Here is a 60,948-nt window from a genome sequence, read left to right as displayed (position 1 = left end):
GAAAACGTAAAATTAATTGTCCTTTTTCATACCAGAATTTTACATGTAGTAAAAATATTTAAAATATCTCTCCAGATCTTAAAAAATTGGAAATGTCAAAAAAAAAAATTATAAATATTCCATTCGGAGTTGATTGAAAGTGAGAATTGAATGAGATGAGAATTGAATCGATTAGACATCGAGTGGAGTAACGAAAAAATAGTTTTCCCTGTTAAATGATTGATATACCCTCCCCCATTTCTCAGTATAATAAATTCAGAGAGACATTGGTACGTGAATATGACGCGAAATAAGTCAAGCTTTGTAGTTAACGATGTGAAAACTGAAATCGAATCTTGCACACCGAGGAAGAAGCGTTTTGCCCGGTTATGGAAACTGGTACGACGGAGGCCGCAAAGAGACAGAGAGTGGAGTGTCACTGTGGAACCGGACCAGAACAAGGAGGGATGGAACGATGAGGGTTGGAACAAGGGGAACGAGAGGGTAGAATTGAGTGAAAGAGGAACGAGAGAATCCAGTGGAATACAGACAGCAAAACTGTCGGCTAACGAGCGACAGACGATATCGTTCATCTTTCGTTCCGCTTTAATTATGCTTCACTAATTATGGCTTAGCCAGTAATTACACTGTTATAGGAGACTCCTCTGGCCTAAGAGAATACATCTCGTGATAATGATGGTTGGGTATTCGGCAGAACCCACTCCATCGTCCTCATTCGAGGTGTCAAGATGAAAAATTGATTTTTTTTTCATTTTCACGTCAGATTATTTAATTTTGCCCTCCAAAACGCAAGTTCGTTATTTAAATAATTAACCATTATAAATGAAAAGAGTAAATGGAATAAATCGATGATTATATTTCCAGTGATCAATTAATTAAATGTAAACGAAAACTTATTGATCAATTTCTCGAAATTGAAAATGAAAAATTCCAGGTTTTGGTGGTGTTGCGGTGAAATTTTAACAGGGTAAATATTTCCGAAATTGGTCTGGGGAAATTGGAACTAGAATTTTTAACAGGATGTATTAATCGGATCTCCCGACAACTGCTCGATAACAACTTTAAAAGCGGAAAATACTATTGAAACGGAAGTATTGCCTTCCTTCACCGTTGGTATCGGGTCGAAGCGGCCCACAAATTTACATCTATCTTTCTAATTTCGTTGGGCCAATCTGCATGTTGTTATGCCACTCCATGCCGAAGGGTTGGGGGGTTGGCAGGAGAGGAAACGACGGTCCGTTAAAGCCGAGGTCGCTTAAATAAACCGTTCCCGTGAGACTGTCTATATTCCACCTCTCTTACCACTGCCATTCTCCTCACCTCCACTTCATCCCCCTCACTTCTACCTTTTTTTTTATTGGTCTTTACAGTCTTTGCACTTGTCTCGACAGCCCTCGAATTCTTGCGATTTAACAATTGTAAATTCAATTGCCGGTGTTTCGAATGGGATAAAAAGTCAATGGTTGTTCCATGTTTGTTAATCAAATTTTCACTTCCTTCTGTCATCAACGACTTCCCGATGTTTGACGTTCGCCGGATTTTTTCACTGTCCAAATAACTCAATTCATTCTCTCCTACTCGATCGACAAAACAAAATCATTTATTCAGTAATATCAATCAATATGAATTTTAATTTTCAATCAAATCAATAATTTTTTTATGAAAATGTTTTTTTATAAATTTTTAGAGAATAATTTTTTATTAAAATTTTCAAGGTTTTCTAAAATTCGGTGAAATATCAGAATTACTTAGATATGATAAAAATTATGGAAAACCGTACGGAAAATGAGAAAGACGAAATAACACCTAGTCTTTTCCCTAGAAAAACCCAGCGACAAGTCATTGTGTTACGAAATCCTCTGCTGAATCCTCACAGTCCCGGGTAATCTTACCGATTCATCCGGTCTTCTCCCTTTATCTTTCTGAGAGTGGGCTTCACGTTCAACAGACTGGCCAGATAAACTGCGAAACGAAAATCTCGGCTTGTAGATCGAGCCATTACCAAGGGTCCCCCCTTGCGCCACCTAGTCTGTCCCGAGGTACGAGGGGATTACAAAAGCATTAGGGATCGGTGATAGGACTTCACTCGGACACCGATGACACGTCTTACGGTCGCAGAAAAGAAAGAAAAAAAGAAGAAAAAAAAAGTCGAGGTCGAAAAAAACTCAATCCACATGCCACCAAAAAGTCCATTGATCCTCCGGAACTCAATCCCATGTCCACAGTGCTAGTGAGATGATCAAGATCTAAATATTCACACGAGGCTAATTACGACTTGATTAACGATTTTTTATTTTTATTTTTTATTCCACAGCCGCAACGATCGCTCATGACGCGTGTGGGAACATCCCCGTCGCTACAGCCCACCCTAATCACCAAAACCAAAAGTCTGACATCAGCATAACCAAGTCAACTGTCTTCAGCCTCTTCCTCAGCAGCCGTGTTCATCGCAAGTAACGAGAGAACCCACCATGTCAGCGTCGTGTCATGACGGCAAACAATGCATCGTTAATTGCATCAGGCCTCAAATCTAGCCCTCAAGCGGTGTACGAGGTAGATAGAGAGACCAACGCCGCACCTCAGTGAATCGCTTTACCTCGAAATCCCCCGTCCTTGCCATGTGACCACATGGGGTAACCCATCCGTCTCCCCAGCAATCGGCGTCTTCTAAATCCTCATCCCCTTCCCACCCACCAGCCCACCCTCTTTCTGCCCTCTACGTGCTACCTCATGCCCTTCATCAAACTCTTGATATCCACACACCTCACCAATTTCAACGTATATACGCGCGATGTGTGTGCACGCCTGGAGTAACGGTGCGCGTTGCTGGTGGACCTCGACAAAATGGCGGTAATAAGGGGTGTCAGGAAAATGGCCGCTCTGATGAAGCCTGAATCGCGGCATTATGGGAACTGATTGCACGAAACTGTGCAACGAAGGGATGGGGGAGGGAGAGTGAATGAATGGTGTAGGTAGACAGGAGGGGGGGTGGCAGAGAGGGATGGAAGGAGGTGGGGGCGGGCAGGGGGGGTAAATGGGGTTGCAAAACGCCAGGGGAATCGGGAGACGGAGAATTCAGCTGAATTGCCGGAAGAGAGGGACGGAGGTGATACGTCCAGGATGACTGGTATGAGGTACAACTGAGGGATGAGATCACGGGAAGGGCATGCGGTCACGTACTGCCAGGAGCGCAGAAAGGGTACAACCACTGTCCCCCAGGGGTGGGGGGTTATGGAGTTAGTTAGCGATGTGTGATGCCGTGACGCTCGCACGGGTGGGGAATTGTGGGTGGTGAAGGGGTGGGCGGGGGGATGCAGTCACGGAAGTGAGGAGACGGTGTAGGTTAGGAATGCTAAATTGTTCCTGGGATCACGTGGAATTACCCGCGAAATTATGATCCGATTAGGGACACCGTTCATTTAGTCAGATTCAAAATTTCAACGTGACTTGGAATAACGATTAGGGGCTATCTCGGCGGGAGTTGTGGGAGTTCTTCCGTGGTTTTGAGGGGTGGGGGAGGGAAACTGTTTAAAAAAATTAGGTGGAAGATAATTTCTGGCGGTGAATGAGATTTCAATTGCAGTTTTTGAGGGAATTTGGGCTGTCGAGGACTTTGGATTCGATCAATTGTATTATTTGGAGTATGGGGACATGAGAAAGACTGTCAACGTGACACTTGGTCTGGTAACTGGATTGTGTAGATCGGGTGATGGGACATGAACAAACAATGAATTATTTAAGAGATCATTTGGATACGCACTGATCTGATCTGTATATCAGTCTAATGGGTACATATCGGGGAACAATCAAATCGGTTGGAGAACAGTTCTGTAATTTATTGTTCGAAGACATTATTTTTTGATGGAGTTCTGAGTTTAAGCAAATATGTCTATTCGTATTAACGAGTACAATGAAATGTCGAGGAGGATGAGGTGCTCGGTATATTTTACACCACTTTCATTTGATGGCCATGGAATTGAAACATTCATCCCCAGTGGAGGCCTCTCAATAATTCAGATCTCGCGTGACTCTTGAGGGTGGATAAACGTACTTGTTCTGTTCTGTTCTTGTGGAATTAATATTTCATGGGAACAATAAATGGCGCTGGCTCACGTTCCGAGTAGGGGATGGAAGGGCGGAGACGAATGTGAAGTGTCTCGAATAATTCTGCACTTGTGTTCAATCCCGAGCTTCGCATTTCTGTTTTTTTTTTGGTTCTCCATTGTTGTTCAAGTAGAAAAATATTTTCCTGTCGTTTCTCGGTTGTATCGGGCGATAGTTACGACGATCGTTGTTTCGCAATCGTAATTTTCGTAATTCCACCATCTGAAGGGATTTAGATATTACAGAACTATTTTATGATTTAAATATTTTTAATGGTTTTTATGATGTAGTTTAGATGGATAATTCAATGATTGAAAATAGTCTAGGGCAGAGGGCAGAGGGCAGAGGGCGGAGGGCGGAGGGCAGAGGGCAGAGGGTTGATGCGTTGATTGAATGAAATGAGTCTTGGAATGAAATCTATCTGGAATAATCACTTGCGAGGTTGATACAGGAGAGACGAAGTTCGAGAGAATCCAAATGACAGATTCGAGACAGGGCGGAGTCGTCAGAGACCCCATGTACGACATGAAGGAGAACTGTCTCCCGATTACATCAAGCACCGTCAGGGGAAAAGGCATCACATTGACTTTTTTGTTCGCTTCCCTGACATCTCCGATGTGATCAAAAATCATATTCAAGGGCGCCACCCGCTCCGGATCCTCGTCGATCTACTCAAGATGAGATTCAAGAATATCTCAGTACACAATTATTTGATTGACGGTTTTTATACCTCAAAAAATAGCCCGATAACCGCTAATCCATCAGGATGGCGAAGAGCCTCGTTAAAGGAGCCGTATGTCCTCTTCCAATGGACCATATGCATCTCCAAGGGATAGCTGGCCAGAGAAATACCGAGATTATTGCTTTCAGTTGGAAAACAGTATCAGTGTTGTAAGAGAGATTTACCTAGAGCCATCAGTGGTGTGTTCACTTCCCACTGTGTTATCCTCGCCCCAGTGGAAATGTAATTGCGTGAAGAGGTATTCACCACGAAGAGGACCACCAGTTATGAAAGGAATTGAAGGTGCCGGCCAGAAACCTGAGAGTTCCACTGGCAACGAAAATAAAAATTCCATTCCCGGAGTAATTAGGATCTCAATAATTTTATGAAACCCCAATGTAAATACGAATATAAATATTCAGTTATATGGAATCATCCATTAATTAATAATTCATTCATTAATTTTTGGGTTTTTCAAATGATATGAATTTTTTTTTTCTATCATTTTTAACGTACGTCGAAGACGAATTGCATATTTTACTCACAAGTATGGCCATTATTAAAAATGGTAATGTTATCGGGGACATCATCGTAGCCGATCCATTTGAGGGCCGGTGAATCCACCACGTACCGGAAATAATCGGGATTGAGATCGATGGGAGATTGCCTGTATCTATTGCAGATCGGGTAATTATATTTCCATGACTCAGGATCGATATAATTGAAGAGCTGAATACCACGCGGCCATTTCAGCAGTCCCACAGCTCCGAGAATAAAAACGCGTCGACTAGGACTAACGAAATGGAAAAAAATATATATCCAAAAATATATCTGAGTTGGAATATATTTTTGGATTATATATTTTTCCACGCGGGTACACGCGAGAGTTATTTATCGTCGAGACTTTTGAATATTTCCTCGATTGTCAGATATTCGGGAAATAATTTGTCGATAATTTGTGATTTCGGGCGAGGCCTGATGCCGATTAAGACTCCTTGTAGCACTTGATAAATTGGTCGAACAAATAATTGTAGCTCTGCAGCTAGGTCTCACCTTTCGTTACGCTAACCCCATAGAACAACATAACCAAAGTCGTGATTATCCACCAGAGCATGATGAAGAGGTATTGTCCTATCGATGAGACTACCCGTAATTGTTAATTACAGTCCCTTTGATACGAGAGGGTAATATCAACTTGAAATTTACTTCAACCTTCAATCTGAGTTGTATCGCACCAACAGCTGAGCTGAAGTGCTGGAGGAAGTCGTAAAAATTTAATCTCAGAACAATTTACGATCAATGCAATGGCTAATTAACCTGTCAGTCATAAATGCTATTCAATCTGTTAACTACATACTTGCAGAATGCCGGAGTTTAAGGATACTCTCGTTATTCCATATTCACACGAGAATCATTAATTCATGGAGAAATATGGAGAAAATACTTTTACTTCCTCTCGTCTCTCTCGAGGTATTGAACAACGCTTGGTTGCAGTTGTGAGAGTTTCCATTGACAAAATCCTGGGGAAATCGTTGCGAGGGGCCTGAGGGACTTGAGTGGAGGGTCCAATCGCGAATGCAATATCTTCCGGTGGTTTTCACTCAACAAATCTCTTTGAAAAAAAAAAAATACTAACTGTGATTTCATCGCGCTCGTTTAATTCCTCGAAAAGGTTGATGTCGATCTTTCCGAAAGCCGAAAAGAGATCTTGGGGGATCGCCAGGGTGGATTTAAATATTCGGCCTCTTGATCGCTTGAGCCCCTGGAAATGATCCTGGGGGTGTGGAGGACCACTCAGCGAATGTGGAGAAATTTTTCATAATTTTTTTTGTAGAAATTAAATAACAAGCTCTAAAGGAAAACAGCTAATGGCCGAGAGCGATGTATTTACTCTTGTTTTTTAGCCCTTTCCGATAATATCAACTGTTAATTAATATAATGAAAAAGATGAGCGGACATTGTCTCTCGGTTCAATGGGCACTCATTAGCAGCGAAGGCTGGTGTTTCAAAAGCCTGGCATTCTCGCTGCCATTAACAACAGCCCAATGAGAATATGGATTCCCGGGACAAGTGAAAATGTTGAAACTAACAAAACCTCGAGTTTCCACAATTTCATTGAATTTAAACAAGACCTTTCCTCTTTCCTTGTTTCTATTAATTGGATAACTTTGGTAATTAGTTGCAGTTCATCACATTTGAATTACTACAGATTGGAGTGTTAGTTGAGAAATAAAAAGCCCCAAAGAATTCCTCTCTGAATCAATTTTTTTTTATATTTCCTAGATTATTAAATATATAGATATGTAAGATAGATATGTAAGATAGATTTGTCAATTTTGATTGTTTGAAAAATTGGTATAAATTAATTATTTATTTTTTATCAGGTAATATTTTAGTCCGTCTGTGCATATATTTCATCATGACATTTCTGATATTCTCGGTGATATTTTCACCGCAAAAGAAATATCCGGAATAATTCAGTGGAGAAAATGTGTCCTGCTCTAGCGTTATTAATTAATGTAGGGGGTAGACGTAAAGGGCGTTTGGAGTGGTACTAAGCAAACATCAAAGAGCACGTGGAAATATATAGACCCCCCAATGAAACTTCCATTGAGAACGCAGGAAGAATGTTCATTCACAAGTGCGCTCACTGAATTAATGGCCATTAATAATAATTCATTATTATTACCATTTCTCTTTTTTTCACTGGGTGTTGGTTTTTACGGCGGGAAAATTATCATTCGTGGGGCTTGGGCATATCCCATTTGACTCGGTATCAACTGGAATTGGATAAATGATACTGCCGCTCGTTGTGGTTGTCTTGCTTAATGTAACAGACAACGCACCACATGCTCGTTACAACAACCCACCGGTGATGGCCCAATGCTTTCATTAACGAGACTCGTGCAATCATTATTTATTGATAACATCGTTTTTTATTTCGGGGATTTCGGGGAATTCGAGCATGAAAATTTCAGTTACGGTATTCGTAAAGCGAGACGAGACGAAACGACAAGTCGATGGAGAAATTGTTTTAAATTATTTATCCCATAGAATCATCTGTTTAAAAATACCTATAGCATATGCATATAAATATTTTTTTTTAATGGTATAGATTTTATTTATTGGATAATTCATTTGTTCGATGGTTGCAGTTCAACTCAAGAATTTTTACAACGAGAATTGCCAGGCCGACAAATGAAATTAGCCTCTCCCCTCTACATTGTTAATTAAAGTATCAACGAGGCAGAAAACCTCTTTAACTTAATACAATTCGGAATTTCAAGTGGTCCCGAGCTACACAGCTAACTGGACTAAGAGTTACAATTCCAGAATACGTGAAATTAGTCACCACTCTGAATGTATCCCCAGGGAAAAACGGAAATTAATGTATATTAAGTGATTTATAAATAATTTATTAGCCTTTTGTTATAGTCATCCGACACTGTATTTTCTCCATTCACTGGTAATGAAAAAAATTTGAAATGCACGGTTCACGGGTAATTTTCACAAGAATATTACAAACTTGAAAAATGCAATAAAAACTAAATCCCCGCGAATGATAATTTAGTCAGGACTTATTTTGACTTTGTGTCACCACCATGAGAATTCGCCACGTAAAATCGAGTGCTTGTTGTGGAATTCGTTAATTAAAATCTCATCTCTCACTGGCAAAAGGGTTTTCCTCGAAATTCATCGTTTTCCGGATATGAAGGAGCATTCATCGAAGCTCGCCACGCCATATCTTGCAATCTCGAGCCCGTAGCAGTGGTTTAGAGTAGTACAATAATTAAAGGACGTAATTAGTGCCAATTAACTCAGTAGTACCTGGCAGTCCTTCTCGCTTGTCTCGACCACTGGCGTCTGCCATAACCCTCGGCATCAATGACATGACTGTTTCCTCGCACCTCATCCTCCAACCTCCTTCAGATGATATTCCAACCCGTTGACTCCAATTTCCCAATATTCCGGATGAGTTATATCATTGTTAATTAATTCATCACATTTTGATGAGTCATTTTTACTCGAATTAATTGCACTGGAAATTTTAAAAATTCCTGTCACTTTCGCGAGAACCGATTTTTCGTGGAAAATTTCCAACCGTTTATTATGAAACACCCTAACTACCGGATCGTCGTAGAACAATGCGAAAACTTTCGCGATCATAAACTGGAAATTCCATTGGGCATAATCCTGCGTTACCCAGACCGCGTGCATACCCTACCATTAAATCGTGAACTATTTAGTACCGGCTATCGTGCTTTTGGAACTGCTACCCGAGTAGTTGATACGTTAGAAGTCGAACGATCACCTAGGGGATGGGAAAATGAGTACCATAAGCAGATAATGCCGGAAGGTGTGCAGAGAGAGGTGTGGTAATCCGGGGAAAGTGGTAGCGAGAGGGAGGACAGGGTTGCACGGATAGTTTTCACTGCCAATGGTATTCGCTAAACTATTTCACAACGTATATTCTACGCCTATCCGGCGATTCTATCTCTTCGATGTGGCCCAGTATAATTTATCGAGGCACGCCGAATATCCGCCGAGGTTTATAGTTTAATAACGAGGAGAAGGCGCATCCCGGTGATAAGGTGGTGTTGAACGATCGAAATCGCATCGCCATATCAAAATTCGTGTTGGTCGAATAGGAAATATATTCCCCAACTCACTGACTGCAGGAACATGATCATCCTCATCATAATAGAGATAATTAAAATAATATAATAAATACTACATACTCATTACTCATTAATTTTGGAGATATATCAATTTTTTAATCTTCGATATATCCACCAAGGAATTTTATCGATTTAATTGATTCATCGATTTTATCGATGACTCCGGGAGTGAATCGGTTATCAAGAGAGAATTGATTAATTAAAGTGAAAACGATTGGAGGGAAGAACAAAGGAAATCCAAAAAAAAAATCGTCAACATTGATAACTCGGAGAATCGTTAGAGTGACGGGTTTTGAAAGGGCATGTCTCAACGACGTCGCCAAATGCCAGCGTCTCGCGTATGAAAGGCATCGGTCCACAGGTCCCCCGTTAATGGAGATCGTTTGCAACTGTTTAATTTGACTCAGACTGGTATTCTCCCCCCTTTTCCCTTCACCCCTCGTCACCCCCCGGCCTCTGGCACTCTCATTATCTCGTATTCCGTCATCCCCCTCGCCCCAACGCCGATCTCTCTCTGCAACGTCATCGTCCCATTCTCATTCTCCTCTGTCCCTTTTCTCGTACTCTCATACTTACCACCCCACCCCATCCCTTCTCATCCCTCCCCCTCCACTCATCCCAATCGTAACGCTAACAAGTACAACTCATTATAAGTTGACGTAACTGCGGACTGTCCCCAATTAAGCAAGATCGCAAGATATTATTCCAATATTATTTCGTACCCTCGGGTGTGCACACGATCTATACGCGACCTCCATTCATTGTTTATGTTGTTGTTACAGGGAAGAATGAGAGACGAAGGGAGAGAGAATTACCGAGATAACAGTTTTCAATTTGCTCACCGAGAAAATAAAAATGCCGAATTTTTTATTCGGATTCTAGAGTAAATAGCAATAATTTATTGCTATTAAATGCACGCTATAATCATAATAATGATAATAAGTGGGTGAGTGCTAAGTGATCATTTAATTAATGGTAATTAGTAAACAATGATTAATGATCAATAATACTCTCTGTAAAATTGAGTGATGAGTGATTTTAATTAGTAAAATTTGAGAAGATTTGTTCAAGATTTTTTTTTCGACTTTTCATTACGAGGCATGAGAACGGATGAAAAATATAGTCAAGGCTTTTTGCAAGAGGAATTTAACTGGAACCGTGGTACTTGGTTGCAACGTCGGCCATTATATTATCACCCCCTGGCCACCCCTCGATATTGAATATCTGATGAATTCAGGATAGTTTTGGAGTATCTGCTGTACCTCACAGATTACCACCATCCATACTTTGTGCATTCCAGGCTTAATTAATTACGGTGCATTATTATTAGAGAAGTATATGATACTCGGGAATTGTTGAGAAACCCCGTGGCCCTACGTTGATATATTTGTCTATTTCATGTTAATTATATGAATTAAAATATAATAACATATATAAAATAATATTAAGAATAAGATCAATAGTCAATTAAATTAGTTAATCAATAGAGAATAATCTGCCCGAAGAGCGACTTGTATTGAAAAAATAGAATTCCCCATTTTTTCTATTGTCTATCAAAACTCGATTCCCCTGAAAAAACATGATCACCTGTTATTCCGAATTAATGATGCGATCGAGTTCGATTGAACCGATGATTGGGTATCGACTTCTACCACAAGTTTGTCGAGTGAAAGCCAGTGGCTCCCAGAACTTCAAAGGAAAAGACAACTGGACGTTGACTCTGGACATTTAATACCCCAAAACGTCGGCAAGCACACACCGAATGAAAACGATAGATCGACTCATCCATTCGATACGTACACCGTATCATCCATTCAACAATGCATAATTAAGGACCCGTAAACCCCTTTAATCCTGTCGTGCTGTTTGCGTTTTCTCGGTGACCGGACCTTTGACCCGACTGACGGAATTACTCTCGTCGTATCGTTTCCCTGTTCTACGAGCCCCTTCCTCTGGACAGGGTTCTTCTGTCCATGAACTATCCCATCAAACGATCGACCAGTCGTTTCGGTTTCGACACAAATGGGACCGCCCGATGGGGAAAAATTTCTGCTGACACTCGCCCCTCAGTTCTCATTGTCCCGATCGCTCCGAAATTTTTCCAAAATTCCACGGATAATCCGACGATAACTAGATATACTTAATATTTTTCTGATATATTGTACTGAGCGATGGGCAGAACCATTAAAAAAAATCAGATTGGATTGATTAATAATATGCGAACTCGAATGATGAGGCAGGAGATGCAATTTGCACAAATAGCCCGGGATATATGGAGCACATAAATAATAAAAAACATCAAATGGAGTACCAAATAAAGATTGCAGAATACTCCGGATATAAACCCATTTAATAATTACTGATAGCGTTCTTTCAATCAAAAATAACTCGCCAAAAGCACCTAAAAATGAAATGATCTCCGGTGAAAATTAACAGAATACTGACATTTTAATTGAGTGATTAAAAATTCAGGATGCTTTTAGCGAACGCCGAATTGTGATTCACTGAATAAGAACGCGAATTCTCGATATCTCGGACTTTCATACCCGAATATTGCCGAGTGCGGTGAGAGGGATGTACTGGCTGTCGAGTGAGAACTAATGAAATATGGGAAAGCTTTTAGCTTTTAGCGAACGTCTGATATATCCGAAATATTCCACAGCAATGGAGATGCCCAGCCCCTAATTGATGCATCGATTTTTCATAATCATGATAAACAATAAATAGTTAAACCAGTCGAAGATAATTAACCCCGATATATCCACTCGTTGAATTCCCAATTATCGATAAAAATAAATATTCTTTCATTTAAATTTAGATATAAAATGGACATATCGAAGGGTTTAATTTTTTATCATCGATTAAATATGAATATTTATTTATTCACAGGATTAATAATTTTTTTATTCCAATCGTATTTGGCTTATTATGAAATAGTAAATATTGAAATATTAATATATTTCTTTGGTTTTGGGGAATTTTTGGAAAAAAACCGTCGGGGCATTTTCGGTTGATGCATTTACATCCGGAAAGTCACATGGAGTGACGTTATTCGTCTGGCCGATGGCAGTACTTAAGTATTCCTAAGTAAATTCGAGCGTCAACGTCTATTCCCCTTTCGTCCCTGCTAAACCATATATCCTACTTCGGGCTACTATCCATCCACTCGTCCCTCCCTTTTCCCCTGCCCTCTTCAGTACCACCGAAGTGCATCGAGTGCATTACCGTGTTCGAAACTTGGCCCTTGCCTACTCTAACCTGGAGATTTCACGTTTTCCGAAGTGAATTCAACCCGCAGTTCCCCCTGAATTCTGTCGTTCAACAGTTCTGACACCTCTCAGATGGTTAATGATTTATGTAATTTGATAACATCAATTAGAAAGAGGAAAAAATTTTGTTCACTGTCATTTGTTTTATTTGAAAATCTGGTAGCAATTGAAATTCAATTTGCATTCGATGTTAAATTCATGAATGAGTATTATTGGAGAATGTTTTCGCGAATCTGCATTGTTAATAGTCAATTAAAGTTTGAATAGTTGATTAGTTATGAAGCAGTTTTTTTTTAATTAATGGTATTGGTAAAATTGTACCCAACATTTCGTGTCTGGAAAAATTCATGAAAAATTTGAAAAGCTAATTGTGAAAAATAGCTAATAAATTGAAATGACAATTTAAGTTACTGATTTTTAATAAATAATTAGCAGTCATTTGGATCAAAGGACTTGTATATTCCGGAAGCCCCAAAAATCCAATCACAAAGAAATTCCATCTATTGTTATTCATACTGAAAAATGGGTGTTCTTACTTTTTATTTTTTTATACTGCGGACTCTCATCTCGAATAAATTTTCGGTCAGTCCTTACTCGAACCACTTTGCCTCCACCTCCCGAAATTACGTTAATGCCCGGTAATTCTCCGTTGGAACACTCTTCCTGGATTTATACCTGCGTTGGTAACTCGAGACTTTTTTTGACTTGGCACACACTAACCTCAGAAGAATTTAATGAAAATACCGCTATCCCGAAAAACTACGAAATACAGTAGGTTAATGGTTAGCCACTTTTTGAACAATTTTTTTTTCACCCACTCCTTCAGACAATGCACTATTAATTTCGTACGCCGTTTATTGCAGTAAAAAAAAAATGTCAATGCATATAGAAGATCTATTGAGACCTAAAGTTAATCCACAAAAAATTATGAAATTACCCATGCATTTAGATTTCGCGTCGATTTTTCAATCGCCTTGACCCCGAAAAATTTTAATGAAAGAATTAAATTACCCTGATTACGCGAATAGTTACGTAATTTCTTCCCAATATTTCCGAGCGTGATATTTATTCCAATTTATTCGCCACAATTGCGGCGGATTTGTACAAGTTCATGGTTGTACCCAAGATGAGCCGTTCGGAAGTCAAATAATTGTCCGTAATACAGAGTTGTGAGGAAAGGTGAGGGGGTGGATCATGGTAACTGCACCGAGATATCTTGTAGAAATTTCGGAGACCAAAATGGGGCACTCACTCGGTCGGGTGTTCCCTCGTTAAGGGTGTAAGCTCTCTCGCCTCTGTGTGCCGTTTGTTCTCTGATTCGTACGCGGAGTTCTAGTTAAGAGTCGCGAGTCAGTGAGAGAGATGAATGAAGAGGAACGAGAGAAGATAGTGGGGTAAAAGGAAATGTAAGGAATGGACGGGGATGGTGGCTGTGGGGGCCAATTAGGACTCTTCCAACCCCTCGACACCAACTCCCGGTCCACCTCAGACTCTCCTCTTCACCCCTGTGGGCCGCAGTGTAGATTGGATTGGTTTAGATTGGTATACACTGGCGTAGTCTCACGTGGGCAATACGTTCCCTCCCAATTTTCCATTGACTTCCTATTCGATTTAAAAAACCAGATCCCATCGCAAACCAAAAATATCACCTCAGAATTTCACTCGCCCGATCAATTCATACAATTTTTCTCTTCATCTGAAGATACATCGGTTATAGAATTTTTTATTTCTATTTTATGGGATGATTCTCATATTTCGTAATTATTTCATGACTCCTGAAATTTCGGAAGTCATTGAATAATTATGAAATTTATCAGGAAATCCAAAAAACGTGTAATTTTGGGTAAAAGGGCAGAACATCCCGAGGAGTTGGGGAATTTCAGACGAATTCATGTGTGAGGTAGTTTTTTTTATTTGTCTGTTCGAAAATGATGGAGGGTGTTTGAAAAATTCCATTGGTCTACGCCAATGGAAGCCCCCATCAGACGAGGCGGCTCGTTAGTGACGGATTAGCGATGTACGTGTGCCCTCCACCTTCCAATTTCAACCCCTCTGTATACTCAGACCCCCAGGAGTCGACTTCCTTCTCGCCACACGTTGAAAACGACGGGGAAAGAAAGAAAAGTACCCAGGAATTTCATCAAACACCGTGTGTACACGCCCGTCGCGGCTGAGAGAAAAAATCCATTTATATCTTTATTTACCGGGTCTGTAAACAGTTTATTACGCCCAGGTGAGCATTGACAAATGAGCCAATACGATTTGCTGATAAATGGGGGTTGTTCGTTGTTGCAAATTGTTTGCTCATATTCTAGTAAAAATTCAAGTGAACATTCCAGTGGAAATTTCAGTGGAAATTCCAGTGGAAATTCCAGTGAAAATTCTAGTGAAACCGAATTTATTTTTTCGACTTTTTTTTATAACAACAAAAAAACAATTCATTCGACGAATTATCGTAAAAAAAGACTCTGGCAGAACCAATGAGAGGAGAAAATGAGTATGTAGTATTTGGAATTCCTCCAGCATCATTGAGGGCTGGAACTATCATGGAAGGAACTAACACAATATCCTATGCCAACCCTTTTCTCTCAGCGGTGGACCCCACATTTTTACCCCCTTGAGAGTTGATCTCCACTCCCTTTCCAATCGATTCCCACCAATTATTAGTTGCCTAACTGGTTCCGATTGGAAGAATAGGGCTGATAGAAATGCAGCTCTATGGGAAATTAACCCCCCGACACTGGGCATCGCTGTCACGTCCTCCACAGTCAGGACATTTTTGTTTCCAATTCCCCAAACCCCGAAATCCCAACTCATCACGAAACTACTTTTTTCGCTTTATCCTGCCCTTTTTACTAACCCTCTATCATCGCTCTATTTTTCCATGTGCGGTTGCTCTGTACGAATGGGACAATGATGCCACGGCATCGTTTTCCGAATTGCAACGACGAATGGGACGTCACTATGGATTTCAAAATGTGAGTTGGATTTTTTTTTCTATTTTTTGCATTTGAGGGAATTCGAAAAAATTCCAGACAAAAATTGAGGGAATCGGCAGCTCTCACACCTATTACTGAAAACCTTTACAATTTCAATTTTCCACGGCCTCATTCCGAAATATTTAAAAATGATTGGTATATTGAGGGATGAGAATTTATTTTGTGTAATTTATAATATGCCATATCGGTGAACGATTTTTTGTGATTTCTTGAAAAAATTGATTTCTGAAAAACTGACAAATAAAAAAAAAATGAATAAATGAATAATTGAATTTTAATGAATAACAATTAATTCAATAAATAATCATCCACACATTTTATTTCTCCTCTCCCTAATTAACTTTCCCACCGAAATTGAAATCATCTCCGTCATAAAGTCCCTCCGTCCTTCTTTCCTCATTTTCACTCTCATTCTCGCCTCAGAGTCGACTTTACCTTTATTTTTCCCCGGTTCCCGTCCCTTCAAACTCAACCGGGCTTGGTAATACAGTAGGCTAACAAGCGTAATGTTCATTAAATCGCGTTCTCCAAGTGAGAGAGGGTCGACTGTCCGCGGTACTCCCCTATGCATCCGCATTACTCATATTCACCACCAGTGGAACATTTGAGTTGAGGGAAAAAGAGAACTCCTCAGTGGAAGAACAGCCGCACATTGAAGAAGAGGTACTGGTACGTAGCACAACGCAAAGGGATGCATTATTACATTAATCCAGTTCGTTAGTCAGGGAGTAATTATCCCTGGGCTCCTATTTGCCTGGAACTGGCCGGCGCAAGACGAATGACAAATAAATTGCTCGCCAGCAATTATAACGAGATGAGTCGACACCACTTGAGAATTATTCCCTGATATCTCTTTAACGTACCGTCATCTAACGTTCTTCAAATGAAAGAATAACGTAGAAATTTGTAATATTTAGTGGTATATAATTAGATACTAATTACCAACATTGTGTAATATTAAGGGAAGAATTTCGACCAGTGCGCGAGCAAAGAGATATTTATTTCTACAGTAGAGAATACGGATGATAAAACGAGGATATTAAAGATAGAGAAACAAAGGGAATGGGAGAGGGAAGAATTGGAGACAAGAATTTCCGGACGTTAGTTCCTTGAAGGAGAAATCCGTATATCCACCTACTCAATGTCTCCCCGCATCCTGGACATAGTCCTGGAAGGCCAGGTACTGAGGCCAAAGGGCAGAGGGGTGGAAGAGGATAGGGCCACACCGAGGATAACGATGTCCACCCTGTTATTTCAGCCAAGCCGGCTCTAACGTTGCCTCATGGTATTTTTCAAACAATACCCTACCCCTCCAATGCCCGTTATAATTTGCCTGGACGACTGCTCTGCATAACCCGACGGCTTCGATACGAGTGGCCGCCTTCCGACTACCATCTTACTCCGGTTTCTCCAGTAAAAAATACCGAGGACAACTGTCCGCCAAACCGTACCGGGGATTTCTCCGAATGTACATGCATCAACGGTAAAACCAATTTTTCGGTCTGAAGTTCTCGAGATAAAAATCCGCGGATATAATTCATGGGAAATTCGAGAAAATCTGGGCTCGAGAAAATTCCCGGAGATTTCAATCGCAATTTCATCGGCACATGGAAAACAAACGAGAATTATATATATTTTATATATACTAGTATATATAAAAGGGGTTATGGAAATCGTTAAATAATTTTGAATTTTTGAAACGCGTTTTCAATAGTGCAATCTCTAATGGAGCACTAGAGTCCTGGAAATGTTTCCTCGGTGTGAAATTCTGGTGATAAAGTTTATGAAATTAATTCCTGCCTGTCATGATTCCCATTTTTTTCAATGGTGTTCCTTTTTAGGGCTAAGGATATCGACGTACTCCTGGAGGCAACCCCTCAGTACAAATTCAACGGGCATCTTGCATTTTCCCTGGATTCCCTTTTTCCCATTCCACTGAAAAAAGACCGACTATGCACTGGCCAATTGACCGTGTAACTGGTATACTCGAATAGAGTCCATTCTCCTTCGAGAACGACGTACTCCCTAGATTTTTCAAGTATATTCCCAATGATATTGAGCCCGATGCTCGTCCCGGCGGTTATATGAATGCCCCGGATAATTTCAATATGTCGGGATGTTTGTAAAGGGAAAATATGAAAGAAAAAAAAAACAACCGAGACACAAAACATCGAAACGTAAATACGAATTGTCGAACTCGACATGATTTTTCCGAAATTCCTAACTTGTGTAAAAAATTTACTCTCGCCTTTCAGAGAATCCGTCATTTGTCGATTGTAATAAAATGTTAACATTTTTTTAGTAACAGTTGTTGGCGATGAGTGGGCGGTCAAGGGGTGAATAGACTGGACACTAGGGGGTGGAGACCCCTAGGACACCGTCGAGTCCTCGATGTACAGACTGGGGTCAGAATGGTATCGAGACACGAAACCGAGTCTTTGGACTGCTATTAGGTGCACGCTACCCAGCAATACGAAAAACATTAAGCCAACCCATTGCAGAATAAATCTGAATCGAAAACGGGTGAACGACCCAGCCATCAGCACTCCTCCGCCTCTAGATCCTACCAGGGTGATATCAGAACTTATGCACCTGGTGGAGGTGTGCGGTATGCGTGGGTAAAGTATAGAGCGCGTTATCGGGAGTTTTCGATAAGTCGAGTGATTTGTATCGAAATTATTCAACGAGGGTATCCAGAGAATAGGGATGAAATTGGACTGACAAAATTCGAATCGCATTGAAAAAGTGACGATTAAATTGAAGATATAATTCCCGAAAAAAAACCTCAGTTATAATTTTTAAGGTACATCTCTTTTCTCTTTGGCGACAAGTCAATTGTAAAAAGCGTAAATTTTATCGGACTCCTTAATAATAGTCAAATATTTGATATGAATTTGGAGGAGACAGGATATGGAGTGGTCCTAAACGATCCTGGGGGGTGTCTACCCGGCCAGATAGAGAGGTGGAGGGGTTGATCCCACGGAGGCCTGTTACACGGTCAGCTAACAACCCCTTATCTCGCACCCATGGGACACCAAACGACTAGATAGCGCTCTTGTCCCGCGTAACGACTGTTTGATCATTTCTAGGTTCAAGAGGAGCAAGAGAGAGTAACAAAAAATTGGCAAAATAAAAAATTGAAGTTAAATCATGAACAGAATGGAATAATGTGCGATGCGATGGGCAATTTGACTGTCAGTGGTAGTCGGTGGTAAGATCCACTTGAAGTACGAGGTAAAGTACTATATTATTATCCATGCTTGGACGGATACGGTAATGCGCAAACACTCGGTTAGTTCCCACGCGTTTACGTGTTGGACGTCAGTACTTTATCATCAATTGTCTTTATTTTTTTCGATCTCTTTTTCCGATTTTTGTAATCAGGGGTACGTTGTGTGCATGACCAACGCGCATTGTGCGTCAATAAACGCGAATTCATAATCGACCTGATTCGCTAATAAAAAAATTTATCAGAGTAATCTCTTCAGTGTCGATTGATTTAATGTGTACATAGACAGGAAAAAATATATAATTATTAATGGATGACTTGGGACAGACATCCTTTGAATATAGTTCTGATAAAAGCAACACATGATTGAAATAGATTTAATGTTTGTTTCCGGCGATTTCTCTGAGGTGCCCAACTTTCCTCGACCGCACGCGATAATTATCCAAACACTGTCGTTTTGATAATGAAACACTCGCATTACAGTTGCAATCTTCATATTGAACTGAATCGGTAATTTATGCGCGTGGACATTAAGTGAAGTGGTATCACCGTTAATGTAACACTTGATCGTCAAGTTAGCAGGCATCAGAGTTGCTTCGTTTCACCGGGTGTTTATTGATTAGCGGTTGTGCCCAATAATCCTTCAGTACTCGCAAAATTTCTCTTCTATCCCAAGAACACCAGGACTGGCGTTATCGTTACTTTCCCTGTCGCAGCTAATTAATGTCGTTATTTTATCGCGAAGTTGACTGCAACAATAGCTGTCTTCCTTTTTTTGAAAGCGATACGATTGAAAATTTTCGATAACTTTCATGAGTGAAATCCTAGAAAATCGTTTAAAATAAATAAAACACTCGAATTCTTAAATCAGTCATTTCACAAAAGTCATGACCAATCCGAAAAATTACAATGGAGTTGTCACACAAAATTTCTCGCGTCGCGCACAAATATCAACCCACCGATTGCTCATTAACTCGCGCTAATGATGACCCACAGAAAAAAATGATTGAACCAATCATCTCTAATAGTCCCGACATCCCAAAGCCCTCAAAACCTGCCTGAAACAAAACCAATTTCCCATCCCGAACGTGTCATGAATGACAAGTCAACACTCCTTGACCGAAATGTATTCCACAATCTTGAAGTGTAATTCCCCGCAAAAACAGCGCCGTAAAAGAAAAAAAAAAATCTATCTGCACGAATTGAAATGAAAACCGCAGGGGTACGAAATGATGAGTGTAACAGGAGGGGGTTGTAGGTGGTATGGGGTGGTAGGAGGTGAATGGGGGGTGTCGCAACAGCCGGTATGCGAGAGAAATGAGGACCTGATCCCAGTTCGTTATCTTCTTCCCAGGGGCGTATATAGAGAGTCCCTAAGTGGTTATATTTGCGTAGACGTAATGGGGCAAGTTGGACGGTCGAGTATACGCGGGGTTTAAAGGTGCGGGGAGAGTGTATGCAAGAAGGGGTGAGAGGATGTAGAATAGTTGAAGGTGCAGAGGGGGTGGTAGGGTGGTGGGGTGGTTTCAGAGAGGGATTGTAGCAGTAGAAGATACAAGGGACGGAGTATAAAATTAGTTCAATAAAGGAACACCCACGCCCTCTGCGGAGGCGTCCTCTTCATTCCTCAATTGGTCTCTCTTCCTCTGTCGTTGAACAGAATTTATCTCACACCTTTCTCCGTCACCTTCTTCCTCAACATCCTAACGATACACGCAGCCACCATCGCTTCAATCCTGCAAATTTACGCTGGTTACCGTGTACGAGAACGAGGTACATCATTGTAGATTCGGCGAGTGCCGACGCGAAAATTTGAATAAAGTCAATAGAGGACGAGGCTCTCAGCTATTCTGATTCACCTGATTGCTTCATTCATCTCAACAATTGATGGCAAGATACCGGCGTGGAATTTCATTTTTTTTTGGTACTCAGCGTCTGATGTGTTGTCTTTCATCATAATAATGAGATCCGTCTGACGGAGAAGTCCGCGGAGGAATGAGAGATACGTGTGGAATCCTCGAGCACGCCTTTTAATCGCTATCAAAGACTGATCAAGATCATAAACTCAGATGCTGCGGTTATAACTGTCGCGAACCGGGGGGACCAGTTGGATATCAATTAAACCGTCGGATACACGTCAGACGTGAAGTGGTACTCTTTCATCGGGAGTATCCCAAAAAAATGAACTTCTCATTAAAAGAAATCGAGGGCAATTTCACCCTCTAACTCCGTCTTTTGGGGGAAACATCAGACCAAATTCTCAAATTTAGATAAATTGAAGGGTTCAATTGAGATGATTAAAATCTAATAAGAAAGTTTGTTTTATGTTTAGATTAGAGTCATTCTCATTTATCCCAACGTCATCTTCTGCATTGCCTCCTTCATTTGAGTTCCATCGTTACTCTCAATGGCTTTCAGAAGTCAAGCTGTCGCTACCCAACCAGTTTCACAACTGTAACCCATAGTCCGACTGAAGTGTACCACCAAAAACCCTGTGTATTTTCACCACCACCTGCATTCACGTTAATTAATTCCAACTATTTACTCAGCTGATTCAAGCATAATATTTGGCCGGGTGGAATTTTTCAACCCCCACAAACCACTAGCCAACGGCTACCGGTGGATTCTAACGTTGGAGATGGAATTGAGTCACGTGATTCGAGGGACTGGAGGGATATTACGTAACGTGAGGTCCATTCAATTTCCTCTGCAGATGTTTTCACTGCTCGGCTTTTAGTTAGTGGGAAATTTAGACGAGCACTTCCCTGATATTGCAGTAATCAACGCATCACCGGGCACTCTCAGGTAGTGAATAATGTAACGCAATACTTGGATTTATCCTACCTCAAAAATCGACAATTCGCGGACGTTCGATAATTTTTATTTATTTATGAGGCTGGTATGTTGTTCAAATCGACGACGATTTATACAACGGGAATTAAGGTAGGCTGTTAGACAGCACCTGTGACATCAGTCCATCAACTTAGTCAAAGTATTCCACGAACTACATATCATTACAGGATTCACGTTGCGGGATTAATGATCGCGGGAGTCCGTTTTTCCGGAAAATTCTCACAAGAAACACCACCCAGGTGCCTCCCAAGGTAATCGGACCTAACGAGGAAGTTGGCAACGCGACGTGCAGCGAAACTGAAAGCAGTAAGATATCGGGAAGACCTGTTTATTCCGGATTAGGGATTGAAATAGAAAAAATGAAGTCTAATCGTTCCAACGGACCTTCTGCCGTCCATTCATTCTTCGAATTATAATTTTCCGTCGATTGCAAATCGAATCCGGCGTTTTGCCATTATTCAAAAAATCGATAATTGAATCAATTTAGTTTTAGTCGCGTATCGATCGGCGATTATCCGCGGTATTGTCGTGATTAATGATAAATTGTTCGATCATGAGAATTGGATGACTTTTTCCAGTATAAAAACCCGGTGTTTTCTGATAAAACCGTGGACTGGTATATCGGTGGAGATAGCAACACCACGGGAACCGGTCGTTCGTGACTGTTTTTTAGTTGTTGGTGATTTCCAATTGAATATTTTTCACTCACACGTTTCGCCACCATTTCACGGCAAGGTCGAGGTACATTCAACTGGTGAAATAAAAGTATCGAGTGAGGAACAAGCGATTTCTCGTGTTGATCTGGATGTTATTAATGATTCATTTTATTTTCATACTGGGCGAGGGCTTTTTACGTGCCACGGGCTTTCACGGGAGTGGATGACTGGAACTTTCTGAGTGATTTCGAATTGAATAATTATACTGAGAGAAATTTTCATGGTCACCTCTACTATAAGGGAATAGTCAAAAAAATTAGAATTACGACGACAGGAATATATAAACTTAACTAGAAATTATTGATCATTAAAAATTGTCATTTTCAAGTGATAGTGGGTTAACTGTCCACTTCAAAGAGGCAAAATTTATTTTTATTTTAAGGCCCCACAGTTGAAAATCCTCAGTATTTTAGACTCGTTATCCTGTCGTCATTTAATACAGAACAAATTGTAATTGTGATATTAATTGTGAGAATGTCTTCAGAGGTGAGACCTTCAGCGCAATTAGGAGTTGTCAACTCACTGTTCATTTTACGTTTAATCAAACATGATTATTATATTCGAATCGTAAATCAATTTGATCTACTTCAGATTTCATAGATGTATTGAAATCGAACGCTACTTTCTATCCACTTGCACAATGCACTCTTGACCTTGAGAGAAATTCATTAACATTGCATTGTATCAATGAGACAGTGATATTGATTATGTATTTCGATAATATGTCAATCATCAATCACGATGTTGATTATTATAATGAGCATTGATACCCGGGTTGTCTCGGCTAATTAGAGATTCTAAAATGCATTTGGTAGTGGGACAATGGATTGAGTGTTCCGGGGGTTTATCGGTGATCTCCGCGAAAAAGTAAATATAAATAATGAAAAAAGTGTACGTAAGCATCAAACGGGCGTAAGACTCATTTTCCTAAGTGATCGGTGTAACCTCACACCGAATATCGCAAAGTGGCTGGATTGAAGTCGTGAAAAAGGAGGGGAAAATACTCATTCCCCATCTGTACTTTTCCCGATCATTTATGAGATCCAAACTGCGAAAGGGAACGGGAAAAAATTTGAAAAATTGATAGGCCCCAATCCCATTATGTCTGCAAGGGAGAAACCGAGTAGATTGACGAATTCCATTACATCAGTCCACTAAAACCGATTTCCATCGAATAATTGAATTTTCAATCGAAGTGAAAGAAATATTTCAACAGTGAAGGTTCTGGGCGTTTAAACACTTGAGCCGAATGAAAATTCACATTGGGAATTCAGATGCAACTGTCGCGGAAAATTTGAAAAGAAAAAAACGATGAAATTTCCCACGAGCGGCGGAATAATAATGAAAAAGCAGTTGGGAGGTCTCTATTATTGAATAAACCGAGCTCCAACGTAACGTTTCATCCTCAGCTCTCGTTTGTCTCCATTTTATCAACGTCAGGACCGCGGAAACCCAACGCTGAGAGGGCTTATTAATTTTTGCCGGTTGGACGCGTCCAGTTTTCGTTGAGAACGAAGGGGACACCATAGAACCCGACGGAGAGGCTTGCGGTCAATTAGTCTCCCGTGGGATTTTAAAATAAACACTCGTTACTGGTACTTAAAACAAAAAGCCCCTGTGTTTAATTAAATAAACTCGGACGTACTCTGAATTACTTGCGCTACGTTTTCCGCGACATTCTCGACTCCATTGCCCTCCCCCCATCGCTCCTTTGTGATACATTTAATGCATGTATGTACAGCCTATTCTCATTTTTTTAATCACGGTATTATTTGACTTCAATTTTCTGTTGAATGGGTTGAGGCAGTTTTGGGGAGAGAATTATCCGGGCACTCGGGCGTTCAAATATTGTGTTCATAAAGGTTTGATGGGTCAGTTTGAAGTTGGATAGCTCGGGGATTTAGCAGTGCCAGCGGATTGTCGGATTTTCTACTCTATATGCCTCATTAACATGAAATAAATGCGCTGGAGAGGTGGTTCGGTAGAATCAATCCCACTCGGTCGTTATTATCGGGATAAAATCGCACTTGGAGGATTGGAAAACGAGTTTTTACGCGGGTGTTGTACATTGCTCGAACAAAATTGAAATTTGCTGTGTGGAAAGCCTTTTGAAAAATTACAACGCTGTTCAAACTAAATTTTTTATCACTAATAATAATAATCTGAAATATTAACGGAAATTTTCGGAATAATTCAGTAATAATCTAATCGATAGTCCGAGAGTCGATGCTCATCAATGCAATTAGGATGAACTGTCGCATTCCGTAATCCACTCTCTCCTCGTAATTTTACACATTGAGATTGGAATGTCTTCTACATCTCTAATTATTCGAGGAAAGTGATTACTCAAGTGAGGACGGCGGCGCCAGGAAACACGAGTGAATAAAAAATAATATAAATAAAGCGAATTGAGCACTTGTCAAATAGAAAGTTTCGCTTGTATGTGTCTATGTTTATGCATTGCAAAATAACGAGATTACTTTTACTCGTATGCGCTAAAAAAAATTCCACATCTAAAGGCGGCGATTCGATTACTGGAAAATTTTTTGGACAACTATTTTTGTTTCAGAAATGTGAGAGATCGAAAGTTGCGAGTTACGCTTGAATTCGATAAATTCGTTTTGCCCCGTCAGTTTCCGTCAATGCATTCAAATGAATAATCATCAAATCATCTTTTTTTTAATAGCCAATTATCGCAATAAAATAATATGTATGCGTATTTTTTTTTTGATTCGCTAATGGCTGCGGCACTAATTATTCACCTCAATCCATATTACGATAGTGATTTCCTTGGTTTCACTCATCTTGACCATCTGGCTCTAATAAAATTTCTATTATCACACCATAAGTGATCGGCAGAATATTGGTGTCGATTATTTTATGGCAGCACGGAAAATCCATGAATTTCTATAGCAATCGACGGATATATCTAAATTTTATGAAGAGCTGTAGTTTAACCGCTTGACGAAGAATTTAATGATCTGACAGCTTATTACAGTTGAATTAAAATCATAAAATACATGATTATTAAAACGAGTGGACATCCTTCTTGATTATTGCACATAAATAATAAGCAAATGTATTGACGAATATTAGTCCATACTAATTGACCATTCAATTAATTGATCAGAGAATTAAATGGGAGAAACTGGGGAAATTAATTACTTGTGCACGTCATTTTTCACTATTACGCATTCAATTATTGATTTCAGGAATTGATCTAAAAATTCAGGTTAAATTCCGCAATGTTTACTAGTTTTAATGATCTAAGATTGAGTGTTCTGGTATGATGCGTGGGTAGGACTGGATGATGTCAGTTCATTCACCCATGACACTGAAAGTCACCGATTATCCGAGTTACATTTTCCGCAGATAAAATTACGCGTGTTAAAGGAATAATATTGACCCCGTGGCATTAGTATTCCTTTATCCACATCACCTCATTCTATATATCTCAGAGAGAACCGTTAATCATCGACATCCCACCGATAATCACCGCTCAACAATTGAATTCAATGTCGCCAAGGGAATAATTTTAAATCGTTATTACTGTCAACCCATGTCCGAACGAGCGTGCTAGTGAACTCGAGGATCGTGGAAAAAATATCAAGTTGAAAGCAATGAGGAGAGAGTGCTAGTGCATATAAGGAGAATCCTGATGCACGAGTATTCTCAGTGATGTTTTTCTCGTGGCCGATAGTCGCCCGTCGCGGACGAGCTCGGATATCATTATGAAGCCAAACGTAATTAAAGTCTTTAATTTTATCGATTTTTGGTTGAGTGAAAATGGTCGAGTGGTCGAACGAAAAATATTCACCGAATGCCAGTGAATGAAATAATATGAAACAAATAGCAGATGATTGATTATTGAAAAGTTTAACAAAGAAGATACGTCAGGCCTTATTCGATCGTCAATGCCTCGAGATTGGCAGAGTGTAATTGAGTAATTTCTCCTTCATTTCGAAGGATTTTTTTTCGTCTTTAGAATGATGGTTCACTCGTTCAAATCGTCCCATTCAATCAAGAGATATTGATGATCTAGGAAGGTCTACTTTTCTTCAATTTAACTTTATTTCAGTAATCGTTTGTGATGGATCGATTGGTGATTTCTTTCTGTTGCACAGCTGCTGTTACTGTTGCTCTGGTTGACGTCATCAGAGGCATTATTTTTCAACTAGTAAGTTATGGATAATTGGTAATTACTGAATTGACTAGAAATAACAAGATAATCACTGTTTCAGCCCAAAGAATGTGCTTATGAATTTCTTCAACTCCCTCCGTGAGAAAAAGGAGATGAAAAAACCACCGCCAATACCCGACATCCATCACTACCATCTGCATTATTATCCAATTCACGTGCAGAGTATTCATACATCAATGAAATCCCTGAAAGCCCCCGACAAACACGAACTGGAGACCATCCACACGTATGGGAAATCTGTATCCCTCCGGGGTTCATGCAAATTGTTTTTGTCACACGTGGTATTCACATTTTCAGAAACAAATTGGAGAATTATGGCTGGAGCGAGCAGGAGTACAGGTACATAAGTGATCCAGTTATTCATCATGTACCGAGTTTTCTCGAGACCTGGCCCATGTCAGAGTCGTTTATTCATCATCGCCCGGAGATAAGTGTAGAGAGTGTGAATGACGGGGTAAAGGCATTTAACGGTGAGTTGTTTCCGAAATTTAAGTATTTCGGATGGATTAATGTATGAAAAATATTTTTTAATCGCGAATTAGGTCAAGCGTAATTGAAAAAAATTTTGACCTTCATTTTTTTCTATTTTTTAACTTATTAATATTATTATTATTATTATTGTTAGCTTTTAATTAATTAATTTGTATTTGAAAAGTTCAGTGTTCCACTGATATTTAAATTAGAACAATGAGAAGTTCGATTTCTCACGCACAAATTGAATTTTTCAGATTCGCGTATAGGAAATTAATTTAGATTGAAATTTGTGAAACTTAGCTCTAATTATAGAGAGAAAAATTGGAATGAGTAATCTTACCTTTTTTCTCTACTGCAACATTTGTCCGTTTGGAAAGTAGTAGATCGTTATGGAGAGGAGACTGTGGGCAAATCCGGTGGAATTCTCGTTCAAGTGCCCCTGCATCAGCAAATCATCATCCAGCAGCCAGTGAAGACTGAAAAACCGAAGGAATCCCATCCACTCGTTGCTTTCCTCGAGAAACTACGTAACTTCAAAAATTCACTATTTCACTCCGCCGATAAAATCGATGAGAAATCAGAAGATTTCTCCGAGAAAGTCAATGCCTTCGTCGTCTTTAGGCACCCAAAATCCAGATTGTTGCGATAACACTTGTCACTCATTTTTTCACTTATTCACTTATTCACATTCACATAACACTTATCGTCCACATTAACTGATTAAAGATGAGATTGTTGAATAATGTTTATAAGTTCTGTTAAATAAATAAATTATTGTTGCACGGAAGAATCAGATTAAATGTCGTATTGATGGTTGCGGAAAAAATAGATTGTAATTATGACTGTGAATGAATTATTATTGAATTATTGGAGTTCGATAATTATTGAGATCATTGCAAATCCCGATAAGAAATTTTGACAGGGCTGTGGAAAATATTGTAACAGTGTGATTTTCTCGATTGAACTTGCGAACCGGGTAACAAGGATGGGCTGTCCGATAGAATGACTTGTTCAATAGTTAATAGGCGAGTAACGGTGCAAGAACCAGCACTGGTAGGGGAAGAAATAGAGAGAATACAAGACATAAATACAGTACACGCAGGGTTATTTAAGGGGCTATTACATTTTTATAGCTCAGATGACGCATGGCCTTGGTGGTGGTGTACTATATAAGCTAGCAACTCATGGTGTATCCAGTAGCGATTCTTTGGAACTCCTCCATAAACCAGAAAAGTATCTCCACAATTTCTTGTGTCGATCTTTTTTATTTCCACGATTCGAGTAATGAAAACCAGCGCAGACTTTTAAATCAAGCAAATTTGACAATTTCCAGTGAAAAATTAATTCGACCCGTGAATGAATTCATTACAATGATTAGTCGATTGGGAATTGAATTTAAAATATTTCTAATGGTGTGTAGCGTGATGGTTCTTAAAGAAAGAATTTGTTCTCTGTGAATTTCGCGTTATGATTTAGTAAAAATCGATAAGAATTTCAAACTAGGCCAGCGGAATTAACTGCGAGATTGACGATAACCAATGATGCCCAATAAAAAAGAAAAATAAATATTGTTTTATGATGTCAAGCATCTAAAACCCATCCATTTTGCTATTTTGAAATCAGTTTGACTGTAACAATCGACGACAAAAAAAAATCGGTTACTGAGATATTTTACACGGGAGTATAAAAATTTAGTTGAACAATGACGTTCACCTCATCGTACTGCTTGACATGCGGTAGAAAATATGAAATAAACAGTAACGAGGATTGTCTCGATCAGCCACACGGGAAACGATAACAAAACAAACGGCTGTGGTCGAGGGCAAGAAAAGAATTAAAACAAAAATAAAACCTTTCGATGCTCAGCCCAACGGGAAGATTTTCATTTCCATCATGGCATGCTGTTGGGCAACAACTGAGCGAGTCCGCAGTAGTATCAAACGATATTTTTTAATTGATCGCATTTTATCTGATTCTTCCGCTCCGATTCGGGTGTTTTCAATTCGTATCCAATTTATCCGGTAACTCGTACTTTATCCGGGGGTTTTTAATTATTTTATATGCCGATTATTTTCGGATTATCAACGATGCGGTGGTTCTGTTGCCAGAGCGTGGAGCGGATTGAGTTTTCAATTTTCATTTGTTTGAGACGTTCACACGTCTTTGCCGTTGATACGACTCGTAGTCGTGCTGTAGAAATCTTAATCTTCGGGACAACACGAAGTTATTTTCCCCAGTCCTCCGCTGCTTCAGGTCCATTCCGTCTCGTCGCGTTCCGAAGACTGATATGTCTTCAACACTGCAGTCACTTTTGTAAACATTTGATTGCGATGCAAGATTCCGTGACTGGTCGAGAATCCATGGTGGGGGTTAAAATTAGAGCCATATTTCAGGCATGCGCAGACGAGTCAATCACGACGAGTTTTTAATTTTGTTGTGTCCATGATTTTCGGAATATTTGGAAACGATGCGCCAGTTTCTCGGTGAGAGCGTGGAGTGGACTGAGATTTTAATCTTCATTTGTTTCAGACGGAGACAGGTCTTCTCCGTCGATTCGACTTGTTATGTCGTACTGCAGAAATTGAAATCTTCGGGAAACCACGAAGTTATTCTTCCTCAGTCCTCCACTCCTCCCTCAGGTCCGTTCCGTTCCATCGCGTTCCGAAGACTGAAATTTTTCCAGTACTGCACTTATCTTTATAGACAGGTGTGGCGCCGTGATTGGCCGAAAATTCATAGTGGGGGTTAAATTTAAGTCTCATGTCAGACATGCGCAGAGTGAATCTCAAGTTTTCAAATTTTAAAAAATTGTATTAGAAACTAACTCCGCGAGGGGTCTGTCGTCAAGGTCCGTGCGAGTTGATATACCTGCGTAAATCATTGCTAAAAATTCAGTAACGCGATCGGATCGACAGGGGCAGCATCGGGGAAAGGAGAGGAGCAGCGCAGGAGAATCTTGGAAAATAATATTCTAAAACCAAGAAATCTCAAATTCGCTGGGGAAAATGGAATTCGCTCCATTACCTTCATTCTTCGTATATGCTGCCAGTCTCTCTCGACGGTCCAAACGAGTTCATATCCCTGAGTGAATTTCTGATTAAAATTCAGTCATGCGGTGGAATTCACAGCACAGGGGAGAGGAGCCAAGCAGGATGGCCTTGAGAAATAATATTCTAAAACTAAGAAATCTCAAGATTACTGAATAGAGTTGACTAAACCAACCAAAGTTAACTGAAACTAACAAATCTCAATTTCGCTGGGGATAATACGCTTGGCTCCTTTACGTTAATTCTCCGAATATGCTGAGTACCTCGTGTCTAAAAATTCACGGGGATCGGATCTACAACGCGTTTAAAGAGAACGGAAGGAGCAGAGCAGGATGACCTTGGGGAAAAATAATATTCCAAAATTATGAAATTTTAATTTCGGTGGGATAAATCGATTTAACTTCTCTAAGTTAATTCTTTCATACGACGAAGGGCTCCCTCCATGATTCGCGCGAGTTAATATGCCTAAGTAAATTGTGTGTGAAAATTTATCCGACCGTCTACAGTGGCTGCACAACGAAAAGGATCTAAGGGGATATAAGGCAGAAGGGGAAGGAGTAGAGCAGGAGAAGCTTGGGGAATAATAATATTAACAAAGTAAGAGATCTCCAAATTTTTGTTAATTTTAAAATTTTATCTGTTTCAAAATATGAACGTACGAATCGCGCGATTATTCAACAAAAAATATAAGGGAATCTTGCTGTGAATCCGGATCACAATCCCTTGTTCGCATTTTCGAATAAAAATCCTCTAATAGCCGCAACGTCGAGGTAAATCACTCCCATGAAGAAACCAATTCTTCCGAATCCATTTCAAAGTGTCGTAAACAAAATGACTTGAGTTCTGAAATACATCGTTTGGTATTAATGATACCTGCGGTTTCACACGACTATCGCCTAACTACAAACCCTAACTTGTCAGCATACTCTGATTTATGTTAAAATCCTCCGGTCTAGTTTTACGACTTCCAGAATATGAAATTCGCTCGTGAAGGCATTACAATTCATCTCCACCGAAAGTAAATTACCTCGATATGAATTGATAGAATCCATCAGCATTCGATGAATTATCCTATCGGAATTAAAAAAATTTAGACCAAAAAATTTCAGGCAAAATTTTTTGCAAAATTATTTGATTTTTTTTGAAAAAAAAAACGGTTTGTCGATGGTAATTTTTTCCATTGTCAGCGGTAAATTAATTCGGCGAAAGTCGCGGCAATAAAATCAAACATCAGTGGTTAAACCGTTGGCGCCGAAAAAAAAAATGGTTGTCGTACTCGTCTCGCATTAACCACCGGCACTTTCGTTCTCAATTTCGCACATAACCATTCCAAACTACCCAGGGTACATATCCACTGGACATCCCGTGATTCTCGACGCGTTTGGTCTGTTACGATGAGGAGAGTCGGTTGGTTTGTGCGAATAATTAAAAAGTAGAGGATAAAAGGGAATCGGAAGGTCCAAAGCCGCAGCAACGAGAGATCGGCGTGTTCGTCCGAGGGAAAGAAGAAAATCTAATTAATTTCCGTAGCGCAGTGTATGCAAGCCTGGCTTTTTGCACTATATGTACATATACGAATGAGAGATGAGATAAAAGACGAGGAGAAAAAATGAAAACAGCGGTAAATGTTGTTTTAGGCTTTTATGCCCGTTACACACACGTATACGTGCCATTTCCGTGGAAAATTCGTTCTCTCAGGCGATGGCGGTGGATGAATAAGGACAGGAGGCCGGTGTCCAGGAGGCAACTCGGAAAGTCCGTGGATGAGGTGTGTGAGAGATGGAAACCGTTGGCTCGCGGACGCGGGGAACGAATTTAATTTTTTTTTTCCCCTCCCATCCGGTTTTTTTTCTTCTTTTTCTTTCGCTACTCGTCTCCACCCACTGCCGCAATTAGAAATGAGCTTACGCTTGACGTCCGAATACGCACGGAAATCAACGGACTACCTCGTTTCCTTTCCATCGTGTTTCGACGTTTCCATTTCGCCGATGAAATTAGGAAAAAACGAGGGGAGAAAGGAATTGGTGACAATCCGCATCTGCAATCAGTTCCCTCTGTCCTCGTGACTGATTGAAATTCGAGAATGATTAATTTATCGGGGACGAGGATAATGGGAGGAATAATGAGAGTTGATGATAATCTCGCTCACTATTTTTTCCATGAAATTTCCTGTGAATTTAATCCACCGAGTTATAATATAATCTGGTAACTAACAAATTGATGAAAAATTTTTTAAAATGAGAGAAATCTACACTTCCATTGAGAATTGTATAAAAAATGAGACATTCCAGAATTTGTTGAAGAATTATTTCGATGTCCTTGAAACATTGAATCTAAAGTTCGAGGATATTAAAAGGGAAAATAAGAAATGCCAGAGGAATTGGGATATTTTGAGAATAAATTGGATAACGCACGGGTAATTACCATCGGCCAAAGACGGTTTAATTAATCTAATTAACGGTGATGCAGCAAGTAGGAAGTTTGGGGGTAATTTCTTGAATTTGAGTGAGTAGAGTGTTTCTCACCATCGTGAGTCCTCGGTAATCCACTTGCCATCAGTTGATACGACACACGCCGTTGAGACCGCGATATATCTATATCACATTAGTCCACTACGGCAAATTGTACTCACCACAGTGGACTATCACTCGTCCTTTGATTAACATATTGCTTGGCGACGCTGCAAAGGACCCAAGCTATTCTCTCGTGTTACAATACGTCACTTTCGTGGATGAGGCTAGACGTTATTACAGAAATGGCACTGGCGGGTGGAGAATTTAATCAACGAGATCTTCCCCGTCTGACATCTTCGGGGGAGAGTTATTAAGCCTTTTGGCAAATATTGATATCCCACATCCTTGATCTTTTATTTTCATTCTCAATTGCATGGATGTCGGGATACGAGAGATTCTACGTGTTTTGTCAAATTCCAAAGCCCTTCCATTCAAAGCCAATTTTCAGTAATGCTCAGTGCTATAACTCAGGCCAAATGGCCGGGAGCATTACACTCGCGTTTCGATACTTTATTCAGTTCATAAAACGTGTTCCAATAAAGTATCGCAATACGTGCTTCAATTTTTGTCGGTTCGTCCTCTGTCTCATGTTTTCTTGTACTCTCGCATTTTTTTCTACTTTTCGCTGAAAAAATCGAAAATTCATGGACGCTTTCAGAGGGAAATTCTTTTGGAAGTAAATTTTGCTATGAATCAATCTATATAATTTTTTTGTCAGGATTTTCTTGTTGTTGGATAATCAACCAAAATTGACGATTTCGATTAATGTAGTCTATGCAATATTTTTATCGCAAGATATTGCATAATTTCTATTGAATAATCTAATTCGCACGTTCCATTACTTCAAGACCTGACGGTTTGCAAGAACTCGCCCTCTGTTCCTCACTTCCACGTACAAGACATGAATAAAACCTCAGACACAACCGAAGAAACAATAGGGAGAAAAAAAAAACAACAAACATCACCTTCCACAATAGGTTGGCCCGGTTGATAGTTGGAGTGCGGCCCGCGCCTTGGCCAATCAACTAATGACTGACACCCTTGTGAATCTCCCACGGGTCGTGTATCTTTTACTTCCCATTCTCGTTGTTACAATTTCTCCTCTCCCTCTAATACGAGAAACTTTTTGTATTGCCGCAGCGAACCGTTCGCACTCGCCAAAAATTATCTCCAAGTTTTTCCCCTCATTCCGCAACGACCGTGATTAAAAATTAATTAATGCGCAAGTCAAGTGGAATTCACGTGGAATCTCCGACTTGATTCGAGTCAATTCTTTGGCCAGAACAAAAGATTTTCTCTGTGTCCCGGATAGATCTCCTATATAACTCTATATAACTTTCTCGAGTGGAAATATCGATCTCGTCGGGCGTGCTCCAGCGATAATTCTTTAATTCGATAATTAATCAAGCCCTCTAATTGGACGGCTAATGGGAAACATCTACGAGGTTAAAAAGCTCGACTTCTGCGCTTCTGTTGCTCGCTCTCGGTGAAGATTGAGTTTCCATTCAGCTTCACGATCTCCCCCTCCTCATTTACCAACTGAGCTTGCATTTTGCGGTATTACTTACGTTAATCAACGCTAACCGATGGATTTTGGTGCTCCTGCTGGATGAGAATTTGAAACAATGTGAGGCAGTGCATTTTGATATTAAAAATGGTCATCAGAGTAATAGCAGGCCTCCCTTCAATTTCTCATGGCAGTGCTTGCAGTATCAACACGCCATCGGGGTTTATGGCATTGATGTGCAGGTCGTGGGCTCAATGCATCGGGGATTATATCAGAGTGATGATGACTGAGGATCCCAAGACACTTGGTTTTAACACCATGAGAATAATAAACTGCCTTTTTCATACTTCGAGCGTTGTGGGAATCCATCGAATACCGACACATTAGGCGGTATTACTTTTGGGATGATGGTGCTCCCGTGGAAATAATTGTCATTGCAAAAAAGAACGGATCAGGTGCATGCTTTTCATGAAAATTTCTCGCGCTAGGGATTTATTTTATAATGGGGGATAAAATCACCGAAACTCGAGAAGGCCGGACTCGAAGGAGATATGTCGAAAGTAAAATGTCGTCCTGCCAATTTGGAACGCAGGCGCACGAGCGGTCAATTAATTAGAAACAAAATAGCCAGGGACACGTCAATCTTATTTGACTCTGTAGATGGTGGGCTTGGGTTATATGGATTGCAATTCGAGTGAGTGGATATAAACTGGTGGACAGAACGAATGAGGGAGATTTGTTACCGCTCACAAGCCTTTAATTAAGTCCGTTGTTCATTATGCGACTCTCCGCATTACTTTTCCCGCTGTTGACTCGATCGCTCTATCAAATTTATTTATTGTTTAATTAAGGTAATGAAAAAATTTTATTTTGATGGAAATGAAGTATTGTAGAAAATTTAATTTACGATATTTGGACAGTTGAATGTTTATGGCAAGCCGAGAGGAAGGAGTTCATGAAATTAACGGTGCGATAAATTATTTGTTAGGTCGGAGTGTTTGAAAATGCTACTCATTATTATAACGAGAATTTTGCGTAAGTAATGGGGTTATTAGGATTTTCTAGTTTTACACTTCCAAGACGTGAATTTAAATTTCTGGAGCCTCAAGTTCTTCTAATCGAAAAATTAATTTTTTCTGTTGGATTCTCACGCGATATTTCATACTCACGTCCCTCACCTAACGAAGATGAACGGATGTCGAGGTGCCGTCACTCGTCAGCATAATAAATAATCACCTAAAAAAACACTAATGCAAACTTATGAGGGAGTAATTGGACATGCATATCCAGCGCGAGTCGTTGCGTACCTGTAATACTCACGCACAGGTAAATTACGAACAAGTACACAGTGCAAAGTTGCGAGCTAATTAGTTCCCTTTTTACCGGAAAAATGAATGACGATGAACGCCTTCATATCCATTTGTTTCAATTTTTGTCATCGATAAATCAACATTCCGTCGTTGATGAGTCACAGACACAAATCCAATTTTTTTCCATCTAGCAACAAAACTAGACACAACAGGAAGGGGACAAAAACTGAAATTCCGATAATGTTTGAAATGGGGAAAAAAAATCGTTGTTTTTATAACAAATCGGTCTCGTTAGTGGAAAGGAAAACTTTGTTTTTGCCTGAGGGGTCCTGCTCATTAGATCGCCACGGTTGCGACGGTAATTAGAAGTTTTAGATTCCCTCGTGCAGTTTCTCTTCTCAGCATCGACCACCTCTCCCCATTCTCCACTACTCGATATCCCTGTGTGCATTCTACGCTTATTCCGTTAATGATGTTGTTAGGTGAACCTTATAATAATCAACGAATTCCAGAAATTCTCCCAGTCAATAACAATTAACTATTTTATTGTCGACTTAATAAGTGAGTACTCGCGCTGGAGAGAATATTAACTGAAAGATTTTTCAATTGCAATTCCTATCGTATATATATTATGGTATATACAAAATCTACTATAGACAGTTTTTCAATTTAAGATGAGTAATTTTTCGGATCTAAAAGCCACATTTTTAATACCATGAAAATTCCCAATATCCGAATTTTGAATTGCCCTAAAAACCAAAATAGGAAAAATTAAAAAAATTCTGCGGTAAGCGAGAAGAGATGTCGCGAGACAAACAGAAGCTCAAGGAGAAACAAGAAAGGAGGCAAGACAAGGAAATGATGGGAGAGGGACTAGTGAGGAGTAAAAAAGGGGCTTACAGGGGCTGAGGGTGAAAAGTGGGAGTGAGAGGGGGGTTGATAGGGGTAGGTAAAAGCTCGCGCGTCTCGTTCGTCTTGCAGAGAAGTGGCATAAGGGTGGAGAGCGAGACACAGGGTGAGTGCTAAAACCCAGAGAGGGACAGACCGACGGGGAGAGGGTTATGAAGCAAGGAGGGTGAAAGTGTGTAGAGGGTGAAACGCGAAAGGAGGTTCTGGAGAAAGGGTGGAGTTTGCTAATTACGCGCGCTCTCTCTAATGAATAAGCTCTAATGAACCACTTTCTGTTAATTAAAGGCCGCCTCTATTCCTCTCCACCCCAACCCACTCTCTCCTCACTCCTCACTCTCCATTCACCCCCTCTTATTCCCTCTCGACCACCCTTCCTCCAAGCCACTGGCACTCTTTACCCCGCGGCTCTTTTCCCTCGAGCTCTGATTCTCTCTCGCTTTCACCAAAAAACATCTCTTCGCCTCTCCCACCCTATCCCAACGACCGCATTCACCTTCCAAAGGAGGAGGCTTAACGAAAAGAGCTCGAATGGAGGATTGCTGCAACAGAGCTCTCAGTATATACCTCTCCCTCATTCCCTCTCGATGGCTCGAGCCCCAGGTACATGTGTGCCTGGAGGGTGGGTAACTGGGAATATACTCCGGCCACTCTCCAAGGCTATTTGTGGGGCTCGCATGAGAGTACGCGTAATTATTTACGAAGGGTATACACTCGGATTTATGTATCCTTGGATTGACAAGGGTGGGGGGTGACATAAATTATGGATCGCTGTGTTAATGGATTTCCTACTTTTACAAATTGCCGGGCTTATTTGAACATGTGGAAAATATGGTTTTTCAAGTGAACCTGGCGGTTTCGGGTTTCGAGGTTTTGGCGGAGAGAATATATTGAGAGAAGTTATTTTGGGGGCAATTTTTGAGGTTTTCGGAGCACGAGATAGCCAATGAAAATTATGGAAATTATGGAAATTATGGAAATTATGAAAATTATGTTCGATTATCGACTACGGAAGTCATTAAGAGTAATTAGTAATGATTTCAAAGGTAGTGAATTTTTTTTCATTGATCAACCATTCGTGAAAATAATTTTTTTCTTTCAATAGTATGTCATGTTTTGACGTATTGTGGGCCGTTTCCACATATTTCTCGATGAAGGCAATTATATTTTCTTTTTTTATGGGGAACGTTGCTTTATCAGACAGATGGAATATATTGAGTAGAAAAGTGCCATTTGTAATACGCTTAGACGACACCTAGTATTCTCCCCGCATGATGAATCGTTCGTCAATGCCATTGCTCATCAATGGACTTCGGAATCTCCGACGAGAATCCCCTTTGCCGGGGGAACTACAGCTTCCCTCATTTTTCCAATGCAGACTTCTCCTTTTCATTGACTTTTTTCCACTTCTTTATTCTTCTATTTACGGGAGTAACTTTTTAATTGGCCGACGTTGCAACTGTTCGGAGAACCCCAACTGGACGATGAGCAGAGGAGGTAATTAACTCGGTTCGTTCATTGGATGGATCAAGTGAATTATCGAATCTCAAATTAATTATCGCAATCATCATCGAGTCGTATCATCGAATGTGAAAATTGAGAAATTCAAAATGTCTTGAAGAAAATATAAAAATCCATAAATTTCCATCACTGGATAATTTTTAAAATCAATTTTTGATAAATTGGTATAAACAATAGATTTTTTTCTCGAGAACTTTTTTGTCTGCACGGGAGAGATAGGTTTTGTATATTTTTTCATTAGCCAAACTGAGGCTCGAGCTAATCCGCTTCAATTATACTTTCGCGGGCGTTTAATTTTTTTGCATTTGACCGAGTCGTTCCATACCATTTCGAGCGTTTAATGTATTCTCGTATTGTTATTCGTACTCCCTCTCGCCACTCATTAGAGAATCCGTTTGCAAAGTTCCTGTTTTTGAACGCTCTATATTTACAATTCAATTTGCTTTGTACTAACCCCGATCCCCCTCTGGGCAACGTCCGACGGTTCACCCCATCCTCTCCCTCTGCGGTACCTCTCTTTTTCTTTTTATTATTTTATTTTTATTTTTTCTTCCCCTGTCCTCTCTCTTTACGAGCGTCTCTTACCTTGTACCAATTCAAGCGAGTGGCGTACCGCGACATTATTAACTCGGGGGTGGGAATAATTTTTCTTCTCCGGGATTATTCTTTCAATGAAACTATGCCAGTGAAGTTGTGTTGTCACTTCTTGCTCTTCAATTTCATCTCATCTTTATTTCTTGTCCTTAATCTGGTATTCCGGAGGGCATTTTCATAAATTTGTTTCAATCGTTCTCCTATAAATTCCAGATTTTTTTTTGAGGATGTATTTCTTCGATTTCCCTCGCTGTTCCGTTAGTTTCATAAAATTAATAAAATAATTCCATACAGTTACTGTAGAATTATTGATCAGGATGTTGTGGTTATTGATTTTTCCTTGAGAATTTGAATCGTCAATAGTGAAAATAGTCTTGTAGAAACTGCCGGAGTGAGCCCTAGAAACTGAACAATTCCGGATCGAAGCGTCTCACCGAAAAACATAAAGACCCCACAAAATCCTCGCAGATGTGTAATTCCAAAGTACTGGTTGCAGAACGCTGGAGGCAGGAGTAGAGTACATCCCGTCAGAGGGTAGGAGGACAGGGGAGTAAATAGGGTGGGATGGGAGGAGAGGAGGGAGTGCGGTCCCCCGTAATCCGCTGATGGACGCATTTACTGATTACCCAAAACCCCCCATTCCTCCCCCATTCCTCCCTCTGGTCGCTTCACTCCTCTCCTTCCTTTTCAGACCTTTCGCTTGTATTTCTTACTACTTCCTCTCTCCACCATCAACATTCGTATTCCCTCAATATCAAAAGAAACTTCTACTGATCAATTCAAACTAACACACGAAATTGCCCATTGAAAATGTTCGATGTTAACGAGACGAATTTTTTTTTATTGAATTAAAAAAATTTTCTTTTAACTTTAAAAATTCAGAAATATTCGTTAATTTAATTTCGATTTCGATGCCATAAATTTGGATTCGTTAACTCATGTCTCGAGGCAAAAATAAATGACAGAAATAAAAAGAAAACGGCTCAGGAGGTGTGTGGCCGAAATCGAATAATCCCCCCGTTGTTTTTCACGTGGAAAAGTAATTTTCACCTGATAAAAAAAAACCGCGATTCAATTGGATAAACGCGAGGAGAATCGATAAGCCAGCGAGTATAAACGGATGTGTTTAGATGTATGGGAGAGAGTGTGTTTGAAAATTCTAGTAAAGCTGTGAGGAGTTGAATAACGTAGTTGGTGAAACTGAGACTGAGGACATGATAATTGCAGTTGTAATTGCATGGAGGTAAAGCGAGAGATGGCAAAAGGCCCTTGCCCTCATCCTTCCCTGTAAAATCCCATTTTCGGGGTAGTGGCGATGTGTGTGGGTGGACGAGTTTAGAGGAGGCACTTGGGCATGATGAGAGAAATAGAACTCATGAGATACACTAATTATCTTGCGAATAAAATCTCATTAAAGCCGACGAAACTGAGGAGTTCCACTGTCTCAAACATACGTCGATTCACGTCGCACTTTGCTGAATGTTTAATTCAAATTCAAATTCCATCTAATTGAAATTGAAATTCCATTCCACTCATTAAAGCAGTGAACCTGCGTTACTGGATAATTTTCATTTCAATCCGTTTATTGATTTCAATTATGGTTTTTATTTCTGCTTAAAGGGATTTTCCATTACGTTATGATATTGAATTTCATGAAATTATACGGTAACTCCAAATCTGTAATTCATTAGAATTATTAGTGAAAATGGATCAATTAAATTGACCGTAATTGAGAATATTGAGAAAGCAAATACTTCTGATTTATCCAAGTGTATTTTGAAATCATGAGTGAAAAGCCAATTTAATTGAATCTAATCTAGTGAAACAAAATGAGATGTTTATCTTTTCTGCGGCACAAATCAAAATTGATGGTCAAATCAATTCGATGTTGATAATGAAAATGAGTGTCGAAGCCCGGGGGGAGAGTTTAATTGACTGTCTGAAAATTCCGTAATTAATTGAAATAAACGGTGACAAAGAGGATTGAATTGAATGTGAAAAATTGAGACGGACGTGATTATTTAGGGAGGTGAAATGATCAGTCTGCCTAGTGTCCATTGTCGATTATTTTATCCAACTGCGGTTACCCATTCTTGAAAGTCACACGAGCTGTCAATCTACCGGAACGAAGAGAGACATTTATTGAATCGCACGAGGTTTCGGTGGACGAGCCGAATGGCTCTGAGCCAGAAATCCATGCCCTCTGTTTTTATTCCCCCGTTATCTCCTTTTTTTAACTCCTTTATTTGGATTTTTTTCCATTCCTCCCGAAAGCTCATCAGCCGTTGGCGTGCGCTCCACACGGGACAAACTATAAATGCCTCCGGAATCGGTCATTTTCATTTAATATTTCCCCCAGAAAAAGCCGTTGGACATCTGAATGCGCCTGTCAGTGGAATAATTGTATTTATCCCGCAAACTGACGTGTGCAGAACGAAAAGAAAATAATTACAGACGAAAGAGGGAACCGATCGTTTATTAATCAACAGCTGGGATGGGGGCGGGGACAAGTGATTCCGATGGAGTTATTGGGTTTTTATTTATATTTATCGGCTTTTTTTTCGAGTGATGGAGAAACAGAGATTTACATCACTGTCTGATTTAATGAAGAGTGACTGGAATGAACGCGAATGTCGGGAAAATACTCGAGAGGTCACACAAAAATCGGCTGATACCGATCAGTTCTATTTATTTGACAAGCTATTTCTTGAATTTTATTAGTGGCGAGAAAAAATTCATCGCAGATGCGATGGTTCAATAAAGAAGGTAATGAGATTTTTTAATGAATTTCCATCGGAATATTTTTTAGTCTTGTGATACGTTTGATCGAATGCAACTCTAATTAAATTTAATCAGCGATTTTCCTCACACCGCATTTCGTCTCCTTTCAATATTTCATTATCTCAGAGAATGCGCATCGAGAGATAATTAAACCATTTATTTATAACGTTTTGTTCGACTTCATTGAAAAAATAATCCCAAGTTTGGGTGCACGTTGATTTTTCAAAGAACAAAATTGCGTCGCAAATGCAAAACGACTGAAAATTTCAATTTTCATCAGTCGGTCTAAATGAAAAATACAGAGGTACCGCCATGAATCCAAAAATACCGTCACATGCATATGAAACAACCGCCCAGAGGTGAAGGGGTGGGTCTGAGGGGGGTTGAAGGGGGGTTTGAGTTGTAGTTTGAGCGGTGGTAAAGTTGTAAATAATAAATAGGTAAAGGGTCGCCCGTCTCGACATTGACGTCTGAGCGACACTTTTCGACTATTTTTTTTTTTTCAAAAAAAAAATTTATTCCACGAAGCATCACCTTTCATTGCCCCCCTACGACGTGTCTGGTCGCCTCCTCATTTATTCATTCTGTCTTTATAAAAGAATATTCCTTACTTCTGGCTGCGACATCGGGTCGGCAACTTGCGGTAGTAAACACCAGTGGTAAGGAGCAATGTCGACTATTTCTATATTTTATTCTCGTACATGTACCACAGGGGTGAGGGGGTACAATTTGCATGGGGTGAGTTTTTATCACGCGGTGTGCCACACCGGGTACGACAAGTGTACAGTTAAAATACGTGAGGCGTCTCGTGGGTTATGCATCAGGGATAGGTGAATGCAGTTTACTCTTTCTATTTCATGTTAAATTACCCGAGAAAATCCTCTCGTCGTTCGTGTAGGTGGAGTGGGGAAAGGGGGGATGATGATGCGGAGTTATCCCGGGGGGTTGACTTCAGCGGGGGCGCGCGCACACCCTCTACCCACTCAGGGGGTGATACACACGTGCTTCCATAGATTCCAGGGGGTGCTGTAAATTTTGACACCTGAACTCGTACCAATCTACGTATTGACACGTGCTCAATGCGCAGAGTTAAATATTTCCGTGAAAATTGAAGAGAATTCTGGGAAATTCTCGTTTTCCACTGCACAGGGGAAATTTATCGTAAAATTTTTTTTATAAAAATAAATTTTGTTGGATTATATTTGGAATTTTCATGGATTCATTGCATTGGGAAATTAATTATTTCATTGATTGTCGGATAAGTTGAAGGGAAAAAAACTGGAAAATAGAGTTAATAAAAATACTATACATTGGATCTGATAATAAAAGGAAAAAGTTTAAACAATGCACCTGAGCTTAACAATTCTCTCGTCCAAACGATTCGAAGAGCGTGGATAGAGTAATGATGGCGTCTTGGTGTCTTTCAAAATGGCGCTGTCAGAGGCGCGTAAGGTTTGTTAGCGTCGGACATAACTTTAATTAATTGGAGAGGACGCGCAGTGTGCGCCTCCTCCACGGAGAGAAGTCAACTTGTATGCGGCCTCGTAATTAATCTTGCGCTCTAATGAGTGTCAATTGGCAGGAGCTGCCAATTAACGCACAGTGCTGGGGCTGCAATGCTCCCAGCAACGAATGCGCGGGGACGAGGCAAGAGTTAAGGAAGGAATGGGGGAAAATACTGAGGAATAGACTCACTTGAGTGCACCATTGAATTTTAGTCAATTCCAATTAATTCCAAATTAGAAAGGAATTTACGAAACTCGAGACTTTCCGGTACGACACGCTCTTCAACTTCAACTGGAACTTTTCCGAAATTGAAAAATTCAAATAATTCCATTATCTCGCCCGCAAATTATCTAAAAATCCCCCAACAATTTAATCGTGTCAAAAAGATATTCTCTCCTGTAGATAAAAAATCATAATAATTAACTCGTCATGAATCGACTAACGAAAGCTTTTGTAATATTTTTTTTTTGCACTCGTCCGCAACATGAAGCCACAATACCGAAGATTACAATCATCCCTCGGAAATCTATCTAGATAAGAGTGTACACACCAGCGTCGAGTGGAGATAAGAAAGAAAGGAAATAAAAGTACAAAAAAAAATTGAGGGACTGGTGCAGATACACTGCCTTCACAAACAGTGAGTGAAGTAGTTGCGGGCACGGTGTGGTGAGACGGGGGATTTCTGATACCGAGAGCATCAGGGAAGGGGGCAATCCTGCTAATGTAACGCCCCCCCTCCCTTTTCAACCCCCCTTTTCCCACCCACAAGCACCAGACCACTACGGATAAATAACACGCAAGCACGACATGCAGCCTCCCCATCACTCCTTTCTCTGCATTTCTTCAGTTTCCGTCATGTCAGATCTCCACTCAAATTTCAAAACTCTCCACACCATATTTTATACTTGATTTAAGTAGCAAATGCACTTATATCAAGTACATCACACACGAAAAAAAAATGGACATTAATTACCTTTAAAAAATCGTATTATATGCGAAATGAAAATTTCAGGATTTGACGCTAATTGCATAAAATACGATTTCTAGAATTTAATGTACGTTTTCATTTTTCTGGGTGTATATTTGATGCTTGATTGTATATTTGTCAATTTTGGCAATTTTCAATCATTATTAATCTATTTTCAGTACTATTTACGTAATCAAGCAATGAAATGAATTATTTGAAGTAAATTGAATTGATTCAGCTGTCTGAAGTCCTCTTATCCCCGACGAGCTGAATGCACTCCGAATAGAATTCAATCATCAATTTAATTAAAACCGTCATTTAAGATTCCGTCGCGTGACTAGTTCATTTAAATATTCTGAGGCTTCGGTAATGATTTTCACTCGAGTTGAGACGTGTAAAAATGGATTTTAAAACAGTTTCAATGATTGAAAATGCGTTGATAATGAGGTTGGATGACATCTAGGGGAAATGAAGTTGTCCCGGTAGCCAAGGGGTTTGTGTTGCTTTTGCGTTAGTCAGTGGCATGAGGAGAAGGTCCTGAACGACACCAGGAGAACGGAAGGGATGAGGAGAGACTTGAGGGAGGGAGAGCAATGAAAAAAGGGAGAAATAGTGGGGGTGAAAGGGGAGGAGAATGGATGGATGAGGGGTTGACGGCGGCATGGCTCCCAATCAAATATACATGAGTTCATTAAGATGATATTTATTGAATGGAAGGTATTGGCATAATGCCAGCGACACAATAGCTCCAAAATACCTATTCACCAGCTGGTGGGTTGTGCATACCCGACGAGAACTACTGCGTAATCCACGCAGATCCCAAACCACCCCCAGCTGTACCTGTCGTTTCGTCCTTTGTAAACCACCAGAATCATTGACATTGGAGTTCCTCCAATTCACAGAATTTTCATCAGTCACTCGGTTAAAGTGTCATCTTAATATTTTATTACTGCAGCATAAAAATTAAAACATAAAACATTATGAATTTTATGAAAAACATGAGAAATATCGAATGCTCCGATAATTCGCCAGTTTCCTAAAAAAAATCGACTTTGGAAAATTTTATTTTTCCCACTTGAAGAACTTATTTATTATGCCCATGGAATCTGAGGTATTTTCTGGAACAGAAATTCACAAGAGTTTGAAAAGAATGTGTAGAAAAATGGTTGTGCTATTACGAAAAGCAAATGCGTCATTGTGTTTTGTTGTATCGAGTAAATACTCTTATCGTGGAAGGTAGTCTCGCAGTTTACGTGAGCGGAAATACTGAATTGACGGTAAATATTGAGGGATAAAGGACAAACTTTTTCAAGGAGAATACGATTAATAAACTCATCATGCTCAGGCGGTGGTATCAATCATTTCACGACTGAGGGATCAATTTCTGCGGGGGACAGGTTGAGTAACCAACGAGTCCAGCCGATTATTTGCTTCGATTCAGGCCTCCGTGTTGGGAAGAAAATGTGGGAGGAGAGGCAGAATTTCTCTGACCTCATCCCCCTTGTAATATCAACCCCGTAATCGACCTGTCAATGACTCATTCCTACCGACGATAAATTTCACGCGTCCCTGCATTTTCCACGAGTTCCTCCGAAAAACAATTTTCCCCTTCCGCGCGAGCCGTTGTTTTCCACCACGTGTTTTTCTTTTTTCATTCACTCCGGTTATTCTTGTTTCGTCGGTGAAATAATAACAAACACGTAATGGTCAACTAGATGTACCGCGGGGATTTAACCGTGTGGAAATTTTACGCGGTTAAACAACAAATACTCGTGTTGTTATGCAAATGGGAGATCGACAATTGCCCAGTTTTTTTTTCGGGAGTATGAATTTTCACTGTTTAATTGCTCTGAGGTGCAGCCACAGATGGATTTATCTCAATTAGCGCCACTCATGTCAGATATTAATAATTATTTACTAATAATTTGAGGATTTGTTGAATTGTTGATTCGTTCTTTCGGATAGTAATTTTTCAGTTAATATTACAGTGTAAGGATTTTTTTGGTGTATGCGATCATAACTTTCCAACGCCGAATGGCCGTTATGCAGATTTTATTTTAAAAACCGCATCGATTCAATTTTCCTCCCCCCAGAGAATTAAAAATCAATGGGTAGTCGGAATGTGCCGGTTAATCCTCTGTATTTTAATAGGTTTACCGTTGAGCACGAGAGATTACGGATGGTAGCAATATTGGTTCCAACGTATTTACGGATTATGACGACTACTCATTGCAATATCAAATCCAATACATCATAATCCCCGTTATGGCCTCATCGTCGGCGTGAATTTCCCGCTTTTTGGAAAGTACGCCCCACATTATATTTTCCACTCTTATTTTATCCCTCAATATAATCGCGATTTACCCGGGAGGTCTCCATTAAGGGCTTTCAAATTTTTCTCTCCAGCCTTCACCTGCATAATCACCAAAATTGCACAGAGAACGAAATAAAATTAATTCGTGGGAATATTTAAAACAATTTGCACTCTGCAAAATTATGAGAAAATCGTCATCGTCCTGATTTGGAAAATTTATTTTCAAAGAATATTTGAAATTCTTTTTTTTTAATGGATAACGTTTTCCACTTGGAACACATATTGATATCGACTCGCTGACCACTACATGAAATTACGCATAAACATTGCAATGGAGTATGATGGAGTTGTTTTCAAGTGCTGAATGTCATTAGTGAGTTCACCTGTGATACGCGAACGTTTACCTGGCGGCGAGGACTTTACCCCGCGCTAAAGTGCCAGACCAGACTGTTGATGTAGTGGTTGCACTGGTAGTTACGTTGTATTGCACGCGCCTTCGCCCAGTGGGCCTTTGTGACCCACAGAACCTAATTAATTTCACGGTAATGAGTCACTAGGCCCTCCTCACTCCTTTCTCTATTCTCTTGCCTCTTGCCTGGTGCCTCGCAGCCCCTCACTTGTCCCAAGAAGGGGGTTGGGGTGAAAATACACCTAGGGGCTGAAGTACTCGATTTTACAAGTACATTGGGGGACAATGTCACGCAAATAGCTTCTACCTAAATTGTTGCACTTAAAAAAATTTCCCATTTTCTCATATTTTTTATCCACCGGTAATTCCAAAAATTACCCAATTTCTATTAATATCGATTTTTCTCTTCAATTGTGCAAGTGAAAGCCGCAAATAGAATGAGTGAAATTTGAAGGGAATTGAAAAGAAAATGGAGTAACCTCGGAGTATGACTTTAAAAGGAAAAGCGGTGTTGAGCTCCTCGTAAAATCGAGGTCAAGTTCAAGGGATTTGTTCGGAAGGTGAACTAGCTCGTGCTTTGAGTTCCGAAGATATCGTATATATCCTAGGCATATCCCCAATACACCCAGTCTCTTCGGAAACTTCACCGCAGGATTTCACAGCGGGGAAAGGACTCTCGAGACTCTTCTGACACCGAGACTCGTGTTATTCTCAAGCTCAACCACAACCATTTTTCTACCGTCTCAAATCCAACAAGTATCAATCCACTCCGATCATTAATCATTTTCCTCCATTACTTTTTACACAAACTGAATAAATACAGCCACATAACATTGATCCGAGTCAACTAAAAAATGAAATTAAATTAAATAGCAATTTAATTGAAATTTTATTAAAGACGAGAAAGAGTTAGAATCAATTCCTAAATTTGAATCACGTAAAACTCAAGGTGAATCAAGTAGTAAAATCGACATGAGTCCGACTTCGGATGTCAATCGAACTGAAACAAAAATCCCAAAATTTATTTAAACTTCATAATCTCTGAGTGGATTAGCGATTTTATTGGAATGAATAATATCCTCACCGCAAGTGGAATTCAATCGATTCAGTGGCGGGTACAGAGAAGGGGTTGGTCGGAGAAAAAGGTCGTACTGATGGGGCGGAAGGGGTGAAAGGGGGCGAAGGGGAGTGTGAGGGTGAAGAGAAATGAGAGCCGGACGTTGGGGTAATGCCTCGCGCGGAAAGTGCCGAGTTGTGCGAGGCGAGGGATTGCAATTAGCATGCTATTTAATAATGCAAACTCAATGAGGCAGAGGTCCACTCAGCGCGAAACCCGAGTACACGTCGTTTCTAGAGCCTCCCAGCCCCCCTTCCACCGATCCCCGCGGAGTACTATCTAGTGTTTGATAATGTAACGTACGATTAGTAAACGCAGCCGGCGAGGAAAAGAGAATTTTCCCGGGCCATTCTGCCGTGGCATTGATGCACATTACGATAAAAATTAGGAGATTTTTTTTTTCTTCCATTTTTTTGATGCAGTTCACAGCGGAATAAGCCGCTAACATCCGGAAGGTATCAACTTCCTGTTAACGTACTTTATGATGCATCTCGTAAGAACGGTTGCTGCTCGGGGTTTAGTTATTTATTCAGATCACAGGAGATGGGTGTTTCTGAATTTTCCGTGGATTTCCCCGCGCGGAAAAAATGTATATGGTGATAATTATGTGTGACGTATATGTGACGTACTGTACATGTGGGGCATGTATATTATGTGTATTTTAATCGGGACAATCAACGCTGGATCAATTGTCTTGGGTTCTGGAGTATGAGAGATAAATCATGACTAATACGGTCGAGGAATAATTATCGGAATAATTATAATTAATATGGCTACTCGAATTACGGTGCACCTCGGAGGATGCATGAGGGATTGGAGTACCGAGAAGACCACTCACCGTCCTCGAATGTTGCTTGGGGGATGCTGAATTACAATGGCTTCGAACTAGACTTGGGTAATGCGATGAGGATAGTGAATTTTGGGTTGGTTAGGCTCCAGACAATGATCTGCTTTGCCTTGCGTAATGGAAGACAAACAGCTACGCCCTTATCCACCTCAGACCACCATCCCCCGCCTTTCTGTTTCCTCTCTTACGTTCAACTATTCTCTGCATGGGTGGTACCACTCGGGGCTCTCATCAGACTCGATTCAAACATCACCGCAATTTCGTGACAAAACAACAACAATTGTTTTGCTGGCTCACGGGTTAATTGAATTTTTCCATCTGTTGTCAAAAATTTTGGAATTTTAGGATTTGATGAACAAGTTCAGGCCGAAATTGCCGTCTGCGCGGAGAGAATATTTCGGGGTAATCAAAAAGATTTTCAAAAATTGTAAGACAATTTTCTTTTGGGTGCCGCGAAAAATTTTTTTTTTTTAATTCCTGTCAGTGGCAATTTTTCTTGGGATTGGCAGGAATTGGCAGTTCGATCTTTACAGGGAAATAATAGATTCTAATTCGCCTCATCAGTCTAGACTCTAAATATTTTTTTCCATCGCGACTTCAAAATCAGGGGGTGGAAAGGGGTTGAATCCGCAGTTTTCCGGTGTATTCTACTCCGAAACTTCTACGGGAAGCTCATCCGACTTGCTTTCACGTGCTCTTTACACAGGGTATTGTGGATGTGGGGGGAAATGAGCGGTAATTAATTGATAAATTAATTTAGCGGATGAGGGAGTAAGAGATTGCATTATTGATGGCGCTGTTATGGAATACAGATATTCATCCATAAACGGCAGCAATTCTGACAAATGCATAATTACACTTTTTAATGCCGAAAAATCGAAGGCAATTGAATCCGACAAATCTTCTCCATCAAAAGTAATTTTATCATTTCGCCTCAATCTAGTCTCCACACAATTTCCTTTATCCGATAAATTAATCATGAAATTTCACATATTATCGCCCATATACTCGAATATTCACTGAAATATTGGGTCTGCGTAGATACCGGGCGGTCGAATCGAATCAAATATCAATTAGTTGTTTCAATAATGACTTCTATGGCCGCCGAATGATGATAATTAAAAAACGGGAAATTTGAATGGCGAAAACCGAACTGCCTAGTGTACAAAGCGGTTTTCCGGTGTGGGTAGTGGCGCATCGGGTTACAAAATGGAAAAAAAAAGGACTGAAAGAAATAGGGAAATTAAAAAAAAATACATTAAGCCCGGTTGGCCAGGCGATTCAGCAGAAGTTGTACTAATTGGAAGCAGCCTTTTGCGCGCAAGGGGGTTGATTTCGATTGACGAGACCGATGTTCTATACAGGACAAGCGTATAGGTATGAAAAGGGTGGGCATACACTAGGGTATGGGCTCTCGGGTGGCACAAAGGCAGTATTTTAATTGGATAACGTCATATCGACGTGCGTTCACACGCGTGTCTATGCGTCGCTCTCTCCTTTCTGTGTATATAACATCGACAACGAGCGGTCTACGCAACCGTTCAGATAAATAACGCCATTTCACACACCGCGGATACATATCAACGTAATTATTTATTATTTATTATTCTTCTCATGGATTCGAAAATTTGCGGGAAAAAATTGCGGGGAAAAAATTGCGGCAATTCATCATTTCTGTGGTACTTTCCATTTTAAACAAATTAATGGAATCATTGGAATTATTTCTAATCTGGGGACTTACTGAATGATTTATCTTGTTTTTAATTATGTTGAGGGGAAAATTTATTTCATGAATAAATTTGCGGATATTTTCATCCAATGCTATTAATTATGGGAATTTTTGAGATATTAATGTTTGCTCGGGGCTTTCACTCCGGCAATTTGTGGAAGAAAGTGCTTTTACTTAGTCGTCTGTAAATAAGCTCGTGGTACCGATAATTAGCACATGCGGAATGATAAGTGGACTAGGCGGAGCCGACTGGCAGGGGGGCGTGTGACTCCACATAATTCCTTTTTATTTTTTCCTCGTCTCGGCAACTCAACACACGCGTCCATCAGGAGGTAGATTAATTCATTAAGGAAAATTTACTTTCTTCACACGGAAGATCAGATACATCTAGGAAAAATCTCGTTCACACTGAAGAAAATAGAAAAACAACCGCATTTTAAAACAGAAATTAGAAAAATAGTGTCTTGTCGATTTTTTAAATCGTGCAATCTCATAATGATATCCTCATTTTATTCCGATTTTGTAATGAATAGATGTTTTTTTTTACTGATTACATATCTGATTACTTGTAATTTTGGATGAATATCTTGAGGTGTAATTTTTCCGTTGAGGCGACGGGGGAAATGGAAAAAGGCGAGATCGATCGGGAAATCAGAGAACACGCGGTGGAAAATATTCTGTTTACAATCGATCTGTGGGTCTTGGTTGCCAGAGGGCTAATAAAAATCGATTTCCTAGTGTGTACAAACACCGGCACAATAGCCAATGGGTAAATCGCGAAATTAACCACTTGTTGACTGAATGATACGTTTATGGCACGAAATGAATTAAAATGGAATAATGTGATTTCGCACGTACTGAATTATTATGAATTAATAGTAATTTTGTTATGGTTAGCGGCTGGAGAAGGGGGAATTTATCTCGGGAAATGCTGTGAGTAAATTTCGCGGCGGAGTGATTTATTGATGAGTGTCCGCTCGATTGGTAATCACTCTAATTTGTTGGGTTAATGAGGAGTTCCATAATGCATTGAGGATATTAATTGAATTTAATTATTTCAAAATGTTTATTTGCCAGCAATAATAGAAATGAAACTTAATTTTAAAAATTACTGAAATAATAATAAATAAATAGCGAAAGAAAATTTTTCAGTTTCAGAAATTCTCATCAAAATTGAACAACAGATGTTGATTAACTCAAAATTACGTTTTATTGAATATTCAATATGTTAATTAATTTTTCAAATTGATAAAAAAATGGAGCCCCTAAATACAGCAACTCCATTAATAGGCTCAATTTAACCTGACCATTCTAAAAAAAATACGAGTGAATAAATAAATAAATATATCATAAATTGCGCTGCTGAGGGGCAGAGCAATTAGTGGAGTCGTGCGTGATTTTATTTGCCGAAATGTTCCCCCCCTTCTCGGCCGGGGATTTTTTCGAATAAATTTTATAATGCGAGATGCGTTATGTACCTGTGCGTCCAACTGCATGACCCCGACCCGAGGGATGCGCTGGAACGGACAAAAAAAAAATGGGAGAAAGGTGGTCAGTTGCTTTTGGGGGTGCACTGTTCATATTAATTTTTTTTTACCGATGCATTCAATTTAGCGTGAACAATGACCAGAATTGCCGGTGCGTTGCACAGTCAAATGCAGGGGATTGCCACGACTGGGTGGAGGGATGGGAAAATAAAATGAAAAACAAAAAAATGAGGGGTGAGGTGGACCTGGGAGGTTCCGCGGAGGGATTTCTATGTGAAAAAATTGACCGCCGTTACGAATTCCATCGAATGTGCCTAAAACAGTGCAAACATGAACCAAGAACAAATCTAGAGGGCAATTACGCTGATATAAAGTATCTAAAGGATTATTAATTAATTACGATAATTAAGGACCCGATAAAAAAATTTTAATGCAATATAAATAATGATAACCCCAATGAGAAAATAATTTCCGCAACATAAATTCCGGCTCCCCATGAATTAACGAAAATTATCGAGAGAATGAAAAAATAGAGATGAATGCAAGAATCCATTCGTGCAAAAAATTCATGAAACGATTGGCTATCGCGTGTTACAAAGTACTGAATGCAGCCTGTAATTACCGGGTAATAACAGAGTAATCATGAAAGTTACACCACCAAGAAACCGGAGGGTGGGAGGAAGCGATTTGGGCTGAAAGAGGGAAGAAATTGTGGGCAAAAAAAAAAAATATGCGAAGAGAGTAAAACAATGAGAGAGACGCCGAATTCGATCGTGCAGTTGTGGAGTAGAAAGAAAATTTGAAATTCAAATTTTCGACTCAACCTTGGTCTATTTGGGAATGTATTTCTCTCAGCCCCCACCCACCGTCGGTGGGAGGCACTTCGCGACGAGATTGGGTGGATGTGTGTGGGTGAAAACGAGGCCTGACAAGAGGTAAAAAGAAGAGAGGAAGTTGCCTCTATCTTGCTGCACGTACATTTCACATACGGGAATTCTGTGGTCGTGTGCAATCCCATTGCTCCCGATAAGAGCTACACTTGGGGGTGTGTAGGGGGCAAAGACAGAGGAAAAAGTGGAGAGGGAGGAAGAGAAATTGATTTTCCTAGGGTTCAACTACGTCACATCACATAAACCTCACAAATAGCGCAAATATCTATTGCAAAATCATCATCATTTACCCCACAACCCCAAAAAATAAATAGAAGTTCCAGAATGTTCTTTTCTGGATTCTAAAATTCCCCGTGAAAAACAAAATGATAAAACATGACTTTCCGTAAAAATGTTATCGCGCAAAATGCTTATCCTTGAAAATTGCAAGGATTTCCGGAAATCTCACGTCTAATTTCCGATCAGTGCAGTTTCTCCACCTGGTGCAATTCGATTTACAATTGAAAAATGTATTTCCCCAGTTTTAAAGAAAAAATCGTTCATGTACATCATCTGTCAGTAATGGGCGTAAGAAACGAGTAAATTACATCTTTAAAGAGCACTCGGTATTTCTCCCTCACGATTCTGCGAATTCGATCTGGACGATTGGGCGTACGTAGCAATTAACCCATCGCCACGAATCCCCACTCATCACGAATGGTAAAAAAAAGATTTAAAAGAGAATTGCATCGGGAAATCTGGGAATTAGTTCGGGTCAACGTATTCACCGTCTTTTGAGACATCACATGAGCCCAAATAGGGCAATCCATGCGATCCAGAATGCGGAGGGAATATGGGAGTTGGGAGGAATGGAATCCAGAGGGAATGACGTCCCTGATTGGGATAAATATATAATCGTACCTAAAAGCTGACAAATTTGATTGGCTCTAATGGTTTGCTGCACGTATGCCCCAACATTAATGGGGGAGAACCGAGAGCCAGTATTTCTCTTCGTGTTACCTCTGATGTTGGCCTTCTCTCCGAAGGGCTAACGTTTTAGGGCTTTGCATTATACTTTATAAATGCTCCTCTCAGGCCTCCATTAACCCACCTCTAATTAACAGTTATTAAAAATTTGGGGAGGAAAGCTTTATCCGCAGCGCAAAAAGAATATAATAGAATTCCCATTTTTTATTCCGACAACTCGCGCATTGCCATCATCATTTTTTAATACAACAAATATATTAAAGTAATAGTTATTAATTATAATATTATTAAAATATTGAAAATGAGAAAAAGAGGGGACAATAGACTGCACATTGAATCAACATCTTTTTTTGAGTGTACAAAGTCACACATTAATAATTACTCACCGGAAACGACACCTCACAGAATGAACTAATCACTCTTGTCACTATTTACCAACCGCACACAATCATCCAGCGTTCGCCGACAATACACTAGTAATTATGGCGCCATGGATATTCTCCATCATTTGGTGTACACGCAGAATCATAATATTGCTCCAGTCAATGGCGTTCTAAGTACCTATTAATCGTAAATCGGGGATTATTTCGTTGTGTTTGCAAGTCGATCGATGGCATCTTCACTGAAACATCAATGTTGCACCCAAATTATAATTATACCAATCTATTTACAACAATCATGATATGCAATTGAATTGATGAGCTACCTTATTTTCCGCCATTTTAAGCCTTTTAAAGGCCTTCGACAAAATGGAGAGTATAAAATATTTCTTGGTAGAACAATGTGTAAAAACATTTCAACTCTTTGTGCGCTGGGAAACCGGGGATTTTAGGGTGTTGGAGGGTTTCTCACCCATGGCTGCTGATGATGGTCTAATGATCCAAAGGCGGGTATTGTTGGCTCAGTTGTCCTAATTAGAGAATCCGAGTGAAACGTACTTGAACATCCGGGTGGGTTAAGGGTCCAGAAGGGATTCACCCAGGATTTGGGAGATGTACGGGAATATACTCGGTTCATCCCCTCGATGCTGGTGGATTCAGGGGGTGACTCGGGTGAGAGTTAAGAGATTGCAGCGGACGGTGACGAGGTTGAGAGCCTCTTCGGGAATCGTCTAAGTGGGCCCCCGTGTCACCCTCTAATTGCTAACCAAGAATCACAACCGTCTCTGTCTAACCCGCCATGTCACCAAATTGTCTTGACTACTCCAATTGTCAGAAGTACACGCGAAAAAAAAAATTAAAATTCCTAAAATATAAAATGAAAAATGGAGGAGATAGTTTGAAGGACAGGCGAATAGTTGTTTCGACATTAATTTTTCTTCTTCTTCCGGGGCATTGATAACTGCTCAATGAAACTTTTCTCATGTTTATAAGAACGATGGAGGATCTCAGGAGTTAAATTTTTCCTTGGTAAGGACGAGATGACTGCAGTATGTTTCGTTGAAGGCGGCACTCCAGGATCCCCTTGAAACTTACAAGCGCCTTAAGCCCTCCAGGGGAAAGGCGACTCGACTTATCTTAAATAACCAAATTGATGAGGCGGAAGCTTAATTGGTGCGCCCACGGGACACAAACCCACCCGAAATTCCAACAGTTTTCCTACCAGCCAAAGGGTAATCTCATAATGTCCCTGGTATTACGACGTTATCCTTTCGTCCTGGTTTCGAGAAATTATTAATTGATTGATCGGTAATTAATTCGAGGATTTGTGTAATTAAATGCGCTCTTTGAATGATTAATTTTCACGCGAAAACAGGGGAAGAGTGGGTGTGCTATTTTTTTCTTCTGCGAACCCTCCGGCTTCGGGGAAATTTTACTATTGAGGAATTTGGGATATAGTGAATCGGGAAAAATCAAATCAAAAATCAATTTTTTTCTTACTGATATTTTTAGGATACTTCGTATGGGAATAAAATTCGTGTGGGAAAATAAAATTGTTCAACCGAAGATTTTCCATCACGAATTTAAAATTCCAAAAAGAAAGTGATTAACGAATGATTCGTTCCTCCACGAATTACGTTTCACGAAAGACGTTTCCCATGCGTCGAGAATAGGCCCCCTTGGTGGAATGCTCTCCACTCGGAAAGAGAGAAAGGAATAAATAATCGAGGAGAAAAGGCAAACATTTATAGTGTCATGCGAGAGAGTGGATGGCATTTGGAAGTCTGGTACATCTCTTCTTTCCCTGTGTAGATGGAATGGAAGTCAGAGTGTACGAAGTATCTGGCCAGGGTACTCTACGCTATTAGGCGATTGTCCCTTTAATAAAATATCAAGCAACCCCCGGGTCGCTGTACCACTCAAAATAATAATTGCCCACCTCCTTGGGTGTCAGAGGTCCTCCGAATTCCCCCGAGCTCCTTCTTTTTGTATCAAAAATTGTAACACGTGACGGGAAAATGCGTGGTGAAGTGGCAGGAGGAGAAATTCACACACCACCGCTTGGTTACAGGAAATGAAAGTGCTCCGAAGTAGATTCTGGGTGGCATAAAAACCGATGGCAAATGGTTTCCTCTAATACTGTTCAACTGTCAAGGTCAATTTAAACAGCGATAGACATTGACATGATGCATTTGACTGATGTCTCATAATTCAGATCTGAAACGTGACAGTTGAGACTAATTTCCATCGGAAGCTTTCTATCAATCATAAAATTAGCATGTACCAAATTTTTAATTTGTCAAAAAGTTGAATGATAGAAAAATGTTTAGCTGTCTTCTGTGCAACAAGCAATATTGCTTCCGCCAATTCCTTAATTGTTCAGTGACTGGAAATTACTCCTTTGGAAAATTAATTAGGGGAAATAATCATCTCCCCCACGTGCATCACAGTGAGATGACACCTCGACTTGACGAGGAAGATGCTAGGAGATGAATTCCCCAGTCCTCCGAAACTTCCGCAAACAATACACCCTGCAACTCTCCTCCCACCTCATTGAAAATTTCCCTCACCACTCATTGTACATATCCCACACTCTCCCCTCGCTATAATTAATTATGTTGTTTTCATTATCTGACAGCTAATTAAGCGCACAATTATGAAAAGCAAACACAATATAAGGTAGTTTGCCATAGTGAAATGAAACCGAGGGGTAGGGCACGTGGATAACAGCAAAACTTCTATACAAATACTCAGTTTCACGAGTATGTAATTGTTTTACAGAAAATAAACAACTCCATTCAGTTCATTATCTGCGCAATATTTTCCCCTCTATTCGTTATTTTCGTTTTCATTCAAACCAAAATAATTGTCTATTAAACCAAAACCGAACCGAGGGGAATTAAAGTTCATTATAGTCGACAGTAATCCCCTCCCTAATTAGGGAGAATACTGGAATTACTCCGAGAAGTGAATTTTTATAAATTTTTTTTTCCCATTTTTTTAATTGGGATAATTAGAGGAAAAACAAATATGTGATAAAAAAAAGTGAATTCCACTGGTGGCAGTAGTTTTCATGGGGTTATTGAGAGCGGGGAAAATTGCACTCGACCAAATATTTTACTCCATTTTTCCTGGCCGAAAAATAACGAGACTTTAATCGTCGATCATCGCCTATTATCCGGTGTATGCTCTCTTTCGCGCGAGCACGGGGACGCATCATTAAAGGCGCATCAGCCGACTAGAGTTTGAGGTAGGCAGAATGAGGGGATTTCTCACAAGCGAAAACCCGAATGAGCCACTGGCCCTAACGAGGAGGGATTCCCGAGATTCTCGGGGCAATGAGGGCAAGAGGGCTGGGAGGGAAAAGGGAGAGTCGATGTATCGGATTGGATGGACTAAGCGTCTTCTCGGTTAATCGACTTCTCCGATCTTTAACCAGTGGCTTCTCTATTCCAAACCCATACCACTGACAATTCATTTTTTCCAAATTGTTAAACAATGCACCCGAAATATTTCCCTGTTAACAAATTTATGTATTCCCCAAAGTCCAAAAGTCCACAAAATCTCCATCAACAAAATCAATTCTTACCAATCCGAAAATATGTTTATTATTCAAATAATAATTGACAAAATCTCTCAAAGAATCCCCCCTTCACCCCCATTTACCCCGCAACCTGGTACAATTTGAAACCAGTGGTGAACGAGCTCCTCTCTTCCCCCATAAAATAAAATTAATTGAACATTCATTTGCAGTTTAACTGGACGAGTTATAAATTTCATTGGATTTTTATGACTTTATAAAATCGAATGAGAAGTATTTTTTTTTTTTTCACCATCCAATAACCCAATGAATTTGTAGCGAGGAAAGAGGGCGTTGCAATCTGAAATCGCCTGGCGCCAGGCGATTGAATTACCCGCTCGTTTTTCTCGTACCCCTCACCAAAGTACTTACGCACACCCATACAAGTCTTTTCGTTATATGACTTAGGTATTACACAAACCGATACAGCACATGTGTGTATGGCCAAGTCCTCAAGTCGATGCTGAAAGAAGAGCGTTAACGGGCCAATCAAGTGGGTGTGAGAGAGACCAGGGGAGGGGATTGAGTTTGTTGCGCGGTACATCACGGCATTACAGCGACGTTAAGTTAAATTAACTGCGGATTAAAGTTAACGAGGAAACGACTTGCTCGACGATGCTTGTTGCTTCCTTTTTACACCTACGTCTTAGCCTGTCCATTAAACCCTGACTTTTAACCTTTTTTTTTCGTTGGATATTACTGATGGTCATTAAATTATTGCGTAAGGGGTAATTTAGATATGTGGAAACAGTAATCATGAGAGCTATCTCCAATCGGGCTATTGGTACGAAACGTGAGAAAAGATATTTCGTTAATGGTTTTTATTGTTTTTTTATACGTTAATGGCATTTTTTTTTGGTGAATTTCTCGGTAATTGACTCCTTATTTTGTCGGGTAATATGGAATTTTTCTGGTATTGGAGTAATTTGTTTGGTATCTCTGTTGTATTTTTGGAAAGTAGTCTTTTGCTTCGATCGAATTTCAGTTTATCTGTTATTAGATAGAAATTGAAATTTATGGGAATTTCAATAAATTTAACTTCAATAGCGATACATTTTTGTAAAGAATTTTGTTCGAGATATTGATGTAATAACACGTGATATTTTTATATGTAGTGTTTTTATAGTTTTTGCATTTGATTTTTATGTCTGTATTTTATTATCTGAATATTTAAAAAATGAATGGGATATCCTTGTGTTTTTTACGGTGTTCCTTTTTTAATTCGATTTTATTTCACTTCATATGTTATGGTTTCATCATTTTATGATGGAAGTAACTGAGTAGACGCACCCCATCACCAAACATTTTATTGCAATACCAAAACTTTCCGGTCACAGTGGCGTCACATCCAGGAACAACACAATGAGATCGTTGAAGCGGTTTCGAGAGGAATAAAAAAATTGTGGTTTTGAAGATCTCCATTTGCACTTGGTCAGAGCAGAAAAAAAAAATCTAGAAAAGAAAAAACGAATTAAATTATAAATTCACGCGGTGGGATTTCCGGTGGCGATAAAATCGCTATTGAATCAGTTGCAAGAAATGGTCACGCAAGTGGTTAACAAATGCAGAGGCGATATCTCTGTGGCTGAATAGTGCCTGGATAAATGATAACAAGACAATTTACCACTAAGGATTCGGTTAATATCGCACAGGCTCGGCAACCACTAACTAATGGCGCAATCAAATGGCAATAACTGAATCGTACGTTGACAGTTATCGAGCGGTTTAATTCGGAGGTTAAAGTTTCGCTGAATGAACGATTTGGTAATAATTACCGCATCACTGACAGCACATGCATTGTTCATTATCAAATAATAATTATATAATTAAATAATCATGAAAGGTGTCTCACCGCGTATTGATATGCGATCAACGAATCGTAATGGTTTACTCGGATATCACAGGATGTTTTTAATATCCCGACCCTTGACTTTGCAGGTGGTATATCCTGTTGACCCTCTGTTTTCCTCTATCCTCCTCCCCAGGGTTATCTATTCCCTCTCGACCCCCTCCCACCGCCCACACTCTCTCTCTCTCTTCTCACGGTATTTTCACCACACCCCTCCCTCTCCCACCAACCCATTACAATATTAATTATTTACGTAAAAAACACGGCGTGCCACCACGGAGATCCCATCTTTAATTAAATCCACCAATGGGAGTGAAGGGCCGAGGGGGGGGGGGGAGGTAGTTGGATCAAAGTCGAACTTCGAGATTATGTGAGTGCAAAAGAATAATTAAATCGAACGTTGAATCGAATGAATTTTTTTTTTCAATTTAAGGCCTCCTCACAAAATCTCTGAGTAATATTTTCGGCTAAATTTTCCTTTTTTTCTATTTAAAAAAAAAAACAATTATTAGCTTCGATTGAAAAATTTCCATCGAATATATTAACGGTGAAAAATGCGGCATGTCACATATGTGTCGGCTATAATTATTATAGTACATAATTTTTCCTTTTGGAAAAAGGCATACCCATCAGTTGATGAATCCGTTAGCCTGGACATCGGTTTTTGTGGAGTTACGATAGGTATCGATGGTGGGATGCTGGGTCAATGTATCGATTTCGAGGAAATACCGGCCAATGACTTTGCCAGAGTGATTAAGTGGGCCGCGCGAGTAATTAACATGCACCGGCACCCTTATCGGCTCGAGGCCGTACCATTCAGGGCTCCGTCGTATGTGCAAGCCCAAAGACTACGAAACCACCAGCCAAAGCCAACCCCCCCAAACCCCTCACAATTTCACCCTCTCGCCCTTTGCCCTCTTGGTGCAGTACAGCCTTCGTTGAGCAAACCCAAAGGCTTCTGACGGTCTGATCTCCCTTTACCCCTTCTGCTTTCTCTCTGTTTGGGACAATTCATGTATGAGCTGTACCTGACGTCGTTGAGGCCTACACATTCTTCAATCCAGCCTCTGGCCCTTTGCTACCCAAGCTATTAGCTAATTGTCAAGTTCAGATGGGATAAACATGTCATTATTCAAAGCATGTACCATTTCTCTAATTATTTTACACCATAAATTACTTTTATCAGAGAATTTCATTAGACTGATGACATTTTTTAACTCCTCGCTATTTCGTGGTTTCTATGGAATTTTCTGGAGTGGCGCATACGGTAAATAGATTTTCGTTTCGGAATACTTTTTTTTGGATTTTTTTTTTCCGTCGTAATGGAGAGTGAGTCCTGGAAACCCGAGCATGTCCTTAAACCTCGGGAATACAATTTCGAACGATCCCCATAGTGAACGTCCAACTTCTGGACGTAATTAATTCTCTGAGCTAACGCGGAATGCCATAATTAATTCCTGCTGGCCGACAATGAGCTCCCTCC

The 60,948-nt window shown here is 40.0% G+C and overlaps 2 protein-coding genes across 4 annotated transcripts; one reads left to right on the top strand and one right to left on the bottom strand.

Annotated features, from left to right (window-relative positions):
* Nucleotides 1-3,836: 3,836 nt before the first annotated feature.
* Nucleotides 3,837-6,065, bottom strand: LOC105267653 (carbonic anhydrase 2). The gene is made up of 6 exons (XM_011306650.1): nucleotides 5,879-6,065; nucleotides 5,371-5,589; nucleotides 5,011-5,155; nucleotides 4,835-4,940; nucleotides 4,539-4,772; nucleotides 3,837-4,326 (listed from the first exon to the last, which is right to left on the bottom strand). Exons 1-6 carry the CDS (start codon nucleotides 5,937-5,939, stop codon nucleotides 4,180-4,182), a joined length of 912 nt encoding a protein of 303 aa, XP_011304952.1. The 5' UTR covers nucleotides 5,940-6,065; the 3' UTR covers nucleotides 3,837-4,179.
* Nucleotides 6,066-26,207: 20,142 nt separating this feature from the next.
* LOC105267654 (Phosphoribosylformylglycinamidine synthase 2) lies at nucleotides 26,208-28,109 on the top strand. Of its 3 annotated transcripts, none has more exons than XM_011306653.1 (5): nucleotides 26,208-26,313; nucleotides 26,695-26,747; nucleotides 26,812-26,997; nucleotides 27,069-27,241; nucleotides 27,500-27,674. In XM_011306653.1, exons 1-5 carry the CDS (start codon nucleotides 26,302-26,304, stop codon nucleotides 27,517-27,519), a joined length of 444 nt encoding a protein of 147 aa, XP_011304955.1. In that variant the 5' UTR covers nucleotides 26,208-26,301; the 3' UTR covers nucleotides 27,520-27,674. The 3 variants fall into 3 exon arrangements, with proteins under 3 accessions (XP_011304955.1, XP_011304953.1, XP_011304954.1); XM_011306651.1 differs by having other exon boundaries at nucleotides 26,209-26,313; nucleotides 27,626-28,109; XM_011306652.1 differs by having other exon boundaries at nucleotides 26,239-26,313; nucleotides 26,649-26,747; nucleotides 27,626-28,109.
* The last annotated feature ends 32,839 nt before the right edge of the window (nucleotides 28,110-60,948 follow it).

This window comes from Fopius arisanus, unplaced genomic scaffold, assembly GCF_000806365.1.
Source record: "Fopius arisanus strain USDA-PBARC FA_bdor unplaced genomic scaffold, ASM80636v1 scaffold00049, whole genome shotgun sequence".
Lineage (NCBI taxonomy): Eukaryota > Metazoa > Arthropoda > Insecta > Hymenoptera > Braconidae > Fopius > Fopius arisanus.
Note: the sequence above shows the minus strand (reverse complement) of the source record. Positions and strands in the feature narration are given on the sequence as shown.

What these genes read in the sequence shown, in the direction of transcription:
- LOC105267653 (XM_011306650.1), bottom strand. Translation starts at nt 5,939, where the DNA reads ATGCTCTGGTGGATAATCACGACTTTGGTTATGTTGTTCTATGGGGTT. An exon ending in CACACCACTGATGGCTCTAG is followed by an intron (nt 4,941 to 5,010) that starts GTAAATCTCTCT and finishes TTCTCTGGCCAG; the next exon opens with CTATCCCTTGGAGATGCATA. An exon ending in TTATCGGGCTATTTTTTGAG is followed by an intron (nt 4,773 to 4,834) that starts GTATAAAAACCG and finishes CATCTTGAGTAG; the next exon opens with ATCGACGAGGATCCGGAGCG.
- LOC105267654 (XM_011306651.1), top strand. An exon ending in GAGGCATTATTTTTCAACTA is followed by an intron (nt 26,748 to 26,811) that starts GTAAGTTATGGA and finishes TCACTGTTTCAG; the next exon opens with CCCAAAGAATGTGCTTATGA. An exon ending in CGGGGTAAAGGCATTTAACG is followed by an intron (nt 27,242 to 27,625) that starts GTGAGTTGTTTC and finishes TTTGGAAAGTAG; the next exon opens with TAGATCGTTATGGAGAGGAG.